This window comes from Pholis gunnellus (assembly GCF_910591455.1).
Source record: "Pholis gunnellus genome assembly, chromosome: 24".
NCBI classification, from domain to species: domain Eukaryota; kingdom Metazoa; phylum Chordata; class Actinopteri; order Perciformes; family Pholidae; genus Pholis; species Pholis gunnellus.
This window is the reverse complement of record NC_136551.1, coordinates 6,791,232-6,863,320: the sequence shown is the minus strand read 5'-3', so window position 1 is coordinate 6,863,320 and position 72,089 is coordinate 6,791,232. Positions and strand designations below refer to the sequence as shown.

The 72,089-nt window shown below is 42.3% G+C and overlaps 1 protein-coding gene across 1 annotated transcript; it reads left to right on the top strand.

The window, feature by feature from the left end:
- The first annotated feature begins 45,673 nt into the window (after nucleotides 1-45,673).
- runx1 (RUNX family transcription factor 1) lies at nucleotides 45,674-71,825 on the top strand. Its single transcript, XM_079185501.1, is given in 9 exon segments — nucleotides 45,674-45,809; nucleotides 47,608-47,633; nucleotides 47,635-47,757; nucleotides 47,838-47,948; nucleotides 55,354-55,510; nucleotides 61,960-62,064; nucleotides 63,693-63,905; nucleotides 69,671-69,817; nucleotides 69,907-71,825. Coding segments are annotated over 9 exon segments (1,446 nt in total). The 5' UTR covers nucleotides 45,674-45,781; the 3' UTR covers nucleotides 70,443-71,825.
- The last annotated feature ends 264 nt before the right edge of the window (nucleotides 71,826-72,089 follow it).

Below are 72,089 nucleotides of genomic sequence, written 5' to 3'. Positions count from 1 at the left end.
TCCGTCCTCCCTTCCTCCTCCATGTGGAGACAGATAGTAAAGCACTGCTGTCAGGTCAGGGGGATCAGTCCAGCAGGTGTTTAACAGGGGGACTGGTATTGACTCTGGCTTGCTTATTGGTCAACATATGAATTTCAAATTTCAGCATTTTTCTATTTCAGTCTTCTCCAGTAAGATCATACCTGTGCAAAGGTGAACCAGTTAAAGAGTGTGTACTTATATTCACAGCGACAAGAGACAGAGTCAGAGAGAGTTAATAGTGAACACAACACTGAAAAAAGACAAGACAGCATTCCTAGAGTTTCTTATGGAGTTTGGCATTACATATCCCAGAAAGAATGATTATAAACTAGTAAAAATGCAACTACAGCTGTGGCTGGAGTCTATGTGTCTGTCCCATGTGTGTGTGTGTGTGTGTGTATGAGAATTTGTATTTGTATATGTGTATATATTTCTTATCAGCATTGGATTCAAAGCTCTGTGGCATCGAACCTGGGATCAATGGGCCTAGACGAGCAGACGCAGAGCTGGAGCGAGTTTGTACTGTATGTCAGTGTGCGTGTGTGTGTGTGAGTGTGTGTGTGTGTGTGTGCCTACTGGTCTGCAGTTTACGTGTTTATACAAGTGTGCATCTGTACATCATTGCTTCTCTTTAAATGTGTGTGTGTGTGTGTGTGTGTGTGTGTGTGTGTGTGTGTGTGTGTGTGTGTGTGTGTGTGTGTGTGTGTGTGTGTGTGTGTGACCATAGTGGAGCCAGTATGTGACCAGATAATGTTGCATATCGGACCAATTGTAGAGACCTCAACCAATACACATCTCAAGTGCATGACAAGACTTATCTGTGTGTGTGCGCGTGTGTGCGTGCGTGCGTGTGTGTGTGTGTGTGTGTGTGTGTGTGTGTGTGTGTGTGTGTTTGTGTGTTGGTCAATATATTTGATTGTTCCAGTAGCTGTATTAGTGGAAAAACAACAGCGCAGAATTTATTTGAGGGGCAGCAGACACGGAGACATGCTGTCTGTGGCTGCACACACACACACACACACACACACACACACACACACACACACATGCATTTCTTTGTGCTGGTGTTGTTTCGTGTTGTTTGCCCTTCATCCTGCACCATATAACTGTCAGTGCTCACAATAGGCTCACAGTCACCTCTCCGTCCGTCTGTTGCTCTGAGTTATTCTCTTCTTCCTGTGTGAACTGAGAGTCTGTAGGAACTCATCACGCTCCATCAGGCCGGTCGACCACAGAATCAGCGGAGTGCCGCTAGACGGCAAACAGAAAAGAGAGAAGCATCCTCAATTAATTCATGCATGAGTTACATCGTAGGGCTTCAAGACATAAGACGTCTTGTAATTAAGTTACAGACATCTACAATCAACGTTTCCACTATTAACATTTTCACTGTTGATGTCGAGAATGACCATTTTGACTGCAGAGAAATTCATTGTATATTTAATTTAACTTAACTTTGCTGCAAGTCAAAATGACATTCTGTTAGCTTTGAATCCTAACAAGTCAAAAAGCAATTGTTGCAACGTATCCTCATACAGAGGTTACTATGATATTTTATATTTTGTTCTGCTTCTTACATTCATAAAGTCTTTTCAAACTGAACGTGTCTTCACAGGAAACAACTCAGTTAGGTTTGGACAACGACACGATTTAGTTTGGGTTAACATAACTGCAGAAGTACGCAAGTTACGTGACAAATAAATCAACGTTGACTCCTCGTTTCACACAGGGAACAAAAGGAATTAGTAAATGTGTAAAAGAAAATTTGCAGTGTATTCACATTTGCCAGAGTAATGATATTGTAAATGTGTACATGGATGTGATTGGCTGACGGGGTGAAGTATTTTACTCCAAGAGCTGGAAATACAGACATCAGTTTCACCTCAGCAGCCTCTCAACATATGTGTGTGTATAGATGTTTTTAATTTAAGTTCATTTGTTATTTATGAAGCACATATAATGCACTTTCACCAACATTTCAGTTCCCATCTCAATGTGAATGTGTCAGAGTTAGAGAGCTCATCTTGGTCTGTAGTCCCTGGACAAGTTATTACAATATAGTGGCCTAATATCATTAGTACAATTAACACTACAGTACTACACTCTACAACCCAATACAATACAACCCAATAAAATACATAAAGGCATCACAGAAGTAGCAGAATTGTAAGAACAATGAGAGTATGTAACGGCAGTGCCAGAGCTGAGGTAGTGTGATTACTGTCCCACGATTTACAGCCCGCTCACCAGCAGTATTTTATGAATATACTTGTACAACAGGAACACATTTACGGATATCTACACATTCTCAGATTTATGTACATATTTACAATCTCAATACAGATTGAGATACAGTTACACAACTCTCCACACGCATTTGAAAACAGGTTTGCTACAATAACGGTCCCATATTTATGGTCCCATATTTATGGAAGAATGCAATGGACTCATATTTTGCCATTCACTGGGAGAGTGAGAATCTAAAAGGAAGAATGAAAGCTGGACTCCTGCCAGATGTTTGATTCACGTCTGTATTTGTCCGTCTGGTTTGTAATGTCTGTCATGCCGACATCTGATGTTGCTGTGTCATCTCCCACCTGTAGGTGTCACTGGAAACCCAATCCATGCTGCTGAAGTGAGTCACACACACACATAACTACACACACACACAGCATGAATCACATAGCTCAGTAGCTGTTAGCAAACATTATGATGCTTGCAACATGAGTCAACATACACATGAACACACACACACACACACACACACACACACACACACACATGCTGTGGTGAATTACATGTTTCCCTGCATCACAACCAGTGTGTTTAGTAAAGTCAGTGATGAGTAAGAATTTACAAGAAGCCAAAGGGGTGGAAGGAAATACTGAGAGAGAGAGAGATAGAGGGAGAGACAGAGAGAGCAAGAGAGAGAGAGAGAGAGAGAGATGGGAGATCATGAACATTACTATAAATGAGCTTACAAACACTGATTGTTTCATTAAGACAAATTGTGATGTTTGTTTAGAAATGTGTGTGTGTGTGTGTGTGTGTGTGTGTGTGTGTGTGTGTGTGTGTGTGTGTGTGTGTGTGTGTGTGTGTGTGTGTGTGTGCGCGCACATGCCTAGAAGTGTGCGTCTCTAACAGTGGAATGTTTTTAATTTAAAGCAGCAGTAGATGCCATTAAAGCCAATCTGTGGCTCAACAATTAGCTGGTAGCAGCTCACGTGATATTGAAAGCAGATGTTTAAATTGCTAACAACTGGATGTTCCAGTAATACTTAAAGTCTCTGCCAGAACTCTGCCGTCGCTTCAGGAAGTGCAAACGGCTTCAGAATTCTACCCCCTGACCAAAATGCTGCTGCTGAACCTGGTCCTAGAACCCTGAACCCCATGTCGACCCCACTGATGACATTTAGATTCCCCTTTCTCCAGCTCTGTAGAGAAGTGCAACATCATCAGTACCAGCTGGGAACACACGGCTGGAAATGTACTTTAGGTTAAAGAGGAACTGATTAGTTCAATTGTGTTTGTCTAACTACAGGATTCTGGGATAGGTTCTGAGGCAGAGAACAACTGTGTGAGCACAGACGAGTGTTGGCATGGACAGATGTTGGGTCTGTTGTCCGGCTGCTGGCCTTTTAAAGACACACACAATCCACACATTTTGGATTTGGGCTTTTTAGAATACCACCGTGTTTCTGTGTGTTTGGGTTGGTCCAACATTGTGGCAAGCCTCTCACCACAGACCACTTGGCAGTCACAGTGTGGCCTCAAACCTCCTTTCACCACTGTGGTCTATGTGTGTGTGTGTGTGTGTGTTTCCTCTTTCCATCTCCACACTGGTACTGCTGGAGCTGTTTCATGTTATAATACTGTCCCCTTTAAAGACCCATTATGACCTCTACCATACCTATTATGGATGTATTCTATTACAATTATTACTCTGGATTCAGTATATTAGTAATGGACTTTATTATTTGATTGGGTTATAATGCCATTGTTATGTTCAACTAACTGTTATCCTGCACTCACCACAGATCTGACCTCAATGTAACTGTAACTTTTCTCCCTCATGCTGCTGTTCTCTGCTGACTGAATTGGCCACGGTCTCTAGCCATTTAATCATGTAATGTCCCGTCTGTATAATATCAGTTGGGTCAGGCCAAATACAGACCGAATCATATTTACTGATAAATGCCTCACTGATTCAGAAACACCTGTAACATTTAGGAAGCAGTAACAATGTTTTCCTGAGAAAACAAAGCATCCTTTTATTTTTTTAACCCACGAGGTGAATTTCACTCTTAAAGGACTAATTTATATTTGGTGATTTATATATTCAAAGTAAAGGTTTGGCGATAAATGTAGATGCATATGAGTTTATGTAAATATGATATTGTTACATCTGTAACAATAACGTGACATAGTAACGTTCCGTCAAAATATAATTCAAGAAAATAAAAAATATATATGTATATATATTTATTTTTTAATAAATATATAAATATATATACATCACCTTGAAAGTGTTCCACCTATTAGTGACCTCTGTCTGAGGTGCTTATTGCAAACCTTTTCAATATGTTGTCTTATATATTATTATTATATTATTATATATCATATAATAGGAGCTCCATGCCACATTCGATGACCACATTGAATGATTATGAAGCAGCTCCAGAAGTCTTCTCCCTCCGGTTTGAATGTCCAATCAAGAGGCGTCTGATAAATATGATATAGCCGCCACCTGCTGCACCTCTTAGCTCCTCTTACCTGTAATTACACACCGTACACAAGAGTGTGTGTCGGTGACAATTATGGTGCTCAAGGTAGCGTGGCGATCTTGTGTCAGAACAAGTCTGCAATTAACCCGCCAATGATCAGGTTGCTGCATGTGTGTGTGTGTGTGTGTGTGTGTGTGTGTATGTGTTGATAATGAGCTGAGGCGTCATGAATAGCTTTGATGTAAAGAAGCAGAGAGACATGAGGAGAGAGTGGACAGATGCAGGAGGTGTGTCCAAAGCCAAACCACAGCGTCATGCACCCCGCCGGCGTGTGTCCTATTGTTTGAGTGACTCTGCTGTAGCGTAGCGTTATCCAAATGTTTAAGGGTTGGTTGCCAGACAGAAGAAGAATCATTAAACTGTCCATTTTAAAAATTTTGACTTAAGCAGGTGTTAGCGATATCTGGGATAGCTTGTGTGTTGTGTCGTCCTTTAGCCGCTCTCCCTCCTCCATGCTGCTTTTCTTAGTTTACACCCAGCTCACAGGTGAGTCGGGTTTATCTCTCCTCCACCACCTTCCTGTGGATCCACAGGATCCTGGGATTAATGGTTCAATTTTTTTTAAATGCACTTTACTAACTTTATCGTTGACAAAATATTTGTGATCCTAAGTCCAAATCAATTCTGGATTCAGAGCTGGATGCATCTAGTTGAGAAAAATGTATCATCATTCTTTTTCACAGACACAGGATGGAATAAAGATCTTGAAACAAGAGAGAGTCTTGTAGCTGAACAGTCAGTGTGAAGATTCAGATTGCTGTAACAAAGAATGGAAATGAAGAGCGGGTCAGTGATATTTCACATGTTATATTTTTGTGAACAAATGTCTCACAAGCGTTCTCGTCCATTCTCAGATTAGCAATACAAAATCCCAGCTACACTCATCACACCATTTAGACACGTACTTTTCCCTATAGCTGGTGGAACAGAGCAGATGATCTAACTATTGACAGAAAACAAGCATTAGTAAGCCCTTATTTAAGCTCAGGTACTTAGCCAAAGTCTAAAGAATTGTACAACTTAAATGAACTGGATGATCTGTGATGAAGATAAGCCTCATAACAGAAGATAACAGAATAACGGAGGTAGTATAACTCGTGGTGCACAATGTGGTCCGTGACAACTCATTTGATGCACCTCCCCATGATGACACCAGTAGGTTAGGGACCAGACTGTGAACTCCATCTCCCAATAAAATGATCTTCACAACTTTAGAAATCGGGGCCCTCCCTCAATAGGGATCATTATTTCCTAAAACGAAAGCATACGCGCCAGTACACACACTGCCGCTGCTACGCGGGCAGACAACTCGGTGAGTTTAATTTAGTGTTTGATAAGATTGTCTGGCGTCTCTTGTACGACGACTTTGAGCCGATTGCCTGCAGTCACCTCTTATAACTCAGGATCAGTAACTTCTTGTGTTAAACTCTCTCTTTGTGTTGATATCTGAGCTGCAGCTCAGCCAGGAAACACTGGGTGTGGAATGGAGGCACTGTCCTTCCCTCTGAGATGATCATCCAATATAAAATTAGAACTAAAATGTATGGGGAATTGCAATTTCTTATAAAATCTTCCATCCGTCCATCCATTTTCTTTCTGCTTATGTGGGCCAGATCTCTGGGTGTCTGCATCACTGCTTTCAAAGGTTTCTGCTCATCCAGACTACAATGCAAAAGATCTGTGTTATAAAAAGGTAATGTAGTGTGTGGGTGTAGCCTCAGGTCTGGGTGTCAATAAGTCTAAATACCCAAATGGATGATTCTGAAGGTTTTTCATCAATCCATTTCAGATCAGGACCAATATTTATACTTATACATCATTCAGTCAGTATACGTTCTTTGCGTTAGGATGGACAGTATTTCCTTCATTATCTCAGTTTTAGTGTAACTCTTTTAAAGAGCGTGTGTGCCGCGTATGTGTGTGTGTTTCTGAGTGTGTGCCATTTAGCCGTTAACCCATTAGTGACATTGTATCACACACTTTAAATATTCCACGTCAAATAATCGGCTCGTAATACTGTTAGCTTATTGATGACGTGAAGTCATAATGTTGTAAAAGCCATCACACACACACACACACACACACACACACACACACACACACACACACACACACACACACACAACATTAGACATTTCCACAACTGAAGTGGTTGTTAATGTGGCATTAACAACCACAGTATACAGTCAGTGGGGCATCCATGTGTTGCTTTTAAATTCACTAATAATGTCATAAACACTCAACACACACACTTTAAGAGTGCAGTCATTATAAACCTGGTCGGTACATCGTAAGCATTTGCACACACACACACACACACACACACACACACCCACGTGTGTCGTCAAACATACGACATGTCGTAATCCTCAGCGGGTCGTCAGCAGCGTTAGTCCTCGTTACTGGAGGAGGGCCACATGCCCCCCCCCCCCCCCCCCCCCCCCCCCTCTGAACCGTATATCCATCATGCTGCTGGTTCCTCGGGGGGCTGTTGATTAGTCAGAGGATACAAAGACGAAACGTGTCACTTTGTTGAACAAACAGGCAACGATGAAGCTGGAGTTCAGCAAAGGTGCTTCACGTTGGAAAATCATGTCGCTAAACTTTTATTTTCACGGTGCAATATACAATATTTAGACCATTAATATCTCATCAAACAACGATCATCCATGTGACGAAGTCGCTCTGAGTCAGCCGTTGAGGAGCAAGAAATAGAAATGCTCCCAATCTCCTGTTTAAATGGTGTAAACGGAGAAGTTCATCTGCGGTAAAGACCTGATGATGGATTTGTTCCTCTACTCGTCTCCACTCTCACTTTGCAGACTGAAACTTTTACTCAAAAGTACTTTGGAAGAAAACAAACCGAAAAGCTCTTCTCCAAAAAGACCAAACAAACAAATAAACAAAACCTTAAACACACACACACACACACACGCACATTAATACACTCCTGAAGACCACATGGGACCAATTATCACATTTGCCATGCTCTGTTTGCCAACCCCCGATCTCTACTCTGACAGAGAGAGAGAGAGAGAAACAGTCATCCCCTCATTAGCCTTAGAGGGTATAATGCTTCTGTGTGTGTGTGAGTGTGTGAGTGTGTGCGTGAGTCAGTGAGTGTGGGTGGGGTTAATAAAACTATATGTCTTGAATCGTGTATTGTGTCCATTGACTTTGACTTTATAACATGAATGTATTGCTACTGTTTGCCTCCTGATCACCATTCTGTCTTTTTAGTTTTTAGCTATAGTTATGTTTTAGTCATTGTGGATTTTTACTTTTTGACTTAGTTAATTCTGACTGTTTATTACTTATTTACTTAATTATAATACTTGTTTTGATCTTGTTTTTTTCACTATGTCTCTTGTTTGCACTGTCCACTATGCTGTAATCCTGTAAATGTCCCCACTGTGGGACTAATAAAGGATTATCTTATCTTATCTTATTGTGACGAAAGATAAAATAGTATCCGCCATGATAACTTTCCAGAGTTTCTGCCTGTTGAGTGCTTTGGCTTGTGAGGAGCCGTTAAACACATTAATCTAACTGGACTTCCTGGATCCTATTTCACTGTCTCAACAGTAACAACCGCCACCAACCTAGCCCCCCGCACAGAGCTTGATTCATGTTTTTCTGCATAATGAGTACCTTTACTTTTAAAAATATAAAGTAATTTGTGAGGTACTTGACTAGTTATGATCAGTCTTAATCTAAACCTGATCCTCTATCTGACCTACATCAGTAAAATCAGGGATTTAGTTACTCTTAATGCTCGTCATCGGTGCCACCGGGTCGGATTCTGGTGAAATCAGATGAAGTTGTCGGTTAACCAGAAACAGCTCAGACTCCAGCGGGGCCTCTAGCAGAGACCAGACCAGATCCTCCAGCAGAGACCGGTCCACCGTGGACAGACCCAGATCCTCCAGCAGAGACCGGTCCACCGTGGACAGACCCAGATCCTCCAGCAGAGACTAGTCCACCGTGGACAGACCCAGATCCGGCTTCACTTGCAGCCTCGGACCTGCAGTACGAGGAGAGCTCAGCTCCCGGCAGCAGCAGCGTCTCCTCCTCCAGGAGCAGAGCTTCTCCTCGCTGCAGGGCAAGAAGGAGCTCTGCAAAAAAATGGAAGTTCTTCATAGTAGCTTTAAGTAGGATTTTGAATACAGATGAATTAAATCAATTATATCAACCAATTAAAATGTTTTGATCTGCTTCAGTCTTGAATAATATTGAGTCGACTGAATAATTACATAAAATATGAGCTTCTGAAGCATCATCTCCATATTGTGTATGTTCATGTGCAGCTGACACATTGGAGGACAGACACAACAATCTGTCTGTGGAATGACAGCACCAGGTGTCTGTGACTCAGTGTGTGTGTGTGTGTGTGTGTGTGTGTATGATGGAATATATTCCAACATCTCACTGCTCCACTTGAATGTAAGTGTTTGTGTGTAAAGAAAGGGAGACTGTGTGTGTGTGTGTGTGTTCAGGAGGAGGTGTTTTACTGGAAGAATCCCCCTTCTGCTGCTGACTCATCAAAATGGAGGCGATGGAATCTCCTTCACATCTCTCTGTGAGACACACACACACATATTCACACAAGTCCTCTGTGTGTCTTCTCATGATGAGACTTCTCTTCATGTCTTTCTTTCTTAACTTAAATAGGTCTCTGATTATCTGTTTTGCCTGTTTTAACACGCACACACACACACACACACACACAGAGAGAGACACACACACTCACACACACAGATCTCTACAATTATGTTTTCCCAAAGGTGGAACAAAAGAGGTCTTACTGGTCCTTCAAGGGCAGACGATGCCTCATCACTGACATCTGTTACACTGACACACACACACACAAACACACACACACACACACACACACACACACACACACACACACACACACACACACACACACACACACAATGTCCAACAGAATGGTTAAATGATCGCTCACCCATGACATCATCAAAGCTCTATGGAACAGCCCAGTTCATCCAGTCAGTGTGTGTGTGTGTGTGTGTGTGTGTGTGTGTGTCCTAGTAAGTGATCTGACCCCCTGTGCAGTTACAGACAGAGAGTTAGCCCCAGTTAACACACACCAGGTTCACAGTCACATCAGGTTCACACAGCCACCAGGTTCACAGTGACACCAGGTTCACATTGACACCAGGTTCACATTGACACCAGGTTCACAGTAACACCAGGTTCACAGCAGCACCAGGTTCACAGCAACACCAGGTTCACACAGCCACCAGGTTCACAGTGACACCAGGTTCACATTGACACCAGGTTCACAGTAACACCAGGTTCACAGCAACACCAGGTTCACACAGACACCAGGTTCACAGCAACACCAGGTTCACACAGACACCAGGTTCACAGTAACACCAGATTCACAGCAACACCAGGTTCACACAGACACCAGGTTCACAGTAACACCAGGTTCACAGCAACACCAGGTTCACACAGACACCAGGTTCACAGCAACACCAGGTTCACACAGACACCAGGTTCACAGTGACACCAGGTTCACATTGACACCAGGTTCACACAGACACCAGGCTCACAGTGACACCAGGTTCACAGTGACACCAGGTTCACACCGACACCAGGTTCACACCGCCGCCAAGTTTACAGTGACACCAGGTTCACACTGGACGCTGAAGCTCCACAAAGCACATTTCTCTGTGCTGGTCAACAAGCCATTCTGCTCCTCTGCCGTTTTCTATAGAGCTAATCTAGTCCTTCTGTCTGTCTGCTTGTCTGTCTGCCAGTGTATGCGTGTGTGTGTGTGTGTGTATTGTGGGTGTGTGTGGGTGTATGTGTGTGTGTGTGTGTGTCTGCTCGTTGCTCTGATTGGACCCAACAGACAAAAACATGAAATAAGTCATGCGGTAAGTCATTTAAAAACCACAATCACAAACAGCAGAGACACAAGGCTACTTCTAATAAGTATAGTGGATGGATTTTAAAATTTGATCATCAGGAGAGTTGAAACTCCATGAGAACAGCAGGAAGACGAGGGAGGGAAGTCAATCAGAATCGCTTTATTCAGCTCCCTCTTGAGGTCCTGAGTTATGCAAGCGGAAGGACTCCACTGCGTCGACGGGGGAGTCACATAGGGTTATAGAGGCAGGTGGGGCTGCGTTCTTCCTGAAATCCAGAACCATCTCCACTGTCTTTAGAGCATTGAGCTTTAGGTTGTTCAGACTGCACCAGGTCACCAGATAATGTTAAAGGCATAGCTGAAGTCCACAAACATGATCCTGAGGTTCCTGAGGAGTCCACATGCTGGAGGATGAAGTGGAGGGCCATGTTGACTGCGACATCAACAGACCTATTGGCCCTGTAGCCGATAATAGGAAAGAGTAAAAGAAAACTTCCAGGACAACTAGATGTGACTGAGTCTGTGTTACAATATCACAATTTTAATAATCCAGTATTTGCACAAAAGAGCGCTAGACCGGCCAACGGGACCCGTCTCAGTGAGTCTGGTACGATGACTCAATGTCTGGCCAGTCTGTAATTCAGTCCACTCCATAGATGAATAGAATACAGTTCTTTTTTTTTTGTTTGTTGATAAATTCAAAGGCCACTTCAACTGTTGTATTTTAGCAGCTGGTAAGAACACACCCACCCCCCCCCCCCCCCCCCCCCACACACACACATACACACATACACACACATGTGAGCAGGGTCTAGACATAATGGGGTTTGATGTCGTGGGAGCTCTGTGGGATGCAGAGGAGGAGGACAAGGAGGGGGAGTTGGAGAAAAGGAGGAGATGAAGGAAGGGGGGATGGCAAAAAAAGTGCATTAAAGAGGAGAAGGAGAAAAAGAAGATGCACTGTTGAACGATAATACAACTTACAACATGCACACGCCTGCAAAAAAACAACCTCAGCAGCTGATCGTGATCTCAACGTGGACCAACTATACCCAGACTCTCTAAAAAACAAGGGTCTCCTTCCAAGTGGTGCTGTTTGGGTTTTATGATAGCACATATGTGATTTTTTCACAATGCTAATATCAGTTGAGTGATCTTTTTTCTGCTCATTTTCTGTATGCTAACCAGTGTAGCATGACAGCATGGTGGAAATAGCAAGCCATGGACCATTTGGAAAATGTAAACAATGAATGATCCTTGCATTGGGTCAATTCAGGAACCAGACCTTTAGCTGTCTACCCGCACCCAGCATTGTTAACATGCTAATGTTTACCATGTTTACCATCTTAGTTTAGTGTTAGCATGCTGACATTTGCTAATTAGCAGTAAACACAAAGTAGAGTTGAGGCTGATGGGAATGGCATTGAAAGTATTGGACAAATTTAGACCTGATGAAAAGTCAGAGGATCACCATCTAAAATATGAAATAATAATAATCTGTTTACAGTATCATGATGTCTTTCTCTCTTCCTCACAATGATAGCTGATTCAGCCCCCTGTGTCGCTGTCTGACCCAGCCTGACCCAGGAAGTTGCAGCTGGAGGTCATGTTGTGTCTGGGAGGGGTCAGGGGTCAGCGGAGGAGCAGCCTCCCACTGAGTTCTCCCAGGACTTGCAGTAGGACATCCACTGGCCTGTTTCCCAACACAGTCCTCAACTACCCTCTGTCCTGAACGATTTTGGTTTCAGCTCCACTTTAGGACACGTGATCTAATACCAACAGTACCTGAACAGGTTGCCTTGACAGAAACCTAAACCTGGTGAGGTGGAGCAACAGCTGTGTGTGTGTGTGTGTGTGTGTATATTGAGGTGGCAGTGGTCGAGTTAAGGAGGGGTAGAAGTGTGTCAGTGCAGGTGTTGGGGTGTAGAGAGGCGTGGATTTAAGGGTCAGGTTGCCTTTGGGCGTGTGCGTATGTTTGCACTCTGTAAACCCTCCACTCAAAAAGACGATTATAGGTAATTCACCAGCAGGTGCTAAAACCTGGATGACACACATACATACTCATATACCAACACGTTCTCTTCAACTTCGGCAGCTTGGTCAGTGGCCCTACGCTTCAAACTATGACGCTCTAGGTTCCCTTCTAGCGATAGTTTTGCACCTGCAGGTTTCCGCCTGTCACATGCATACACAGTCCTTTCAAAATAAACTTCTGTGTGTACAGGATACAACTTGGTAAGTTGTATCTTCATCAATTTCAGGAGAAGATTGTGGTTTGGGTTAGAATAAGTACAGTATGTCACATATGTGATGCAAAAGTTATTTAACGAGTCAACGCTGGCTTTTGGTTTCACACTGGACACAAACACGGGTCTTCTGGGTGAAAATCCTGTTTTTGTAACGTCCGATTTTTATTTTGTCCAAACCTAAACAAATGCTGGGCTTGTTGACCCGTCCACCCTGGGCCCCTGGTAAGCCCGTTCAATAATCCATCCTCGCCCATGAGGGGTGACTCAGCGGTCGTCCACTAATCAGGCGATCGGTAGTTTGATTCCCGTCTCCTCAAGTCGAAGAGTCCTTTGGCAAGATACTGATCCCCTAATGGCTCCTAAAGGCTGATATCGGTGTGAATGAGCATTGGTTGACATCCTGATGAGCAAGTTGGCACTTTGATTGGTCGAAAGACTAGAAAGGTGCTATCTTCATTTACCTTTCTGCATGTTTGGAATATGCAGGAGAGACTTCAGGCTTCTATCTGCACTCATCACTCTAGAAACTTTATGAAACTTAAGGACAGTGACTCCAGCTGTATACTAAACAACTGTTTTCACAGGTACAGAGTAGGAGGTGAGTTTGAGGTGGAGTACAGTCAATGGACTTTGTCACATAAACTCAGTGGATATCGGAATATTGTGACTCACATGCACCACGTATCAAGCATGATCAAAGTTCTACTTGTAATATATCACTAATAATCTCAGCGATGGACTTCTCTCCTCAACTAACCTTCAACACACACACTCGTGGTCAAGGCGGTCTAAGACCTGCAATGAGAATTGGTGAAGTAAAGGTGACTCACTCACTCTGTCAAACCCCCTGCTACACACACAAAACCACAAACGCACATAAGGGCGCTCAAAGACACACACCGCAACGCCCTCTCCCTCCATTTCTCTAGCTCTAACCACAGCTACTTCCTCGGTGAAACTGTTGGCTGAGGGGGGCAGGTGGTTAGTTTGATGACACACACACACATGCTGACTCCAAAGCCACAATGCCAGATTAATAGAAGAGTAAGTCAATCTCTCCTGGGTGACGCTCAATGTCGAGGAGAGAGTCAACTCCGAAGACCAAAAGTTATCAACAAGGGGATTCAGAGAACCACATACCAAAACCAGAGAGAGAGACAGAGAGGGATAAAGGAAGATGTGCACGGCGACAGAGAGAAAGAGCGGAAGCAGAAAAGAGCTGTAAGCAAGTCAAGAGAGAGAAAGAGACCACAAGTAGAGGTAGAAAGACGGAGAGAGTTTGGTGGATTATTCTTCATCTAAGTCACTGGTCGACTGGAAAAACCCCAAGGAGCTTTTTCTACCACCTCTGCCCAGGACCGGGACACCTCAGCTAGGGTAAGAGTACCACAACCACAGCCTCTTCACCTGCTATTCATGTTGTTCAATGATGCTTCTTTTAATACTGTATTATACACAATAGAATATACAGTTTATCTACTTTAATAGGTCTTTCTGCTTGAAACACAAGTTTCCACTAAAAAAGGAAAGGGGCTTCAGGGGAAAAGTTAACTGCGTACAGTTCTACATGATTCCCTAACATGGTGCTGAGGTTACAGGAGACCTCGTCGCTGTGAGTTTGACAGTTTGATCACGCCCCTCATCACTTTGTGGGTAGCAGAGGGAGTGACCAGTGCTCAAATCACAGATGGAGCTATGGAGCGGTTAACAACGCCGCCCCGCTGCTGGTTAACTGCCTCTTGGAATCGAGGCGATGCATCAAACGAGTGTCGGCCGACAAGATATGGCGTCAATCAATTTACCAGTACAGATAATGTCAGTCAGCGCCAAAAATGTATGCTGTATGTGCTCTCACTGCAGAAAAAAACATAGAAAAGTAAAATGTCATCATTGTTATTATATATATGTACTGGTATCAACGTAATCTCACAGAAATACTGTCAATGACCATGACCTCTTAACATTGCATGCATTACATGGGATGACGCAAAATGTGTTAAAATGACATGTCGCCTCCACAGAAACAACTTATTGTTCGATTACTTATTCTAAAATAATGATGTTGACTCTCGCTTCACATCGACACAGGTCTCCTGGATGAAAGTCCTGTGTTTGACCCATCCGTCCACCCCGATCTCCGTCCTACATTGACTTTCATCAAAACATGTTTCCGTTGTACCTGTGAATTTGTGTGACCACATCATCAAAGGATCCCAATTGACAAACTTTAACTTTAAAACCAAGCTGGCATGACATAAATGGTTTTCCACAGACAAAGTGAAAGGCCATAGTACTTGTGTGCTGGTTTGAACATGCTAAAATGTCCCTGTGGTCCGGTTTACGTTTATCGAGCTTTAAAGATCTGCATATGTGAACATAAAACTGCAACACGCAGACAAAACATGGACCATGCACAAAGCTAACCATTGCTCTGCAGCGTCATTCAAATGAGAATAGTACACCTGTTCATATCTTTGTCCATTTCGACTCTGTTGAAGACATGTTTTCATCTTCACCATACCATTCTGAACAACATTTTAAACTAATGCACTGACCCAATACAGCAACATGTCCTGTTGTTGCATAGACATGATTTCATTCAGTAAAAAGCGCTGCTAATAACCTTCTGGTCGTCTAACCTTGTTCCAGACTCATTGGGCCGCCTCCTTTCTGAACTGTCTCCTGTTCAAACAGGTTTTGTTGCTGTTGTGTTCTCTGGCTGCTGTTTCTGCTATTTGAAGAAACTGTCGACCAATCAGAGCTCATTGTAGGAAGAGAATGGTGACATCATTGTCACACTGTGCCTTCCAATACCCAAACCACCATATTATTTAGTATGAAGAAAATGAGTATGTTCCAGTACACAGTGCGTCAAATGCAGTATCCCAAATATACCGTGATGTTTTACTACATCCGCTCACATTTTGCAGAATAGAAGCCAGCATGCTTTTCTGGTTATTCTGACCCACAATGTGCAAAAGAGTGCCATGTTCTGAGGAAGTAGTATGTCCCAATGGAAATCCCCCTGCATGCAACAGTGTGCTATTTGTAAGTTCGGCTGCAGTATGTACTCAAAGTAAAAAGAAAAAGTAAGTGATTTGGAACACAGCCACAGTCTGTCCCTCTGTCCCTCTGTCCTCTCCAGCCATGCTTTGCCTCCTTTGTCCTTTACCTGACTACCCCACTCATCTACCCACCTGTTCCCACTTCTCTCATCAGCCCTGCAGTCACCTGAACTTCCCCTCCCACTCTCCTCACCAGTCCTCCAGATATTGAACCAGCTCATTCTCATTCACCCATTGTCAGTTTTTCCTGGTTGCTTTGTTGCTTTCTGAATGTTGACCTGGATCTGGACCTACCTGCATGTTACCTGTACCTGGCTGTAAGGGTATTTCATCAATAATTCATGGAGTCATGCTGATGCCTCCTCAGTCCTTATTTGGCTCCTATTCTCGTCCTACATCACTAGCTAGATACTGAGCTACATCCACTAAATGTGGCGCCCCCTACATTCCTGTGAGAGTTGCTCAGTGGTGCATGAAGCCCAAAAAGTTTGACTTCCTTAGTATACAATTACAATGATCATTGTGGCACTTACTAAATGATATTCCTCAAGTGTCAGAAATGATGATTGCCAAGGATGCTGGGTAAAACTACAGAAACAAAATCCTTGGAATGAATGCAATGCATGGCACCAAGGTTGTTTTTCAAATGTCTTTCTCATTCACTACTCACTACTCACATTCAAAACACAGGTCACTCTAAAGCAGCACCATTTCCCTGTTAGCTGAGAGCAGTGAGCAGCTAGGAGAACTATCAGCTAAACCACCTATTTAACAACCTATAAACTGACTTCAGATCAGGAAACGTACAAATCCTCTGAGAGAATAAACAGGAAATGACCTCATATGTGGTTTGTGGTGTCGTTGATGTTTCAGCTTGTTGGAGAATCTCCTCTTGACCTTTCATCGTATGTGTGTTTGTGTAAATGTTGTATTTGTACACAGATTTAAAAAAGGGTGGAGAGGAAGAAACATCTAAAGAATAATCATTTCATGGCCTCCAACAGTATCTTTGAGTCTCTGTCGTCGTACCAGTCAGCTTTCAGACGAGGTAAGTGTGTTGTTCCTTCTATGTTTCATGTGCACGTGCTGTTTGGCTGCTCTGTTGGGTGTTTCTCCTGGTTTTCATGGGTTGATAAAGTTTTAAGTATTTCACGCGTATTTCATGTTGCATGTTGAACTTGTTTGATTGTTGAAGTTCCTGCGTGAATTATTTTCTTGAATGTTTTTCACGTGGGTTAACATCTGATCCTGTTCCCACGCGGCCATTCAGCAGATATAGCTTCATGTTAAAACGGCACTTTGGTATGAAGTTAGCTGTGAACAGTGAGCTGGTAGAACAATGCGTGGGTGTTATAAGCTGCTACAAAACAAGAAAACCTCAGGCTTTTATTGTGAAAGGTAAGAACTGAAGGAGTGGATCTGCGTTTGGTTGAAAGGAGAAAAAGAATCGCATGAAAAAAAGCCCCTGAATTGTTTCCAGGGTGGTGGCACGTAGTCTTCAGAGGTCGTTGTCATTTCCCGTGTTTCTGTGAGATCACGCTGGTGAAGGTGAAGCTGCTCTGTACAGCTGCATTCTTGTACCGAGCTGCAGGAAGCTACAAGTCATCTCTCTGGTGCAGTAGCAACAGTGCATTTGGAGGTTGAGGTTTCTTGCCAACATGAGAGAATATCCTGAAGCAGCAAGTTCCAGGTCTCACGCCTGCCTCTGTGAGCCTGCAGCCTGCCAGCTAACAGGGAGGATGACAGTGCGGAGGAGAGGGAGGAATGTAGCATGCATTCCCTCCTGCTGCATCAACCAGCAGCTGTGTGAATGACTCTACATGTCTGCTTCATTTTCCCAGCACTGGCTGTCCCTATATGACTCAAGAATGAGGTCATAATCAGCACATTAAGCTTTTTGCCTCCTTTAGCTCATTGTTTTAGTATTCACCTGGTCTCCAGCAGCAGCCATAGTGGAACATTTTGCAGCTCAAGCTAACTCCAAATGAATGCTAATGTTTCCTCCTGCAAAATAAGAAACCATAACTTGGACACTAGACAATAACTGCTTTCATTTTTACAGCAAAGCTTAACATTAAGCACATGAGAAGAAGTGGATCTATCTCCAGACTGATACAATCACTATTGAGGCCTTCACTTCGTTCAGTATCATTACCATAGTGGTTGATATAGTCTGATTAAAAAAATGTTTGGGAATCCCCATATTGTTTGTCTCCACCAGTGGTTGTCTTTGCTGCGGAAACTGTCAAGAACACTTTGTGGGTGTGTGTGTTTCCGGTTGAATCTTTAACCCTCATCCTACCAACGTATGCAACACATGAGAATTACTCCAGAACCCACTGTAGGAAACAACCAGCACAGCAAGACGTTTCATTGTTAGTAAACTTCATCTGCATATTGTGTCAAATTAAAACAGACGGATCACAAGAGGAATGTGTGTCTGCTGCATCTGTCTGACTCCTTCACCCCCTTGATAGTGTCATACTTTAAATGATGTCCCATGACAAACATGAACTCAATAAGTAGTTCCATCTATTAAAACAAACTGTGTAATTGGGTGCTTTTGACTGGGGTCCCCCAGGAGCCTTACCTTTGATCACGTGAGGACTCACAGGATCTCCTATCTCAGGAAAATCCATCTAGTCAGGCTTCAAGTAATGTGTGTGTGTTTCGTAAGAGCTCGGACCAATGGGTCCTTCTCATTCCTCAATTTTGTGCCACCTCATTTCCTCACTCCATGATCCTACAAGAAGATTCCAGCACTCCAAGACATCTGCTGCTGTGTTTGTGTTTTGTTGAAGGATCTTGTGTTTTCACACCAAGACCTTGAGTGGGCCGGATGTATTAACTGATTGTTTTGATGACATGGAGGTCTTTCTCTGGGGACGGCAATGTTGATGGACCATCGGCTGGTCCAGACATGATCATCAGAGGATGAATCAAAGTAACATCATCTACTCGATGGATCGCCACATTGTGTGCAGCATTCATGGTTAATGTTTGATGTATCGTAATAACTTTGAAGCAATGCCCTGACTTTTCATCTCTCCCCATTGATATTCCCATCAGCCCCAGCTGTACTCTGTGTTTAGTGCTAGTTTTTAGCTAATGAGCTAAAGCTAACATGCTAACAGACAAAACCAAAACTTAGATGGCTAACATGATAAACAATATACTTGCTAAACATCAGCATGGTAGCATCGTCGTGATGAAATGCTTTAAACCTGCATTCTCTCTAATGTCCACCAGGGGGCGACTCCTCTTGTATAGAAGTCTATGAGAAAATGACTACTTCTCTCTTGATTTATTACCTCAGTAAACATTGTAAACATGGGTTTATGATCTCAATCTCTATTCTTCTTCAATACCTGATACAAACATGATTAGATCATGTGGAGTACGGCACCTCTGTTACAGTGTTTGGGGACAACAACTTGGTTCATTGTTTTTTAGCTGTTGCTAAGGTTAGGGGAATGAAAGTAAATGCAATGTACTCTGAAGTGACAAAAACTATTTCAAAGACATGAGATCTGTGTGCTGTGGTTAAATGGTTGGAATGACGTCTGTGCCTATACAGTTTGACACCGGATGCTTATATACAACAGGTTTTTTTTCCTCCGTCAGTCACTGGGTTCTGCCCAATACAACCACATTAGTGCGACATATTTTGTGGGTTTGTGATCCGACCTCAGGCCTGCTGAATCCTAGCGAAATGAAGGAAAACAATTCATCCTCACTGCAGAGTTTGTGTAACTCATTCAGCTGATCAAACCACAGCATGTTTTATTTTAACCAGTATGAGCTGATCAAATCACATGTGGTTAACCCATCAGTGGTTAACAATCAATGTGACTCTCATCTGATTGGTTCCCACCTCCTGCCATCCTATTAGTTGTTGGTGAGTGGCGATGTCATCACTTAAACTTCTATAACATCAAATCTACTGAACACATGTTGCTGCTTTATCTCCGTAAACACAGACACGTCTGTTGATCTAACTTTGGAACAAATCTACCAGATACACTGCTGCGTTTTCCCTTCAGTGTGTGTGTGTGTGTGTGTGTGTGTGTGTGTGTGTGTGTGTGTGTGTGTGTGTGTGTGTGTGTGTGTGTGTGTGTGTGTGTGCAGTTACTGTAGCTGTTCCCTTGTTGAGATTATCTGTTCTGTCTTATCTGAGCTTCAGTTTATCTGAGCTCGTTCATCTGAGGCAGAGAGCACAACACGAGACAGTTTACTTTTAGCTTTCAACGGATGTTTGCATTTACTCCAAATGGTACTGACTGTTCCAAGTTAACATGAATTATGTTTAAGCACAATAACTGGTGACTTTAATGACACGAAACCCAATTCAAGCATTTTAAATGGCACACAAGTCATAGTGTATTCTTACCTCCAGCCGTCTGCATGTCCAGCTCTATGAAAGTATGTATTGGGAACAGAATCAGCAAGAGCACAAAAGAAAGCAAAGAGAAAGCTGGTCTTCCTCGGCCAAATACCCACGTACATGAAATGAGAGACGCATAATAACAAAAAGACATAATCACTTAATCATGTTCATATGTGCAAAACTAGCTGTGAAATGGGGTTAAAGGGTAACTTCAGTCTTTTCTAACCAGGACCCTGTGTTCCCTTGTGATTGTGTCTAAATGACTAATGGGGACAACAAGTTCAGAAGCTGGTCCAGTATTGAGGGAGAACGCTGCGGACTGCAGCCGCTAAACAAGCTGCTCCATGAAACCCTTTGGAGGGAGTTCTGATTCCAGTGCTCAGAGACATTCCTTTTGTTTTCTATGATGGTGGAAAGTCTCTTGAATGTCACGAGTACCTGCTGTCCTGTGAGCGGAAGTCTTGAAGTCGTGGTTTTCGTAATTCATGACTGAGTGGCGTCTTTTATCGGGGAGCTCCATAAAACGGTGAGCAAGTGGAAAATCAGGGCTAAAGTTGTGTCGTGTGAACTAAGCATGAGATGAATAAGAACATAGGTTGTAAGAGATGTGCGAGCAGCCTGAAACAAGATCTACACTTGATTATTGCTGTCTGGACCAAACCTGAAGGCCAATTTTCTCATCATTACAAGACACTATTCATTTTACATCAAAGGTCACTTATCAAGAGTACCATTGGGCATTTTAAAGGTATGGACTGAGATGTACAAGTAAATGAACATCATCCTTAAAAACTGTGTGGTTCCTCCAACATCTTTTCAGAAACTCTAAAGGTTAGAGATGAGATGTATTTCACGCAGTGGTGGGCCGTCAGGGCCTGCAAAGCCTTCTCTGCTGGCCTAAACAGAATCACAAAATGATAGCTATTTTATAATTTAATAATTTTTCACAAATACACTACATGTATTCTAATTATTTTTCCCATTAGCTTATTTTCTCATTGCACAGCTCCTGTCTTCCTCTGTTGCTCTGCTTCCATTGCAGCTTGTTTTAAGAAGAGCTTTTATCCAATCAGATTTCACCTCTATGTCTATGTAAGAAGAAGCCCGAGGCCCTCTAGGTAGACTTCACAGATTAAAGTATATGGGGACGATATTGTTGATTGTCAGTCTTCAACCAATCAGTTCTTTAGTTTGACATATTGGGCGTATTCTTTGACATGTCAGAGCTTTCTAGGTGGGCTAGCGTGACTGTTCGGACACTGAAGTTAGCTAGCAGAACTTAGTAGTAGTAGTAAGAGTTCAAGTTGAAAGATATATATAAGTAGTTATGACATTGACATGACATTTTTATCGTTTTGCTTGGTGTAGATTCTTTTTTTTTTACCTAGCTTGTTGCCATCATCATGGCTGAAGGAGGAGAAACGGATTTCTCAAGAAGGACATTTATAGAAAAACTGGACATTGTAAGAAAGGGTCATTCAACCCCACAGCTAGCAGCCCTGACTCAGCCAGGAAAAGGATTTGTACGAACGGTATTCCTGGCTGACAGTGTCGGAGAAGCGTTGCACATTTTATGGCTAAGAATGCGTTTTATTTGCGACTGAGCGTCTTGGTATTTGGAGCTACGCTGGATTTGCTAACCTCAGTTGGCTAACCAAGGCAGCAACAAGACACCATAGCACGACAGGACACTTACAAGCTGCAGTGCTTTGGAAAACTTTTGCTGAGACCCGAGTGCATCAACAACTCAACGAACACATTCGCAGAAGGACCTCTTAATGGAACTGAACCGCACCGATGTTCTGTACAACCACGTCATTGAACTCTTCATTAACAAAGAAAGGAGGATGGACTTTGTCTTTAAGTGAGCAGCAGCTTTGGTAAGTGAACTGCTTTTGTTTTTACATCAGTAGCATTACTACTGTGTTCATTTGTCTATGATTTGGTTAATATTGTTCCCTCTGATGTGAATAATATGTGAATGGCTCGTGGTCTTGAGTGTGCGGTGGAATATGTGTTTTAGCGCTGCAGGTTTGCTGGATTGATTTGTCGTGCTTTGTTGTCATATAAATATATGTGACTGGTTCTTGTGAGTTTGTTCTTGTCATTGTGTTAATTACATTGATTTTGACTATATGCATTGTCCGTTAATGATGAAGCATCCCGTCATATGCGTATTCATGTATCTGTTTTCTGTTACAAAGTAAGAATTGTGGTCTGGAGAAATGGGGATTGTGTGGCGATTGCTTTAGCCCTGTTTGAATCAGTAGGGAACAGCTAAACGCTGCGGGGAGAGTTTGTAGCTTGTGTGCTGCTTTTGGTTTTCCTGCTAAGCTAGTTTAGCATAGTGTGCCTCCCAGAACACACGTGCCTCATCAGGGTACAATGTTTTATTTCCGGGGTCAGAGTGTCTCTTACGTGGTGGGTTGCCAGGTTGATCGAAGTCCACCGAAAACATTATATTTCCCTCAATTTAAGCTTCTGCATTTTCCAAATGCACTAGTATTATTCAAACGAATACGTGTATTGTTACACCCCCAGAAACGCCCAAACTGAGAGCTCCAGACTGAACCTAAACAAATCTCTGTGCAGATAAGAAAGTTACATAGTTTGTAAATATTTAAGATGAAGTCTAAAAAAAAAATTACAATTTACAAAAAAATGAATTGATTGTGGTACGAATTGAAATGATATCTGTTATTGGTGAAATGCAATAATATTCCTGTAATCTGTGACTTTTAAAGAACATCTGTTTCTCGTGTCTTCACTAACTTCATGTATTCATATCAGGAGTCCCCTTGTCGGTTCCTTTCCTTCATCCCTCCTTCCCCGCTGCATATATCTCAGATGTTTGGCTGAAAACGAGAGCTGCTCCACGTTGTTTCCGTGCATTTCCATCATCGGCGTGCTGGATTTGCATTGTTCCCTTCACTCTGTTTATACGTCAAACTGCTTCCCAGCGTGTTCTGATGCTTTTCTGAAGTCCTTTTCTTTAATTTACGCCTCTCGTCACGTCGGAACCCATCATGTTGCATGCTACATCAGCCTCTTTCCACTACATTGTTCACCTCTCGTTACCGGCTGTATGCGCCTGTCCAGAGCTGATTCTGGTTATCTGGAGGCTCCACCTGCTGAGTGTGTGTCACAGAGACACAACCAGAGTGTGTTATCAGGAGACGGCAACGCGGAACAGAGGAAACTCCACAGGTCTGCTTCAGGCTGATTCTAAAGGAGCCGATGCTGACTCTGTGTGCAGCCCCATTCAGACGTACACATGTTCACAGAGCACTTCTATATTCTCACACAACACTAATATATGAGCTTTCTCACATTCATAACTTATCACCATGTCAAAGCACACTTCAGTGAATAAAGAGCTCACTCGGCCAGTGTTGGGAGGTCACTTCCACAGCAGTACAGTCACATATGTGGCTCAGACTCCAGAGAGATGGATATCTTCCAATGAGTCATTCGTTAGGAGTATCTAATGTCAGAATGATGCAGCCATCACAAGTTCACACGGTGATGTTGCTAAATGTCTTATTTTGTTTTAACAAAATATTATATTTACAACCACAGAAAAAAAATCATCAAAAATGCTTCTTTTATTCTTTTTTTAATTTATAGTTCCAGTAAGAACTGAGTGGATATTCAGAATAAAATGAATGTGAGACCCGACAAAAATATGCAAACATACAAATAATGCATATACATACACATACAAAATTACAAGATATTAAAATAGTAAATGAGGAAAATTAATAAAATGGCAAATAAAGAAAAACAACAACAATAATTATTATTAATAATAATGACTGATAAAAATGAATAAAGACACAAAACACAATTAAAAAAACAAAGCAGACACTAAAATAAAAAAGTTAAAGCTACATTAAAAAATTAAAATGATACCAGTATTAATGTCTGAATTTTAGTTGCAGTATCACTAAGAATACAGTTATGTATTTTCCTTCTGAAATGAATAATACTTAATATTTAATCGTGTCACAACCCCTGAGATTCATTTGTAAAAATACTTCTGTAATGCAGGACTTTTATTGTTACTGGAGTATTTTAACATTGCTGAATTGGTAAAGTATGTGTATGATTTGTTGTAAATGAGCTTGATCTCTTATGATCCACAGCTAACAACAATCAGTAGTCCTTTATTTTCATCATCATGCTTTGTGTCTGATCTGTGAACTACCACAGACCCTCATGAGAAGCTTTTCCTTCTTTATTCAAGAGCGTGTCTTAAACCTGAAACTGACTATTTCCTGTTCAATGCGTCCGTTTGTCTGTGCAACCGCAGAGCCAACAAAACATGCCACTTTAATATGGAACACATAAGTCCCTATGGCATTAGTAGTCATATGTGTACACATGTATGAATACATTATTATAAAATGTAATATAATGAATCTTATGTCCACAATAAGAGCTAACTTTGATTGACTGGAAGGTGTCAGCTGTCATGAAAAGTCATCGGTAAAAATGTCACGAGGCTAACTTTTGTAAAAGGAGCATTTTAAAATGATGATGTCTATCAGGAAAAAACATGCTTTTGTGCTATTGCTTGTCAGTTACATGTTTTCCTTTAAAGCACACAGGGCAGTTTGCTCAATCTTGTTTGACTAACAGACGCTGTTTCACTGTGTCAAAATGTCTGTTGGCCGTGTGTGTGTGTGTGTGTGTGTGTGTGAGAGGGTTGGAGATAGTGAGAAGGAAGCAAGGAGGATGTGTGTGGCAGAGAGACCGTTAGAAAGACGAGGCCTCACATTCAACACACAAACACACACACACACACACACACACATACCAACAGCAGAGCATTAATGTTGCCGCTACCTTGTAGGGAGCATGTACATAGTTTTATTTTTACCTTGCAGACATTGATACTGTTTATACATCAATATGTAATATGATACAATATTACATATAATACACATAATATACCATTTGAATGTAGAAATGTTTGTAAATGAATAACTAAAACTAGAGAAAGAGAGGATCTGTGTGTGGCATCCAGGCACACACACACACACACACACACACACACACACATTTACCAAAGCCATAAACCGAGCCGAGTTTTACAATAAATAACCACAAGAGAGGGCTCACTGGTGTGTGTGTGTGTGTGTGTGTGTGTGTGTGTGTGTGTGTGTGTGTGTAATACGTGGAAATTGTTGTTTTAGTAGCCTGTTAGCAGGAACAGGGAAGGAGGAGGAACATGAAAGAGAAACCGTTTGGCTCTAATAGAGTATTTCTTTATCACAGTGCTGTACTTGTATGTGAGGAAAGGGTCTGATTGAATCTTGTTCCCCTGCGGCTCCACCTCTGTGGAGAGAGGCATCGTTTTCAGTTTGTCCATCTGTGAGGGTTGTAATCGCTCAATATGAACATAACAATACTTCATCTTCAAAAATGAAATGCTGTAAGAGGGGCACTTCTGTCCTGCCATTTGATTCCCACACACACACCTTTGCTTACAAGAGGATGGCAACATGTTTTCCAGCATGCTGCTGATGTTGGGAAGTCAAGTGAGAAGAGAACGGAAAAAGGGATAGAGTAGATGAAAGAGAGGAAGGATGGACTTATGAGAAATTAGTCGTGTTGTTTTACCAGAAACTCCTCCCTTCAATTCACTGTGTACAACTATTTCTCAACTGGTCACTGTGTTCACACTGCAGAGCTGAGCGATGTAAAACATGGCGTCAGCTGGTCCAACTGTGTTCACACAAAACATTTTACATTCTCACATTCTTCTTTTTCTGCGGTTTTAAGAGGCGTAGACACCAAGCTGTGATTGGAAAGAAATTGACATTTTCTGGATGTTGACAGATTATTCGTCTGCACTGCCAGATACGTCTTTTTTTTATTTTGTCCACCCAAGCCTTGAAGTCCCTGAACAATGTCTATGGGAGGCGACCTCCCTCTTGCTAGACTAGACCAAACCACCACAGGTGAGGAACATATTACTTCATCATAGGGCTTTCAATCCTCAGGGACCGCCCCTCTGCTGCTGAGTGCGAATGGTGCCACAGCCACAGCTCTCTACACCTTACCACCGAGTGTAAGTGTGGCTCTGTGCTTTCCCTGTGTCTGTTCATCCACTTTAGCTGCACCCTTAGCCTCCACACCTGTGCCGTAGCTTCAATCCATAGATTTCATTTGTTGAAATTGCACCATTCCATTGTCTTCCTTCAACGGAGCACAGTGTAGAGCTGGAGCAGAGAGAGGCCAGAATCAAACCCACACTCGTGGTCGTATGGCGTGCTCTGTAAGCACTTGGCTACCAAGGCGCTCTACTGATCTGTGGAGAAGGGACTTTGAGGAAGGAGCCCAATCAAAGAGTTTGCTCTTTTAAGTGTAACATGGCCATAAATAGTTGATTTTATTACTTGGGATGTAGTGGAGATGAAGGCGTGTAGAGATGCAGGACATTTGTTTTAAATTAGAGTTTTCTTTCTGGGGGGAGCCCATGTGCATGTGCGTGTGTCACTTCCTGCTGTCCGACCATCTCAATCAGTAAGGAGTCTCACTGAGCAGCTGTCTGCTACAATTATCATGATTCAGCGCTTTGGAGCCACACACGAACGCACACATAGCATACCGAGAGGGTCCATCTATGTCGAGTCACACAGTCATGATTTAGGCATAAATAAAGATCCCCATCAGGACTCAATGAGGTCTCTCATCCATTCTCTCTCTCCCTCTCTCTCCCCCCCCCCCTCTCTCTCTCTCTCTGTTTTTTGTCATTTGTCCAGCTGTGATCTCTGGCTCTCATTTTAAAGCCTGGGAATAAGCACAGAATGCTTTCTATGGATCCATCTTCTTCTTTTTCGGATTCAACACACACACACACACACACACATGCAGTCTACACACCTACACACACACAGTGGCTCCCATGTGGTGATCTGGCCACACATCACACAGTCGGGCTCTGCTGTTAGATCTGTGCACCTCCCCCTGTAAGAAATGTCAACACTCAGCTGCTGGTTTCATCATGGATTCCCACATCGTCCGGTTCGTTTTGTTTTTGGTGAATTGAATTTATTTCAAGGCACGATCAAGAAAATAATGCCATTCTAAATGTATCAGTGATATGGAATGATGCTGATATTATCTCAATAATCATGAATAATACATGCAGTGTTTCTTCCTGAAATCTAAATATGTTATCAGACTCCATCAGATCAGAGGTGGTATATCTGACACATATGTCTCCCCCTAAAGTAAATGCATGAAAAAGGTCAATCTGAATTGGTCTATATCTTTCTAATGTCAACAAACCCAAGAAAAAGTCCAAACCCTCAAATTGTTTGTCCGTCTGTCAAAAATCTGCCGTCTTCCCTACTTTCCTTCAACCACATTCTTATAAGAAGAGTAAAAAAGGTCTCAAATCAATAGCTGGAAATCAGTGTGATAATTAGTTTGAGGGAAATGTTTTGGACGAATGCTCTTCTTCTCTCCAGTAGAGCTGCGCACCCTGAATCTGGAGATCATGTGCTGGATCAGAAAACAGTATTTGCCCAAGTTACAGTGCATTCTTTGGGCAAGAGCTTAGCGTCACTTTTTACAGCGCTTCCCTCCTCCTGTCCTCCTCCTGTGCTCCTCCGTCAGCTGCAGCAGGAAGACGGAGCTCCAATAAAGATCCCTTCATTTCCTCTCCTCTTTTTCATCTCTCCTCCTCCGTCTCCTCCCTCTCTGCTGCCCTCTCTCACTTCCTTCCGACCGCCTGCCTAATCGCTTCAATGCTTTAATATCAGCGTGTTCTGGACAGCGTCTGCCCTGCTGTCTTGTAACATTCGACGGATGCAGTTTCATACATGCTGATATTTCTTAGAGAAGGGTTTTAGAGTTTTATTGGCCTCATTCCCAAACCACGATCATTTACTAAATAAAACCTAACCAAGTAGTTGTGTTGCCTAAACCAGTTGTGCACCGTAGGGGTTTGTGATGGCTGGTGTTGCGTTGGTAGGAGAACACACATAAAATAAGAAATAACCTCTTGTAAGATATCCTAGGAAGTGTTTTATGAGGATATGTTGACACAGGTATTGAGGAACGGCAGAGTACCGTCCTCTTCCTGTTCACTAGTGAAGTTTAAGTTGGCTGAACAGTCTGTGAGATTTCATTGAAAGCCACTGAAATCCATCAAGCACCCATAATAGGACTTTTGAGATTGAACAGTGAACAGTGTTGGGCAGTAACACCTCACTCTTTACACGTTGGTTTGGCTGCAGAGAGCTGCAGGGATGACATATTTTGGTAGGTGGTTCCTTCCACTAAAAGCCAATAGATTTCTTCCATTGGATGTTGGATTACTGCAGAAAATAATCTCTGTGGCAAACAAACATTCATGACATTTACACATTTTGTAGATCAAGATAATCTTTATCAAATCAACACCTCAGGACTTCAGGTCTGCACCATAAGCTAAAGGAGGACTAGTGTTCTAGTGAGGACATTCAGTCGTCTCATTTAGACTTTTTTTAAGACACGTCAAAGCTTCTAAATTCACCAGAGTGGTGTTTACTGACCTATTTTATATTGGAGAACTTAATGTTAAAATCTCCTCAGCGTGTGTTAATTACAGACCTTATTTCAGACATCTAACCAAAAACACATTCAAACAACACTTTGACTTCTAGACGAGGGAACACAACATGTAAAAACTCATTTCTGGGATTTAGGACTCATTCCTGAAGCTCTCTTTTGTAAAAATATAATAATACTTGCATCTGTACCACAAAGACCAGAGAGCTTTATTAATTTGGTGCTTGATGTATTGTGTTTTAGCGGAAATAATGCAGAGGGTGGAGGCCTGCAATCTCAACAACCTCTGGGAATGAGGTTGCATGTCGCCTGAGAGGCAAAACCCTGGGCAAAATGTGGAGAATGTACTTGATGCTCGTTGCAGATGAGAGTATCAACATGTTGACCAGCTCCAGTATGTGTGTGTGCGTGTGTAGGTGTGTGTTTGTGTGTGTGTGTGTGTGTGTGTGTGCGTGTGTGTGTGTGTGTGTGTGTGTGTGAGAGAGGGGGACCACCAGCTAGGCCACAGACCTAAATTAATGGTAAAGCTGAAACCATACCACAGTGTGCACCCAATCCAAGCTCTGTGCATGTGTGTGTGTGTGTGTGTGTGTGTGTGTGTGCGCGCGTGTGTGTGTGTGTGTAGGTGTGTGTGTGTGTTGGATGTCAGTGGTCATGTCAAGGTTTGCAGTTGGGTAAGGCTTACGGAGACAAACCTCTCATTGTTTCTTGCACTTTCACAATAAACTATGACAACTGTTTGTTGGGATCGTTGGTTTTAAAAGATGTCGTCACCCATCTCTATTTTCAGTCGCCCTCTTTGCTTCGCTACACTTCCCTGTTGACTCTAACCTCCTCCGAAGTTTGAAGAAACCGCCAACAGCGAAGTGCCATCTGGCGATCGATGAAGCCTCTGATCATCCGGAGCTTTTGCAATGTTTCCAACCGGTTTTCTTCCAAACCACACTGGTTCCCCTCAGCCTTAATGGGCGAGATGGCGAGAGCGTGTCTGTAAAGTCTGGTGGGACAGGTGTCCTGTGCGAGGCGAGGCGAGGTCCCTTCAGTGCTGTGGTTAACGAAGAAGCCATGCAAAGAGTCGACTCACCCTTTTCTCACTCCTCCTCACCCCCTTTCTTCCCTCCATCCCCATTTGTCCCCACATTGTGGTTAACGAGTGAATGCAAAGTGTTGCCTTAATGTGTGTGTATGTGTGGCCCGTACCCATTAGCGCCCTTCTATTCGGTATTGTAAATTCCGCCCAGCGACTAAGCCTTCTGATTTATTCATTGGCTCGTTTGGGACTCTGTGTGTCCCTGTGTGGTTGGGTTTAGGCTGTCTGATTGGCTCTTTCTGCTGGTTCCTTCCACTTTGATGATACATTTCTGTTTTCCAGAATCTGTCAGATTACTTAGCATGCAAATGTGCACACACACACGTGCACGCTACAAGAAGCACAAAGTATCCAAAGCCTAAGGGGTGTGAATGGTGTCTGCTTCTCTGACTGTCACAAATGATCTAGGCCATGGAACGGCCATTGATTTTTGTGGCGGTCTATAGTGACTGATGTATTGAGCTGTAGCCTTTGTATCTACAGCGTGTGCCTGTTAGTAATGAACAGTGTTCTCTGACTAAAATGAACTAACCATGATAAACCTGTTCCTTGGACACAAAGTTAATCCAAAACCAGCAGTTGTTAGCAGCAAGAATTTCCCCGAATTAGTTTATCCTAAAATCTTTATTTTTTATATATATATATATGTACCCTTGCTGTATAGTTAGTAAGTAAAGTGTTATTTACAGTAGGACAGTGCAGTTGTGGGAAAGACAACAATACAAGAAGTTGTGCTAATATAGATTTCCTTTTACATTTACACACAGTGACTTTTAAGTGACTGAAAATGCATTTCACAAGAAAGTTCACATACACTGAGCATGCATGTGTGGATAAAGCTGATAGCTACAGCTGATAGCGCAGCTGGACACGGAAATTGTGTGGCAACAGTGTTAGATGACGCATTTCCAGACACATCTTATATGTGACTTTTGTATTTCAGGTTTTTCTATCATTCTGTAGCTTTACCAGTGGAGTAACTTATTTATTCAAATCAGACCAAGACGTTGCTTTCTGCGTGATGACACTGATACCGGGGTTGAGGCACGAGTTGCTCAGTAACATCCTCTGGCCTTTTTATATAAGACTTAGCATATCGAGCGACCGTTATTGAAATGATGTGGTATAATTCTGAGTATAATAAGTGAAAAAGTCCACAAAGGGCGACTGGAAGTGGTGGTGGACGGACCAAACACAAAGTTCATAAACTTCAACATCAAATCCATGGTTTGCTGAAAAGTACAATTCCAACATTTCTTTTGCAAAATTAACCCAAATTATCTTAAAATATCATTTTTTAATTTGTATTATTTGGGTAAGAAATGTCAATATTAACACCATGATGTGTTTAATCACAGTACAGTTATACCATTTACATCCCCCCAAAAATTGCTGTGCCTCTTTAATAACCATAAGTTTTAAAAGACGTCATGATTCTCTGTTGATCCCTACAGACCCTCGTGTCCTCGAGGATCTCCTCAGTCCTCTTCTCATCCCTCCATCTACTGCTGCTCTGTTTGCATCCACACATACTACTAAAATAACTCTAGCCAGTGTGTTGAAGGAGGCCACGCATTTCATTAGATCTGATGAAGACCATCATTATGTATAAGTATATAACAATGCATGACTTTGAAATTCATTAAAAAACCTAATAATTCAATTATTACAAAGATTTGGGGATATGATGCAACAGGATTATGCAGGAGGGATTTAGAGGGCTGCCTCCAACAGAAGAAGAAGGTCTTCTTTTGCGGAGAAATCCAGTTATTTGGTTCACTTGACCCCAAAAGATCTGTGAAAAACGATGATGTAACCTGGGACACTTTGAGGCGATGTCACATTCATTCTTGATGACCATTAACACGTCTAAAGTGTGTCGGTTTAGACGGGAGGACAGATAGAGGAAGACCGGAGTAACAACCTGACAGAGCTCGAGCTGTGGGGGGGTTGGGTGGGAGTGTCAGCAGTCGCGGGGTATGGGGGGGGGGCTGAAGGGAGGATGTGGAGGTGATGTGTGTCAAGGTTCAGAATGCGTTTTTTGGAATTTGTGAGGGGGTGTGCTCAAGCTAAAGCTGGGTGTTAAGCTGTGCACTTTAAGGTTAAAGTAACAATCGTCACGGTAAAAGGAACCAATGATGAGAAACATGATGTTAGCATCTAGCCCATAGCACCACTGTGCCTCTGTACAGCCTCATAGAGCTGCTAGCATGGCTGTAAAATGTAACGAGAACATTCAAAGTCAATGTAAAGACACTAATTGATGCAAATTTGCTGTTTATAAGAAGTGGACGTCGTGATGTCACCCATTGGTTTGTGGACAGCCGTTTTGTAGCCTTGAGTTCGACGATTTTGCCGTCGCCATCTTGTTGTTTTTTCCGCAACCGATGAACGGACGTTACCATATTTGGAATGCGAAGGAGTGACGTAGAAACACCGTATATGGCTCTGATAGGCAGTGACCTGTCAATCACAGTGAACCCGCCCTAAAGCATACCCTGCTTTATGGTCTGTTTGACTCTAAATGGACCATAATTTACTAAATGAACATCATGCTGTATTGAAGAAGACTTGAAACTAGAGATTGAGACCTCATGTTTACAATGTTTACTGAGGGAATAAATCAAGAGAGAAGTAGAGTCATTTTCTCATAGACTTCTATACAACCAGAGGAGTCGCCCCCTGGTGGACATTAAAGAGAACGCAAGTTTTAAGACATGAAGCATTGGTTTCACTCGGCAGAACAGGTGGTTACCACCTGGTATCTATATTGAGGTAAGCCCCTCCTCCTCTCTGGTGCGTCTTGAGTAAAGCGAGACAAAAATTAGCTTTGTCTTGAGTCTTGTTGGAAGTGCAACGGTTGGTTGGTTGGACTGTTCTGACATCACTGGTGACTACTGTCGAGGTTACTGGTTACTGCAAACCTCTATTCTGTCCCTCGGGGTTGTTTCTGTTGGCATTGCAACATCCCTGTTAACAACAGTAACAGTATGTATTATATTATACATTATATTGACTATTTTTAGAAGCTCCACTATTATGTGAACAGAAGCAGGGTCAACTGTGTGTTGACGTGGCCCTACAGTGAGTTCACTCATCTCTGTCTACTTCACACACACGGAATGGACAGAATTGGACATCCTTGCAGTAAACGTATCTGATCAGTTGTGACGTTCATGTTCCCTGTCCAGCCGGCAGTGTGTGTGTGTGTGTGTGTGTGTGTGTGTGTGTGTGTATGAGAGAGTTAAAGGTTTCTGCTCTAATGCACCTGCTCAGCCATTCAAACTGCACTAAACACAGCCTGAGGCTCTTCTATCTTCCTCTCTCTATCTGTCATGCTGTCTCTCTGTCTCACCCTGTCTCTCTGTCTCATCCTGTCTCTCTGTCTCATCCTGTCTGTCTCTCCCTCTCAGAAACACTGCTCACTTCTGTCTATTTACGTTTCTCCGTTTCTATGTTGGAAGAATGAACATTTAACTAACTTTGACTGTCTGTCTGTCTGTCTGTCTGTCTGTCTGTCTGTCTGTCTCTCTCTCTCTCTCTCTCTCTCTCTCTCTCTCCTTCATTTCTTGTGTCAGAAAATCAATTTTTAGTTTAGCAGGAATAAGCCCATCTCCTCTCATCACAGAGGCCGGTTGAATAATTCAACACACACACACAAAGGACTAATGCTGAAAACAGGTGCCATGCAACGTCTGTGGACGCTCTGAGCTCAGCGAGCGAACTGAAAGTTGGGGATAGTTTAACTTTTAGCGGCAAAGTGCAGCTAGAGAGAATCCGCAGCCAATCAGATAACAGTCCTGTGACTCCTGTTGAGATGAACACACCTCCTGGCTGCTGTCTGATGTGTTTTTACTTTGTCAATTTACACTAAGAAAACGGGATTGTTGGAACTTTTTATCCAATTTGGTGTTTGATGTGACAACAAATCAACCTGCTTCCCAATATTATCAAGGTTCTCTATGTAGAATTCAGAGCATTTCTATTGGCACCACGCGGCTCTCAACATGGCAGCGGCTGAGCTGATGGCTAGAAGCTAACAGCGCTAACAGAGCTAACAGTGTTGAGCTGATGGCTAGAAGCTAACAGCGCTAACAGTGCAAACAACAGCAACAGCGCTAACAGAGCTAACAGTGTTGAGCTGAGGGGGGACAGGAGGGTGGGCACCTCCATGACAACGCTGTCAGTCGGGACGGCTGTAACCGAATGAGAGCAGTGCCGAGCGGCTGTGAGCTAACAAGTGGGGCACGCTCACATGCACTAACATTCACTAACGTGCACTTTTATGAACTAAAAGCAAGTGTGGCTAGCTCGGCTATATGTGAACAAAAAGAGGAGAAGCTCTCCACACATAGAAGAGAGAGACTTCATTCTCTGCTCAGGAAGCCATTACTCTATATCTTTAAATGTATAAAGGTTGTTTGCTGCTTAATTAATGTTCTGAATGTATAGAGAACCTTTAAACTCTTTAAACTGTAGTTCTTAACAAACATGTTAGTGTATTATAGGGCTTTTTCACTGCAGGACCTGCCCTTAGGGAACTAAACTACCGGTGACGTACATTTAGTTCCAGGAGGACGGTCCTGCATGTTGGACTTTTCAGTGGTTCGGAGGCAGAGTTAGCAGGGTGGAACTTTGCTGGTTGGAACAAACAGAGACACTGCTACTTCCTGTCTACATCTTAATTCACAAGATAAGGAAATACCAGATGCCACAGGAATCAATGACAGGACGAGGGACAGACTTGACTTGTAATGTTTATTAATGTTTAAAACAAAGTTATGTTGTCGGCTTCCTGACTAGTTTAAAAATAGAGCAAGATCCATCATGTTACCTCGTCTTCACAGTTCTTCTTCAGGACCTAAAGTTCCTTAATGTAAAAATTATTCTTAGTTACCCATGGTGACCTCTGTTGACCTTTACTTACAATCAACCTTTCACTTCTTCCTCCATCTGCTACTGGTAAGCTTTACAACAGCACCCCTTCCCGGTTACTGCCATAAAGCAACGCCCCTCTGTGCCATAAAGTAATCCAGCAGGCTGAGTGGCCCCATGCAGGGAAGGGTGCAAGTGTGCAAAACATGTTAATCAGTAAAAGCACACAAGTCAATATATAGTTGGTAGACAAACAGACACAGAGACCTCTTTTTGATAAAATCATCAGTGGAAATTCACATTTGAATTTCACATCATGTTTTTTGGTGCAAATTATGCATTTTATGGACAATATTCACAATAAAGACTTTATTTAGACGACCTGCGTGTGTGTGTGTTGTGAAAAGAGGTTATGTTACAACTGTATGTAGCTAAGTGTTCATGTGTGTATGTGTGCGTCGCCATACAACCGTGAGTCTTTTGTGTACGCGTGTGTAATCTGGAAGTGCATCAATATCAGTGTGTTGGGCATGTGTGTGAGCGGACATCCTTGTGCAAGTCTGCATTTTGTCCTGTGTGTGTGTGTGTGTGTGTGTGTGTGTGTGTGTGTGTGTGTGCGTGCGTGTGCGTGTGTGTGTGTGCGTGTGTGTGTGTGTGTGTCATTTGCTGCTGCTAACTGATATGTCAGAAAATCAATTAATTACTTTTAAGCGGCAGTTAACTGCATCCGCACAATACACCCCATGAATTATAGACGAAGTGTGTGTGCATCTGTGTGTGTGTGTGTGTGTGTGTGTGTGTGTGTGTGTTTGCGTGTGTGTGTGTGGTAGAATCGGCTGCTCTGTTAACTAGAGACAATTGCTAACTTCTCCGTCATTGATCAATTGATGAGAGTGCTTCGATACAAATCTACTGAGCTCTGAAGTGTCTGAACTGACTCATCCATGTCTGCTTCTTCTTCTATGGTGTGTGTGTGTGTGTGTGTGTGTGTGTGTGTGTGTGTGTGTGTGTGTGTGTGTGTGTGTGTGTGTGTGTGTGTGTGTGTGTGTGTGTTTCTAATTTAAAATAATAGCAATCCAACCTTTTACATTTGCAGTTCTTATTACTGGAGCTGATTTTCACCAAATGTGCTGGATGACAGTATGAACAGAGGATCTGATTAACATGACCAGAGACAGCCACCATGACTAAGCAGACAGATTTAATAAGACACAATATACCACCAAACGCCCCATTGGACTGTTGCTCTTTCATTAAAGATGATGATTATAATTATAGGAAACTTCATTGAACACACATCTCTCACAGGAGACATAAAGTGCTGCTCCTTAAAATCATGAAACAACTGAAATGTGGGACTATCAGCTTCAAAAGGATTTAACAAAAAAAGATATAAATCCTAAATGTGTGTGAAACAATAACTGAGCTCAGTGTTTGGACAATGAGACGGATGTTTGAGTGAATATTATTACTGACACTGACACATGATTTATGGACATGTGTGTTCATGGGATTGATGGCGCCTTTGAAGCTATTGAAGGAAATGTATTTATGAAATGTGACCTTTCATCGCGGATTTTTGGAACTTGTTAATACTGGATTAAGCACAGGAATTTAATTGATCTCTTTCCAAATTGTCAATTACTTTAACATTAGAGTATTCAATTAGCTAATAAATTACATTTTCATGTTCTAAATTCATATTTCCAACTGTAATTCCATCATTTTCCTGTTGCCCTTATATCTGTATAAAAATGAATCAGGCTTTAAAGTCATTTCAGGGGTATAACGATCTGATTTGATCACTGAATACTTTTATATACTTTTATTAAATTCTTTCTCTCTAAATAATAAAGAGTTTTAAAGGAAGATGTTCAAATTGGTATTCACCACAACAACATCCTAATTTTAAATAATAATAAATAAATAAATAATAGTCTCCTGGGTGAAAGTCCTGTGTTTGACCCATCCGTCCCCGTATGAACTTATATTAAAACATGTTTCTGTTGAACCTGGGACTTCATCTGTCCACCACAACAAAGGATCCTAATGGACTCGGTGCCCACACATAATAGGAATCGGATCTTCTGTGAGATCAGGCTGCCTGTGTCCATCATTGTGCTGCACACGGCACAGGTCTGAGGGTAGTCTGGTACCTCGGTGTGCAGCCTGTGGCCTGCAGGTCTTCATCCAGCAGCTCACTGTGGCTGCTCCTGCAATCACCATTGTGTTACCTCATTAGCGGAGAGATAGTGACTCAACAGACATTTATTGAAATAAAAATCTTCAAGATTGCCACTTTAAACGACGATCAGAGCACCAGATCGGATGTATGTTTATAGATGCTTTAGTTCCAGTGATGAAGTGTTAAAGGTGCTGATGAGAAACCAGAGATTAAACCAGAGGAGGTCTTCTTTTCCCCAGACTCTCCCCATCCCTCCATCGATCCCTCGCTCAGGGTGGCAGCGTGTGTGTGCGTGTGTGTGTGTGTGTGTGTTCGTGTGTGTGTGTGCGTGTGTGTGGTATTGATCCTCACTGTGCCACTGTCACTGGCCTCAGGGTGGCCTCAGCTCAGGGGACGACGGGGACAGACAGCCGCTGGCAGAGAGAGAGGGGCGTCACTTCTTTTTCCTCTTCATGGTTTCAGTGCAAGGGACGGCTGTGAGAAAATACAAGCCGTCTCAAATACAGCAATATGTATAAACAATTTAACTTGTATGACGTGAATTTATAACAATAATGCAATAATATAACAATAGTCGGCCGGTTATTATAAACACTGAAGCCCGTCCCTGGTGAGCTTAATATGAGGGCTTTTATTTTACAGGAGGAACCCTGAAAACCTGAAAACCACATTTTGGGGGAATCTCTAAAATGAAGAAATTCATTTTGTATTCATACTCCAAAATATTTTAGCATTGTGGAATGGTGAAAAGTGAGGATGAGCACAGCGATGTGTCAGACAGCGAGCAGCTGCATGGATATTATACAGCACACATTCTAGATATAGGTTGAATACAGCGATGCAACTCTGTGGTCGTCTTCTTCATGGGAGTCTCTAAAGTCCAATAAACAATAATCCACATGCAAAATAGAAGTCCTTATTTATCCAAAGGATGAACTTTCATCTCTCCAGTCTGATGTGGACTACACCCACACTTTGTGTTAGCAGATCGTTATGAAAAAGCTCCTGCTGTACCAAACCATGCGTCTGTCTGCCTACCAGAGCACCGTAGTGCGGTTTAGAGCGGAACCACATACAGGACGAGCTGAGCTTTGTGGGCCTGGTTTGGGCCCACTGTGAACAAATACCTCAGACAACCACTGTGGCTCAACATGAGCCCGTAACACACACTGTTGGTCTGAGGTTGCCATTGAGGGTTACAGGGCTGTCGCTCACACGTGTCAGTGTACACACACACTCTGTCTCCCGCTGAAACACACACACAGGGAGCTCTGTGGTGATGTCACCAGCCAAGGGGCTTCTGGGAGAGTCACTGTGGGGAGCTCACTGTCCACCAGTGTGTGTGTGTGTGTGTGTTTGTGTGTGTGTGTGTAGGTGTGTGTGTGCGTGTGTGTGTGCAGTGGTCACCTTGAGGTTTGGTAGTTCATCTCTATTCAGCTTTAACCAGCAGAGAGCAATGGAAAAACAACTCCACTTTAGTTTGACATTTAAAATGTTGTGTTAACAATAACTTGTGATGAATGAACTTATGCTGTAGTAGCAGATTAGGGGGATCAGAAGGGGTTAAATTAGGGGCAGGTGACGAGGTCATGTGACCTCCAGCACATTACATTCAGTCTCAATGAACAGATTGATACTTTTAGTTGTATTATTTCCTGCTGACTTGGCGAAAGGTTTTGTTTGGATCCTGTGTGCAGCAAAGATCCGCAGGTATCACTGTTTCATGTTTTATTGGGCTATTGATCAAATCTGGGTTTAGCCTGATTTTTGGGACAATCAGGACAGGATTCGGGATGACTGCTTGTTATTCGGGACTGTCCCACATTTTCCGTGGTGTCTGGTCACCCTTTAACAGAGTATTACAGAAACAAAATATGTGGGTCAGTATCCAACATCTTCTGTGCTTTATAGTCCGTCACAGTAACACGGTTAACAGCATGGTTTTAAAACAGGTAATATACATATTTAGTATTAACAAAGTTGAACAGAAAGTCTTATAAAACAGAATCAAAGCTGATGGAAATCAAACCCCCCCCGGCTGGTCTGGACGCCATTAAACAAACAAACACTTGATCGTGTGTCACTGATCACTGTATTGTTTCTCTGCTCAGCTCTTCCACTAGAACAAGTCATAATGTCTGCAGGTTAAGGGTCTAAAGGTAAAACTATGTTGAGTCATCATTTCAGTTCGTCACTGAGACGTGCGGTGTTCAGAACTGTTGCGACACAATGCATCGTGGGATTGTCAGCAGAGAGCAGTGTGTATGACATAGACACTCCTGTTTTAGAGGACACGTTATAGTGAATGAATGTCACACAGAATTCAAACACTCAAATGAAATGTCTGATAGTTAGCATAGTTCACTGGACACAGCTCTGTTAATTCAGAGGGTTGGTAGGAAAAGTACAACATTAACAAGGACTCTGTTCTAATGATTCCACTTATTCAATTCATTTCTAGCTTTGACATAGGTTTTGAAAAAGGTATGTTGGTAGCCAACTTGTAGAGAAAGACATTAGCCCTCCTCTTCTGTTTCTTCTACTGCTGTCTGTTTTATCTTTCCTCCGTCCTTCCTCGGGTAACACCGTTGACCTTAGTGAACTTCATCATTTGATGGTTTCCAGCTTAATTAACTCATTTAAGTTATGCTGTAGTTTAAGACAGGACTGTAGTTAGAACCAGGAGTTTGTTGGTTTTTAGCTTTTCAAGCTAACTAGCGCATCAGAGGCAAAGCAGCCCGGCTCTATTCTTGTCAGAGCTCCACATAACATGGTAGCAGTGATGGCTAGCTTGTCACGAGCAACATCTGTATCCATCTGATTTATGAACACGGATCCAAAACGTAGTGAATGGACAAACCAGCCATCAGCAGGTTCAGTACTTGAGTCAAACAAACTCATGTCACTCGAGTGTGTGACCTCAATTTTCAACCAGAACTTCCAAATAGCAAGAAAGGGGGGAGGGTGAGAGGGAGGAAAGGAGGGAGGGAGAAAACAGGAGAAAAATCATTTGAGTAGCTAAATGAAATTAGCAGCTTTAAAGAGCCTGAGGGCAAAGTGGAGTCGTGTCCCCTGTGGCTACGCTTTAGAGAAGGAGGGAATGAATTAAGCTTGACTGGCTCCTCGCCTCTTACTCCCTCACTCTTTTCTGGTTTTTACTAATATGTAGGGTGAGATGGAGGGAGGGGGAATGGGGGGGGGGGGGGGGGTGAGGGGTATAAAAGCCGTTTGAGAAGGTGAGGACAGGCTGGAGCTCTTCTTTGTCGAATGAGTTTTCTGATTCTCTTTGAAGTGTTTTTGTTGACTTTTAACTTTGGAGTCCTCGACAACAAAAAGTAAAAGAAACACCGTATTTATTTGTTCCTTCTTCTTTTTTCTTTTTTCTATTTCTTCCCATTTCCCTCTTGCTGTTTTCCCTCTTTGTCTTTTCATTTTTACCCTTGATACCCTCTGCACTCTTCCCCGCTGGGTGTTGGAAATTTGGCCCCAGCTGTTGCTGCTTCTGCACCCAGGATTGAAGCATGAACCCTGGGACGTTCTCCACCTCTGGCCCCCTGTCCTGGGCCATGTACCTGATGAGGAAGGGCCGGACAGGCAGCGGACTCTTTGGTAAAGTGCATTCTTCTTGACACCACTTGGTTATCATCATCCCCATGATCATCCCCTTGGTTATTATCATCGTCTGGTCTCGTGGCCGTTTTCTGTTTTTATTATTTTGAACTCAATATTAATCAGTGTTTTAGTTATTAATTGACCTGTTGTGGTGTAGAAGCATTGCCTTCACATCATTTGTGGCTACAATAATCCATGTTAATCTTTGGTGACTGAGTTGTTCTGAGAAGCTTGTCACGCTGTAATCCTCGAAACGCTCAAAACTTGAATGGCACTTTTCCTCTTGAGGTATTTGACATGATGCTGAGCTTCTCGTACATGAAGCTGAAACACTTCCACTGACTGCTACAGCGTAAACTGACCTAACAACGGTCTCATCCCTGAACTATTCCACTACACTTCTCAACTTCAGTTCCTTGGATTTCTAAGACTTTATCGAGGCGATATAATTAATCCTTGAGGGAGTCCTGGAGTCCTGGATGGGTTCTAGGAGTTCTTTGGGGAGTTTTAGGTGTTACTCAAGTCCATCCTGTCACAGACAAGCAATTGCACCTTTGTAGTTGACCTTACTTAACAGTAACGAGCTTGAGTCCATTAGGACTGTAAACTCGGGGAGTGGTTATACTTATACTCAGATATTGGTCTTCTGGTTGGTGATTATTTTTGCATTTTCTTTTGAATTTCTGCAGGAAATCCTGAAAACAACTTTGACTAATTTTGAGTTTTGAAACAAAGATAGGAAATGTTTGGGCTTTTTGAAGGCTGGTAGCAATATTTTGCTGGGATGATGCTGACAATTCGATATATCGTATGCCATTGGTTATTTCCAGGTAAAATATCCTTTGTTAAAAATGTGAAAGTATCCATAGACAGTAATACTATGACATTCCTCGAGTACTAGCCCTCGATGGACCAACAATTCTAAATGACAGAATGACATTTATATGTAACCTTCCTACATGTTGCTCTTATTCTGTGGAAACCTTTCTTGGGCATATCTTCAGTGAACAACATGAAGCAATGCTGGTATCAATAACTTTGATAGGCGATTGCGACTGGGTATTGATTATGGATCAGAGGACAATGACCAGCTCACATTACCAGTCGGTCAGTAGGAAACGCTGGCTGAGTGAAATCCAACTCCTCTCCCTGTGCCGTGTCTTTTCTTTCCTTCTCCTCCTCTGTTTTATTTCTGTCTTTAAACGGTCACCATCTCTTATTGAGTATTTACCCCAACACACAGGTTGTAACCTTGTAACATGTAAAGGATTGTATAGCTGCACAGCTTTGTTCAAAACTGACAATATTCATTTATATTTGAAGAGATGGGTGAATACATGCATTGCATCAAGTTATGAAATAAATGATGACACATTTTCAGCTGAATATTAAACTTTCAGACATTTTGTGGCAACATCTCAGGATACACATGTATGATGATGCATGACGATATGGATTGCTACGAGCATCTAAACTCACTTTGTTTCTATAGAATCTGTGTGTATACTTGGCATAAGGCCTCACAGATATATAGTTTCATCCTTCAGTGTTTGAATTATTTATAAGTGTGCTTCTGTGAGGAATAAACGTCCAGTGTCAGATTTAATGACACTAAGTTTGATGAAGTTGCAGGTTGACAGAAGTCCTTTAGCTGCAGGTTTCATACGTTGTGCGTGTAGCAGCAAACCAGCCGGGGAACGTAAGGGAAATGTGTTATTAGCATGCTTTCATTGTTCATCTTGAATCCAGGTTTTTATGCAATTTAACAATCTGTGACAATCAGTGAATTCTTGGCAAACGATTTTGAGGCGTTTGAATTCGTCCACGGCTTATCTTTGGATAACAAGTAAAAAAAAAAAAAGACAGATACTGGATGAGGAAGTGAAAAATAGATATTTCCAAGGGCAAATCACGTCACGTCCATCTGAGGCCGGTACCAGAGTGGAGGCATTTACATTTTTTATCATCCCCCTTTGGCTACAGAGGGATGGATGCAGAGGCAGACTGGCGTTTCGCTAAAACCCATCCGACAGCGTGTTGATTTAACTCAGATCCAATCGACTGACTCCAAAAAGGCCTTATGAAACAGGCAGGTGCACAGACTGACCTTTAACCGGTACAAAACTGTAAAGTTTGATGGTTTTGTGAAGTGGGAACCCAAAACTACCTTTAATATGTACAAAAAATATATTTTTAAAATATATATTTATATATTTTATATATATATATATATATATATATATATATATATATAAATATATATTTATACATATATACAATTTTTATTAAAAACATCTAATGAAAATCGACCACATGTAATAATGATGTAATAACTACTGAATACTTTTAATACCACTGAATTTAAAGCTAGATTAATTTTAAACATTCATTTAATGCCAACTGACCAACCTGATCTGCTGATGGGACCATGAGGTACGTGATACGTTCAGATGAGCAACTACAAACCCCACACACTGGAATGTTCTTTCTGAATTTGTGAACCAGGAAAAAAAATCGATTTGATTTATTCACAAACGTTGAAATGGCCAACTGCAAAATTCAGAGAGGAATTTAAACCACAAATTCAGATATGTAATATTTCAGTGCATTTGATTCTGTGGTATTTAAATTTCAACTTATTCATATAGTTATTATGTTTCATTATGAGGTTTCTTATAAAATGAAAACCATTATGGTCTTATTGTATTACCAGAGAGATCAATTGTTGAAGCGATGAAGCACACTGTGTTTGTGTTACAGGTAATGTTGTCTTATGAATACCCAACACAACATGTACATATCACCAGTGCTGAACTGGTAAATCCTCCTTTCAGTTGTATGTTTAGATCTAGAATTCTTCTTACAACATCAGGTTTAATGTAAATTGAAGGTGAGTTATAACAGGATGCATTCTGGGACGCTGAGATGACTGAGATGCTGAACAGCTTACACAAAACACTCAAAATAAATACATCACAGTGCTGTTTGCTTGTGTGGAGATAAAAATCAGACTGCGCCTCCTTTATTCATTTAGTATTTTGGTTTCTCTGCAGCATCATACGACAAAAGCTAGAATTATCTGAATCCACCTCAGTTTATTGGTTATTTTCTATTTGCTTTTATTTCGTTTATTTCATTTCATTTCATTAGGGGTTTTATTTAGTGTTGTTTTGTTCTATGTGGTTTTCAAATAAAAACAAATTCAATTCAATAAACTTAAAGTCATAAAAATAGAATAAGCTGAATCCAACTCAGTTTATCGGTTATTTTCTATTTGCTTTTATTTATCCTTCAATATTAGTCAATCCTCACATCATTTATTCGTTAATTTTGTTTTATATTATTAAAGGTTTTATTTAGTGTTTGGTTTTAAAATAAAAAAAATGAAATTTAACAAACTTAACATTAGAAATAATTGGAAATATTTACTTTTCAAAATATTGTACCACTAAATGATCATAATTTAAATCAATGTCACGCTGAAAAAATGCTTTTAAATGATGTGGTTTAGAATACTTAATTAAAATCATAAATAATATCATATCCTATCTATATCAGTAATGCTGTGATATTGAATTTTGTCAGGATTCCCCCACAATATGTTTTATTTGTATTCAACCAGGAGAGTCAACATATCTCTTTTTGTACTGGACAAGATAAGAAGCAATAGTGACAAGTTACCGATCATCAGACACCTCACAAATTCTTTATGCCACAAAAAAGAATTCAACATAAATGCTATTTCAGAATCATGAGTACACTTCCTGATACAGTCAGAAACATATATAATCATAAAACAATGTAAATACACACTAAAATAATGCTAGAGCTGTCTCAACCCATTAGAATGAATAAGAAGAAGTTACTGTTGGTCATAAACATGGATGGTGAATCCATGATGTGGCTCTCTGTCATGATTCAGATCACCGACTGCCCCCTATCGTCTGTCTCCGGTACCGACAGCCCGAGTTCAAAGCACCGAGACGGCGTTATCTCTGAGCGGGACAACCGGGAGTTGAGACACAGCCGGTTGTTGAGGAGGACACCAGGCAGATGTTAATATGCACCTCTGCGTGAACATCACAGTGTGTATGTTGACTTTCAAAGGTCTTTTTCACACGAGCTGTCACATTCTACTCATCGTTACGCCGTTATTTGAATCCGGGGACACAGTGTGAAGGTTGGGCTCACTGTTGTCTCCACGCAGCGACATATAGAAGCCCTGGTCCCGCGTGGTCTCACCTCGGGGTGTCTGACATATCACAGAGATGAAGTCCGTTCAGCGCAGGAGGAAGTGCTGCTCCGCTCCCTCACCACAAGCCCCGCCTCCTCCCGGACGGACATAACGCTGATTGGTCAATCCCCCACTCGGACAGCCAGCGGCGAGCCTCTCCATTGGCTGAGAGCTGAGATGCAAATGCGGAGGGTCTGCCGGTAAAAGCCTGGCGCCGTTAGCCGGGATGTCCACTCATGTAGCGGGGAGGGAGAGAGACATAGCCGGGCAGGAGCGAGAGAGAGAGAGAGAGAGAGAGAGAGCGAGAGAGAGAGAGAGAGAGAGCGCAGCTTGCTCGTAACGGTCCTGAAGCATCATATTTAAATCAGGAGGATCCGAGATTGAAAGTTAAAACTAGTTCAGGTTTAGTTTCCTGTTTCCTTCACGTCTTGTCAGTTCTCTTCCACTTTTGGTGCCAAACATGTGTGAAAGCTTCACTTCAGCTGCGAGGAGGCACGAGGAGCTTTGAAGACTTTATAGCATCCATCACCAGTCCGGGGGACTTCTCTTCTGCTCCCCAGAGCTCTGGAACGTCGTTTCGGGTTCGGGCTTTTTTCAAATCCGGCGCGTCTGGACGGAATAAAGCGCCGCGAGCAGGCGGTTCATGTTTCTTCTTCTGCTTACGGGCAGACAACAAGAAGTCGACAGCGTGACAAACTCTCGACACGTACACAGAGAACATTCTGCAGCTTGCGCTGTCAACAAGAGACATCGGGAGGTTTACGGGGAAGATCGGGAGAGTCGCGTATCTGTGGGCGCACTGTGGCGCACAAATGGTGTTTCTGTGGGACGCAAAATACGGTACGAGGCATCTCTCTGACGCTTTATTATACGAGTGTCTTTGCTCACATAATATATATATATATACGTGTATATTTATACACGTATATATATAAAATCATGAACGCATCCCCTTCTCTCTGTTATGATGCTCGTTATCAGAGGATGGTGTGAGTGGAGGTGGCCATGAGAACAGCTGTGGTGTCGGGAGGCCACATGAAACACAGAAAGCTTCTTTTGTTCAGTCTGAAAACAAACCACAAACACACACTGACTGGTTATAGTATTCTTATACAATCTACTCTAAAGTGCTTAGGTGCCGTGTGACGCGTTCTAGAACATATTATTCACAAAGATGTTTTCTGTAATGTAACAAGTTAAATATCATGTTAACTATAAAAGTACTTACCCATATTTATAACATTTAGTAAAATAACGAATTATTGCAATATTGATGCTCTTATGATGTCTTTGAACATATGGTGAGATTTTTAGCTGCAAGGAGCAAAACTGGTTTAAAAATATATCGCATTTCTATATTTATCTTTAAATATCTACATAATGTAGTAAAGCTGCTCTTGTTTAGTTTTTCTCCTTTTTCTTTAAATTCAAATGACATCATCATCCTTTGAGAGAATGCTTTTTATTAAAAGAGTTAAGTAATTCATAGTGAGTGAAATGACGTTTCCAGGTACTCCGCCTCTCCATTTATTTAACATGATGAACATTTATTTAACACTGCCTCACTAACAAACTAACTTTCAACCGGTACCTTGATTATCACTTATACTTTTATTATTTAAATAGTCAAATACTTTTTCTTTTTCTCACTAAGCGATAAAACTGTCTCATCTTCTTTTTCTCAAATCATTCAAAAATATCGCTTCGAACTCCAGATCTCCACAAGAGTGAATGCACCTTTTAGTTGCCGTGGATTGGCCCCTGAACTGAACTGTTTATGGGATTATTGTCTGTGAAGTGAATTCAAACAATTCTAAATGTGTCCGTGGCTCCTGTGTTAAACCAGCAGCCGGTGGCTGAGCGCTCAGTGCCGCAGCAGTGCAAAGGTTTCAATCAAACTGTAAGATAAACTCCACACCGCCAGCATGTGGCTTCAATTGTGGGTTGGTTGACAAACCAGCAGAGCCACAGACAGACAGACAGGCAGGCAGACAGATTGGTTATCACAGTCCCTCTGAGGCTTTCTTTATTCATTTCTTTATCGTGTTACATGAATTGAAGCCTCAATGTAACGTCTTTGTTGCTAGCGTGCCACTTCTCTCCTAAATGTTCATTTGAAACTGAGAGAGCAGAAGTGCTGCTGCTGTCTTCAGTTTCATGACTACACACTGTGGTATGGGAGTCCGTGTGTGTCATCATGCGCTGTATATACATGACTTTTACCGGTCGTTGAGTCTCATCTGAGGCTCGTCTTTACGTCCTCTTTCATACGTCCTCTTTCTTTCACACTAGTTTTCATCATCCTGTGATTCTTCAGACGAATCCTTTCTTCTATTAAATGTCACAAAATAGTGGCAATATCCCCTAAAGAGCCCAAATGGACGTCTTCAAATGTCTTGCGTTGTCCAACCAACAGTCCCAGACCCAAAGATATTCAATCAGTTATTATAGACAAGGAACATATTCCCATTTGGAACCCGAACCGAAGCTGGAGCCTCTGTGCATGAGTTGATAAGCGCTCTGTGAGGTTCACCGTCTCTCATATTTATCTGCATTCACGGCAGAACATCATCTGGAGGTATTTAGAGCAGCACAAAGATGAACTTTAACTCAACTAACCTCGTGTATTCTCTCTCAGACCCAGCCCCGGGCCGGCGCTACACCCCCCCCCTCCACCACCCTGGCCTCGGGGGGGAAGATGGCCGAGGCCCTGCCTCTGGGCACCCAGGAGGCCGGAGGGGCCGCTCTGGTGGGCAAACTGCGCATGGCTGACCGCGGGATGGTGGAGGTACGATGACATGCAAGTCACCGTGTTGAATGTATCCCCTGATCTAAACCTTCAGTTCAGTAACGGTGGCGTCTCTACAGGTGATCTCAGATCATCCAGGTGAGCTGGTGAAGACTGACAGTCCCAACTTCCTCTGCTCGGTGCTGCCCACACACTGGAGGTGCAACAAGACGCTGCCCATCGCTTTTAAGGTGTGTGTGTTACTTTACTACTGACAGCTATAAGCTCCTTATTATAGTTATAAGCACCCATAAATAATAATGCTTTATGACAATAATCATAACACATTATAAAGCCTTTTATAATGACTTACAAGGTCAATTATCATAATACTTTGATGTATTTATTTTACAAGGTTTTGCTGATGATATTTTTTCACTTTACTTAAAGCAATCAATGACCCCTTATAGTGACTTAAAACCACATTATAATGCATTATTAAAATATTATGAAGTATTTCATCTATGAGAATTATAACACATCGTCATACATTGTGATACTTGAGCTTATATGTCATTATGCAATTCTTTAAATGTGTTGGATTATTGTTATAAAGCAATATGAATATGCAGGTTAAAAAAAACCTGTAAATTACATAAGTATAGTACTCAATGTGTGTGTGTATATATATATATGTTTATATACATATATATATATATATATACTGTATATAAAATAAAACATTTGCTCTTGACCAACTATAACATATAAAGATTACATCCATAATCAACTAATAACATAATCTATTTAATCATTCAACTCTAAAAAGGAGCCACAAAATAGTACTATTACTTCTGATACATTGAGTACATTTTCTGATGATACTTCTTTTAAATGTATTTTTTACACTGCAGTACTTTTACTGTAACTAATGCATATAACGTGTGTCAATATGTTTTAATAAGGCTCATCAAATGTTGGTGACTTGTAGAATAGAACTAGAAAGATTCATCCAGCTGATTTATGTTGAATGTGACCTTTATGACTCAAAATGTCTTTTGCAAAGGAGTCTTGGGCCAAGACGGCAGAATAAGAAGCTTCACCTAAAATAACAATTCATCAAATGTTTACATGTCCTCATCATTTTAGTCCTGGAAGCTGAGTTACTGTACTTCACTCAGATCTTTACAATAACATAAAACTAAGAAAAGCAGGAAATCCTCACATTTGAGTAGCTGGAATCAGTGAATCTTATTACTTATATCATTCTCCATGAATTGTTATGTTTCATTGATGTCATAGACTCATTATTTCAGCACCAATCAGCTTAATGGAGGCGTTTCACAGCATTTGGAGCTAAAGGGAAGTAAATGTATCCATCTTTTTATTCACTTAACAGAGTGAGAAGGAGAACGTTTCAGCATAATAATTTGGATTAAAAATATTGTTCTTACCATTAGTCCCTAGACGACAACGCTGTCCCATGAAAAGCACAAATATCTCCAAATGGTTTCATGAGCGAGGACAAACCCAGTTTCTGCTCTGTGACGAGGCCTTTCGTCAGATACTTTATTATTTATTTTGACTAACAAGTAGGACCAACGCCAGAGTCTTGTTGTTCAGAATCTATATTATTACAATTCCTTTTGTGCAAAACCTCTGTCAATTCACAGGGTTTGATGCTATTTGTCTGCAAGAAAACAGATTCATTTGACGTTTTCACAGTATGATGGATTTTCTTGCATTTCTTCGTCATCGTGTATCGATGTGTGTGGATGTGGACGCTTCCCTGCACTTTGAGACAAAATGCATTTGTGGAAAAGCAGCTTTTAGCCGCAGAACACACAACTGATTGATTTATTGAGCCTTATGCATTAGTGTTCGCACATGTCTGTGTGTGTGTGTGTGTGTGTGTGAGTTTGGTGCATTATGCATCATTATGAGTGTCATGAGCGGATGTCACTGCCTTTTACTGATAATGGATGACTGTTATGATGCATACTCACTCGCATATACATGGAGACACACACAATTTTCATGAGTGCATACATGACAACACACACACGCAGACTACGCTGTTGGTGCACACAGGTACTATGTGTGTGCAAACACCAGGGTTATCGTCATAAACTAAACCTTAACCGAACCTGAATAAAAACCGATTTATCCTTTAATCCTTTAAATGTAACCAAGCTGTTCAGCTCAGCTCTGTTAATCAGCTGAGCCTGTGTTAGTGTAAGAGTTCTCAAGTTGATCCTTAATCAGAAGATTAATCAGAAGGCGCACCAGTCACCTTTTAGCATCGGAATAAGACGCACAGGGCTTTCAGCTCACTCCAATGCCAACCCATCCACGTCATTATTAGGCGCTCAGAGAAACTGTTGTAATCTGTAAAAGTCCCCTCGGCGAGGAGGACGGGGAGGACAGTTGGGTCAAACAAACCCAACCACCATACCACAGTATTTTACTGAACCCAACCAAGTAAACCTGAAAACGACTTAACTTAAACATACGTTGGACATTTATTTTGAAATGTATGCACGTAACAGGCAGGCATGGAGGTTTATTTTGAAAAGACGCTGTGCATGGGCGGATAATGAGACATTGTCCCCCTGTAATGGCCCCACCCCTTCTCCATAAGAACAGGAGCCACAGGATCAGAGAGACATCTTTGTAGACATTTTCGCGTGTAGTCAGACCCAGGGGCCCGACAGGTTAGAGGGCCCTTAGGCCCGTTCAGCAAACCGACTATGCATGTAGCGACTTGACGTGCCGTCCCTGATAGTCTAAACCTGACACTAGAGACATAGTTTAGGACCACTGACCAAGCGTTGGTATCTGACGAGTTGGGAGAGAGAATGTGTTGTCCAAGTAATTTGTATTTTCATGTAACTACATACTTGTTGGACATTATAACTGTCCCTAACAAAAACACTAAAACTAGTGTAACAGTATAAAAACTAAAGCTTTCTGAAAAACTGAAACTAAAACTAGCAAACAGTCTGAAACTAAACTATAACGAGTCAAAACTAAAGTAAAAGAAATTGAAAATTCTAAACCAGGGGTCTCAAACTCAATTTACCTGGGGGCCACTGGAGCTAGGGTCTGGGTGAGGCTGGGCCGCATCAGGTTTTCAACAAAAAAAACGCATTTATTAAAAACAGAAAAAAAAAGAAAAAAAAACTGTCTTCAATGCTTTTGCTTCTGCTATACCCTACACTTTTTCAGTGCTTTGGTTCCGGTTTTCCACAAGAAAAGCTCTGATAAAACATTCCACTGTTCTCAAATATCTTAATTTTTAATTTTCTACACAAAATAAGATGAAAAAATAAATAAACAAATAAAGAATAAAGAAAATAAATCAATCAATCAGTAATAAATAAATAAAATAATAATAAAACAGCAAATAAGAAAAACTTAAGAAACCACATATAGTTGGTGGGTAGAGAAATTATTTTTTTTCAGATTCAAATTAACAGTATTAACAGTTATTTAACCTTTAACATGAACATTAATGAAACTTTCAACATGAGCTGTTCTGAACATGGCTTCTCTTGCCTACTTTTGGCTAGAGGTCTGGCAGCGCTTCCTCTTGCATAGCCGAGCCACATTTGGCTTGAGGGAGGAAGCAATTGAGACCCTCAGTAGACTTTGAAGATGCTCATCAGTAAGTCTGGTCCTGTACTTGGACTTATTGAAGTTCAAGGTGGAGAAGAGCTTTTCACACAAGTACGTGCTCCCAAAAAGGCACATGGTCCGCTTGAACATTCTGGAAAGCTCAGGGAAGCTGGGAGTCAATTCTCTCAAAAATTGCCCAAGCTTGTCTGCTCTTCCACTCACCTCCCTGAACTTGGCTTTGAGTTCAGAGTTGCACTGCAGGTCAATGAGCTCCATTTGAAGCACAGGAGGGGCATCTTGCACATCAAAGGAGAAGGGGTCCGCAAAAATTTGAAATGTGGCTCTGTGCGTCTTGAAGTCTGCAAATCTGTGGTCAAATTCCTCCTGTAGCTTCAAAATGGCATCAGCATACTTCTCACCACTGAATGGTGTGCCTGCATCCACAAGTGCCTTGCATGCTGGGAAATGGCAAAGGTTTGTCTGAGATAGCTGAACTTTCCATAGCATAAGTTTTGTGGAGAATGCTCTCACATTGTCATAGGCAGCACTGACAAGTTGCCCCTGGCCTTGTAACCTCTTGTTCAGTACATTAAGCTCATGCGTGACATCAACAAGAAAAGCTAAGTCCATGAGCCATATAGGATCACTTAACACAGGAACAGCCACCCCATTCTTCTCCATGAAGACTTTCACTTCTGCTCTCAACTCAAAAAATCTCTTCAACATGTTTCCCCTGCTGAGCCAACGTACCTCGGTGAAGTAAAGCACGTCCCCATATTCTGACTCCATTTCTTCTAAAAAAGCACGGAACCTTCTGTGTTTTAAGCCCCTGGATCTGATGTGGTTGATGCATTGCACAACAACAGACATCACGTTGTCAAATTTCAGGCATTTGCTGCAAAGGGCCTGCTGATGGATAATGCAGTGCAGAGCTATGGCTTCCTCCACACCCTCCTCTTCCAGTTTTTTTTGAACAAGTGCCACCAGTCCATTTTTCCTCCCTGTCATTGATGGCGCTCCATCAGTTGTTATCCCAACAAATCTCTTCCATGAAAAACCGGCATTCTCAATGGCATCACACAGCTGGTGAAATATCTCCTGAGCGGTGGTCTGGCCATGCATTGGCATTACTGTGAGCAACTCCTCTGTCACTTCAAAATTGTCATCAACACCACGGACATATATTGCGAGCTGGGCAGTGTCAGTGATGTCTGTGGTCTCATCAAGAGCGACTGAGTATACACTGAAACATTTTGCTTTCTCACACAGTTGATCATAAATGTCACTTGACATGTCACAAATGCGCTCTGCCACGGTGTTGGCAGAAAGGCTGATGTTGCTGAACTGACCTTTCTTTTCTGGACAGACAATACTTGCAGCCTGTAACAGGCACTTTTTGACAAATTCACCTTCTGTAAATGGCTTTCCTGCTTTAGCAATCATCTCACTAACCACATAGCTAGCTTCGACTGCTGCGTTATTCTCTTTGGTTACTTTCTTAAAAAAATCTTGTTGCTTCAGTAGACATGTTTTAAGATTGGCAACTCGGTTGGCTCTCTCATCTCCCTGGTATTTTGCATAGTCCTCAGCATGTCTAGTTGTGTAATGACGTTTCAAATTGTATTCCTTATGCACCGCAACTTTCTCTGTGCAAATAAGACACGTCGGAGTGCCCCTGTGCTCCACAAAGAAATACTGAATTTCCCACTTTTCCTGAAATTGTCTGTGCTCATCACCAACCTTTCTCTTCACTGCAGGCTTTGAGAAAGACATGTTTGGGGCTGTGTAATATATAATTCCACTAGGTATCGCTGTTGTGTTGAAGTTTAAGTTTTAGTGTTTAGCTGACGTACAAAGAACGTAATTTCCGCTGGTACCAGATTGGCTCAGGGTCCTGCGCCTGCATATGACGTCGAGCACGGCACAGTTAGTGATTGGTTGAACGTCAGAAACCATGGAAACACAAAGTGTTTGTGGTGGCCGTTTAATATTTATATTATAAGTTCTCCCTATAAACGTGCATTTTTTTCACACTGACAGGATCAGATAGTTACAATAAGTGTCCGACAACATACTAGAAAGGAGAAATGAACGTATGTCTACCTTTAGCTTGAGATCGCTGTTTGTTGCGAGAGCCAATCAGTGTGGAGAGTCTCATAACGTTACTGCACACAGGTCCTGTGCGGTGTCCTGCAGGCTGCTGTGCCCGCTGCAGTTTATGGAAGACAGAGTTTACCGACAACCGTTTAACGACCAGGAGAGTTTATGTTTCGCAGCCGGCTCTGGAGGGAGAGAGCCGGTGAATCCCCTGTGAACTTCCCCTGACCGGGGGAATGGGACTGGACCGGAGTTCGCTGGCGGTTTACCTGACCGGGAGTTTCGGAGGGAGAGAACCGGAGGAAAACCGACGAGATTACATACAAAGTCAATGCAGACCGGAGGTTGTTTATTTTTTTCGCGGGACTGGACCGGAGGACTGAACCACTGCTAGCTGGCAGGCAGCCGGCTCAGAGCAGCAGCACTGAAGGATAGAACTGGGGGAAAAACCCACAGTTTACCGGCGGCCGTTTACTGACCATGGGAGTATTTTTGAGTATTTTGCGATTATTTTTGTCGCTTTTGCTGTGAACACCCCTTTAGTCCACACAGCAACAGAACAACAACAAACAGCGATCTCAAGCTAAAGGTAGACATACGTTCATTTCTCCTTTCTAGTATGTTGTCGGACACTTATTGTAACTATCTGAGCCTGTCAGTGTGAAAAAAATGCACGTTTATAGGGAGAACTAGGGAGAATGTGACGCCTCCAGAGGGTATCATGTACCCAGAAATGACAGCGGAGCTTCGGACTTTCAGAGCAGTACAGCGCAGTGATGGTGGTGATCTCAGTCATGGATGATGAGAGAAAAAGCAAAACAGGCGGGCTCGCTCGCGTATGGGCGAGACAAAATCGTGTCAATTGTGTCCGGTGTGCACACAGCTTTAAGCTGTCATTTCTGGGTACATGATACCATACAGCATCCATGTCAAACTCGCGCGGGCCGCACTAACATTAAACTTTCATATCAAGGCGGGGGCCTCAAACTAGCGTCCGGCGGGCCGCATTTGGCCCGCGGGCCGCGAGTTTGAGACCCCTGTTCTAAACTATTACAACCTTGGTTTACACTGACACGTGTTTAACGAACACACACACACACACACACACAGGCCAAGATCCATCCAGTCGCTCCTGCTTTATTATTAAGGAAGATTTTCATCCAATCACATTCCACCGCAGGCTCAGATCAATACATGTCACTGGTTGATTATTGGAACATCAGCATATTGATATTTCAACTAATACTCAAGGCAACTTAGAAGGTAAACAATAGAGACCCATGTGCCTGGAGGACAATGCTTTAACTGAGAGGTAAACCCAAACTGTGGTCATCGCTTTGAGAGCTCAGGGTTCAAAAAGAAAGCGTCCATCAGCTTTAGCCGCGGCCGTTTGCTCACTGATGGTTTGGTGTGATTAGCGTTGATATGGAAATCAGCTGGCTCTATATCTCTATATCTGTATATCTGTGTAGGTGTGGAGCAGGAGAACGTGCTCTCCAGAGAGTGTTAAACATTTCCATTTCACACTTGTTTCATTTTCAATAGGGAAATGATTTACGTTTTATTTCATCATTTGAATCTTTTACATGAAATTTGAGGGCTCAAACAGTCCAAAGTTGTTTCTTTCTCAGTGTGACCGTGTGTTTATTCAAGACGATAACACCAGCACCTTCAGGTCTTTTTTGTCCCTGAACATGTTTATCCCGAATAAGAAAAACAACAGAAATTACAAAATCAATGAATATTATCTTTCTTTGTATAACCTTGAACCATTCATAGACAGACACGTATGTTGAGATAGGTGATGTATAAATAAAGTTATATTATCATTTGGAAACCTGGAACAACCCGGGCAGAAAAACTACCAAAGGCTGACTGAGCACCAAACATTCAGAAATCACACTCCATCTTCTCTCCTTCTTTCTTCTTTGCGGTCACTAGGTGGTTACCCTGGGTGACACCCCCGATGGCACCCTGGTAACGGTGATGGCAGGAAATGATGAGAACTTCTCTGCTGAGCTTCGCAACGCCACAGCCGCCATCAAGAACCAAGTGGCCCGATTCAACGACCTGCGCTTTGTCGGCCGCAGTGGAAGAGGTACACACACACACACACCGGAGTGTTCTCATTCAGTGTCCGGACTTACACCTGCCAAAGGAATTGACTGTAAATGATCAATCTTCTTCTAAACCCAGCCAAGCGGTTTGGTTGTCTAAACAGGTTATGGTCTGCAGGGGTTTGAGTCGGAGCACTGATCTCTCATGTTGCTGAACGTCCGAAATATTACTTTTCGTATCGTATCAACGATACGACACATTGTATGAGGAGACGTTGCACACACATAAAAACACACAAATGCACAAAAAAAAGAGATACGAATGCTGATCTTTGCCGTGGACTCATTTTGAAGATAGCACCAATATGATGTAGAGTGCCATGATCCCAAATAGGAGTGAGAGCAGTGTCAGCCAATCTTACTCTGGTTGAAGTTTAATACGTGTGTTTTGCACAAGCACACAACCCAGCGGATAAATTAGGGGAAGTACATATGAATAAAAACAGTATTCACACAACTTCCCCGTAAAACTCCATTCAACGTCTCCCCCACCCCCCCCCCCCCCCCCCCCCCCCTCGCGCTCTCTCTTTAACGGACACACTAGACCACAGTTACACTAAATCAGTCACAGGCAAATGTCCCAACTAATCTATTTAAAACAGCCGTCCTGTGTATACACACTCTGCGAACACTCACATAAAATGACTCCCCAGCTGAATGGAAATATGGGAATAACTGTCAATATTTGACAGATTCCACAGTTCTGCCATTGAAAAAATAGCTTACTTAATTTAATTATTGTGCAGTAGAATTCAAATGAAGAAAGATGATGTGTAGAAATTTGTTTTCATGCAAATTTAACTGCACAGAATACAATGAGGTTCATTCTCCCAGCTTCACACAGTATTTTAACAGACGAAACAAAGCTGATCACAGTGGTTAATGCAGGGAACCACGACCTAATTCATACATCTTCTCTGTAAATATGAACTATATATATATAATATAAGTGCTCTAGTGAGTATTTGTGGCAGTGGGACGATTGCATTATATCATCGATGTCAGATTTGGTGCACGCAATAACTCAAACGCAAGAACTCATTTTCACAAGAAAAAAGTTATTTTGTTTGAGCTAACAAAAATCGTATCTGCTTCTAATCCAATTAGGTCGCTAGAACTATCTACAGCATCCCGGAAGAATTATGAAAACATTATATCAGATTGACTCATTGATGTGTTTTTAATGGAGCTCTATGGCACACAGGAAGTGGAGATATCAGGCATTGATACACACAATACTTGTCAGTAGGATTCATAGTATATTGTTGGTTATATTATATAGTATATTGACAAGAAGAAACATATAGAAGACTTATCTGTTGATGTTTGGCTTCTTGACAGTTTCTGATTTCTGCTAGTCATGTCTCCTGCTCGAGATGTGACGATGTGATAAAAGGGTATTTGGTGAAGGGTCCTGGACATTTCCAAGCCTAGTCGCCAGGAATAAATGTTGGCACTGTAACGTTGTGCCGTTACGTCGTGCCGTTACGTCGTGCCGTTACGTCGTGCCGTTACGTCGTGCCGCTACGTCGTGCCGCTACGTCGTGCCGCTACGTCGTGCCGCTACGTTGTGCCGTTATTATTAAAACATAAACCATTAATTTTTTTCTAACCTTTGAGGTTTTGTTGCCTAAAGCGGCGACATTCAAGGAATCCGGAAAAAAAATTGTGGAGACCGGGTTGTGTATGAGCTGAGTTTCTCCATCTAAAACCTCTAAAATGTCATTAACTGTCTGAGTGGGAAGTGGTCAGTTTAGCTGCCAACCACAATGAATGGTTTAGTGGTTTGACTAGTGGTTTCTGTGTGTGTGTGTGGGAGTCAGAGTCAACGTTCTCAAACATACTCATCATCAGTCAGTGTTCCCTGTTTTGCAGAAGCACTTAGTTACAACACCCGGTGACACTGATACACTCAGTACACAGTGCTCATGTCAATGAGAGCTGCTGTGTGGATTTGCATATCAGTAGCTCCTCACTGAAGTTATAGAAACTGTTTAACTAAATCCTATTCCTCAAGGTTTTGTCTTTAGATACAAACCCTTAACTTGGTCCTGCTCCACCCCCAAATCTCTGAATGTCCTCCTTAGGGAGGTCACGGTACCAGAAATGTAGAAGTTGATACCAATACCAGTGAAATTCTAAGATTCTTAATTCCCTAATTGATACCACAGTAAAAAACAGAACAATAAATCCTGCGTACTTCACCATACACTTCTTTACTACAGTTTGCATACTGGTTTTGGTGAATGTGACAGTGATCTTTCACCCAGGAGACTGCTGTTTGTTCCCCAATGTGAAACGAGAAGTCAATGTTCATTTATTTGTCACCTAACTTGCGTAATGTAGTTACGGCGTTTTGTAGTTATTTTAACCCAAACCATCTTTTCCTAAACCTAACTAAGTAGTTTCCTATGAAGACGGAAGTTTATTTTGAAAGACTGTTTTCATGTAACAAGCAGAAATTGACACATGTTGCTGGCTTTTGAAGAAAAACGCATAAAAAATGAGGAGTAACTTTTATTAAATATTATACAAATCATTGTATGAGGAAGTGTTGCTGCGGTACCTGTGGTACTATAAAAAGATGAGCACCATCATGTTTTCAGAATTTTTCCATTGACATGGTACCGAAGTATCGGTTCTCGTGACATCCCTCATCCTTCTAACTCACCTCTGATGTTTCGAACGTCACAATATAAACAGTGATATTGCTGATTTAGTGATGATATAAGAAAACCAATCATTTGTTTGAAGTCTGGAGAAACTAAACCAGATAATGTGAAAACAGACTTCTGTCCAAAAGAAGCTTTTCCTAAAGACTCTTCAGAGTGAATGAGGCCGTGATCAGCAAAACACTGCAGGCCCTTTATGCATATCAGTGAGAGCACTGACTTCACACAATGCACACAGCTCCGATCATTTTGGCATCTGACCAAACTTCAAACTCATTAATCTGGTTCTTAAACCAGGATCATATTTCATCATCTCATCCGTACCTGAAACAACATGACCCCACCAACAGCCTTTTTATGACGCAGTGCTGTGAGACGACTCAGACATGGTCCACCACCATAGCCACACAATACAGCACTTGTCATAAACCTGTGTATCTGTTTATTTTGTCAGGTGACTTTGCGATAGTAAAATAATGATTCAGTAATAAGCATCTTAATGCAGCGTCCTTGTATTCACACTGTATCTAGATATGATTTAACCCGATTACATTTACACCTGGTATAGTATGTCTGCCGGACATTATTACGTGTGTGGGTCAAAAAGTAAAGTAAATATGAATGACCAAGTTTTGTTCAAAATACTTTTGCCCGACCAAATTGAAAGCAGAAAGCAGACACTTGGTCTCGTCTTGACTCCGTCCACCAATGCCTTGTGGATCCACGATGACAAGCGTCCTTGCTGCTTTCTTGCTAGTAGTGTAGCTCGCTAACTGACTAATGGCTGCTTCCTCTCTGGTTTGGAACAGTCGATTATGTTTTTCCACCCACGGTGTTGTTGGATGTGAAATTGATAACGCGATTGCATTTACACTATAGTTAAGACATGACACATCTGTCATGTCTTGTGTGTTTGTTTCCTGGCTCAGACTACCACTAATGTCTGTGTAGTTGTGTGTGTGCACCCAGGTTTCTGTCTCTCTTTTAGTTCCGCTTTTAAACAGGACCATCATTTTTCTCTTTCCCAATATCAGACTCTGTGTGAACACACACACCCACACACACACACACACACACACACACGTTACTTTGTTGAAGATGACGTAAATAAGAGATTCCGTCTGATTGGCTGATTGTGAGAAAACTGGGGCAACCGAAACTCAGCAAGCACTGACATGATGCATGCACACACACGCACACAAACACACACCACACGCACGCATACACACACCTCATGTTTGAAAGCCGCTCTTATCTTTAAAGTATGAGAGAGACATAGTGGTGTATGAAGAGAAAGTCCCTGAAAAAACACTGTTGTCGAGACACACACGAGCCTTTGTGATTTAGTAATCTAAATGTGTGCGTGTGCGTGTGTGATGCCACCGGCTGTCTCATAGACACAACAGACACTACGACCTCAGCTGTTCTCTCCCTCCTGTCTCTCTCTATCAGCCCAGATCTCTTACTGTAAACTTTCCCTGTAAACAACCTGCACAGAAAAGCCCTCCATGTTTCTCTATACTCTACTCTATTTATACGACACGCAAACTGTGTATAGAGCAACATACACACTCAACAATACGTCGGTAGGTGAAAACACACCCTCTGTCTGACAACATTATGGAGAGAACAGAGAAATAAAAGCTTTTTTTTTACTTTTTCTGGTTTAGAAGCTCTTCCACAGCACTGAGAACTGGCTTTTTAGACCGAACGGAACAGGGTGAAACCAAAACTCATTATTCGATGGCGCTTCAGTGCAGGGCGGCGGTGGATGCGTGCCATCACAGACATGTAACGCCTGTTTTCTTTATTACTAACCATAACCACAATCTTTCCTTAAACTTAACCAGGTGTTTTAGATGCCTAACTCTTACCATACCTTCACCACAATTCATTTTGCATAACCACAACCGCTCCCAAACGTAGACCATACAGTAGTTGTCATGCGAAAAACTGTCCAATATCAATATTCTGTCTAGTGAAAAGATTGCATCTCCACCACCTGCAGCTGTGTGATTATTGATCGTCCCTGCTGCTTTGATATGCTGCCCACACCTATTGTCTTGCCCTATCCGTGACGAAACAAGTAAAACAATGGAAAAGCTGAAGGGGCTCAGCAAGTAATAGAGTACAACCTTCTACAATCTACATTGTCCATTTAATAACATGTACACTGTCTGTATATCAATGCAAATTATGTGGAAACACACTTTAGTCAGTCGACTTCAGAAATACAGGTTTTTCAAATGTTGTTCTTTAAAATGAAACTATTTAATTACATATCTGTACATTTCATTTACATTTTGTGTGCACATCATTTATGACAAAATTTCACGAGTCATCAGTGTTTTCTGCAACAATGTAATAGGGAAATGTTCAGAGAGAGAGAGAGAGAGAGAGAGAGAGAGAAAACAGAGAGAAGTGAGAGTAACACCTGGCATTACCCACATTAGTCTGCTGTGTGTGTGTGTGTGTGTGTGTGTGTGTGTGTGTGTGTGTGTGTGTGTGTGTGTGTGTGTGTGTGTGTGTGTGTGTGTGTGTGTGCCATCAGACTGTCTGCATGGGGAAACTTTACTCCAGCCCTAGCACACAACAACAGTGGTGATCTGCACGTGTGTGAGTGTGTGTGTGTTTGCAGCAGGCATAGTGTTGAGTGAGTGATACTTCCAAATCTGAGGCTGGTCCACACACACATACACACACACACACACACACACACACACACACACACACACACACACACACACACACACACGTGTGTCCATAGCCCTATAAACGTGTAGTACACCCTTGTGTTCACCAGGGGTTCAGGGAGTGTTTTATTTCGATATTTTTGGATTATACCTTCATCTAATAAAACACTTGTTTCTGATTGGCTGGCAATTATTCATAGCCTACCTTCTCTAAATCAGCGCTCATAATGTTTTCAGCCATAGTTCTGATTAAGTGGCTGACTGAATGAAAAACTGATAGTTGCTGTTTTATTCATTTGACAGCAATATCTCGTTATGCATAACCAGTCCTTATAACAGTCATCTGTGGTTTTGTGGGTGAAGTAAATGTGCACAACAAAGATATATTTTGATGCACAGATTTAAGTATCGCATTAGAAAAGCTGAATGGAAACGGGAAAAGTCAATGAAACATCCTAAATTGTGAAATCGTTTTTTTACACTCGCTCCAGGTGTTTTCTTGTGTGTTTTATGATTCTGATGTCGGGAACATTTTAGTCATATGAGCTGTTTCCCTTTTCAGCATCGTTCTCCGGGTATTCCCATAATGCATGCATGCTTGTCAAGAACAGTAACAGATGGTGAGATGGCTAAACTGACTAGCTTTGTTTCTGGTTCTTCTAAAACTCTTTTTACTGGACGATTACAGCCATGCGTAGTTTATAGTGCAAACTTCTGAGTCTGTTCGCTCCAAACCAGCTGATGGAAATGCACCGCATTCACATTGGGTGTGTGTGTGTGTGTGTGTGTGTGTGTGTGTGTGTGTGTGTGTGTGTGTGTGTGTGTGTGGTATCTGGTTTATTCCTGCCTGGGGGCTCATGACGTACATGACTTAATGCATTAAGCAGACCAAGAGGGGGGGAGGAGAGAAGTAGTGGAGGGAATGAAAGGAGAGTCTTACTTGAAAAAGATCCTAATACTAATGAAGAATATTCCTTTTCCCCCATTCTGTTTCCTTTCTTTTTTCTTTCTCTGACTATCCCCTCCCTGTCTTCCTCCCTTTTGTCCTCTCCTTTTCTCTCCTAGGGAAGAGTTTCACTCTCACCATCACTGTGTTCACCAACCCTCCTCAGGTGGCCACATACCAGAGAGCCATTAAAATTACCGTGGACGGTCCTCGAGAGCCACGGCGTGAGTGACACTGACACACAGATGTTGACATTTTCCTCCTCAGCATACGATGACATGTGGAGTCCCACAGGGTTACTGCCCACAAAGGCAGCATGTGTATTCAGTGTTAGCAGCAGCGTGGTCAATCTTCTAAAGCTGATGCAATGATCGGAGGTGATGTCACAGAATTAACAACAATTCCTACACATGGCAACTAATGCCAATCAACCCCCATCCACACGTACACTGCTCATATTTGAACGTCCAGCAGTCCCCGAAGAAAACTAATGTAGAATACAAACATTGTTCGACTGTTCATCCCAACCTCTATTGGAAGATTCTTTGCCTCATGAATAACCATAACCATGTTCAGTGCCAACGCTGGATGCTTTTTAAAAAACCATAACCATGATCTTTCCCTCACCTTAACCACTCCACAGTTAACATATACAGATATTGAAAGCAAGGTTGTACAAAATGTTAGCATTGGATGAAAAATGGGGTTTTGCAGAATCGTCCAAACATTCTTGTCGGCTGATAGGGTTGTATATTGAGGTATAGAATATTGCGTGAATCTAATGTTTTTATTCTATCACTGAAAGTTGTTTGTCATAAACATGTATTGTAGTCTATAGACTAGATATTTAATGAAGACAAGCCTCGAATCCCTTCAGATAAACTCTCAGTTGAGTGAGTCAATAAGGAACCTGATGCAACACTGAGTTCCTCTCCCACTCAGAGTGATGCAACATGGGGATTTCTAATGGCAGATGAAGACAAGAGAGAGAGACAGATTCCTTTAGTGCCGATAAACACTTCTATAAACGTCATGTCATATGAATAATTGTGATTCAGGTTAAATGGAACTGAACTGAGCGACACTGCTCAGAAGAGACGTGAGGTGACAGAAAGAGAGGAAGACTCCTGCCAGCTCCGCTCAGCTGTGAATAACCATCACTCGTCTCTAACTCGCCCACACACACTCACACACACACACACACACACACACGTTCAGTATAAATACACACACTTGCACACTTCCCCCATTGGGAGGAAGTGCCTGTAACTGGAGCTCAGTCTCAGTGCTTTGAAGTGCAGCCAACACCACAGACAGCGTGACAGACCACCACACACACACACACACACACACACACACACACACACACAGGGAGACAGCCAGACCCCTATGCGGCGCCCACCGTCAGATTCCCGAACACATTAGCAGACAGAGTGTGTTAACAATGTCGGGACATTGTTGTAGCTTGTGTTGGATTGTAACTGTTACTGTAATCCCTGGATTATATAATCATAGTACAAGCATGAAGTAATCTGCTGACAAATCACCTCTTCGTATATTTGTGTGGCACACTTTTCAATTGAATGTGCAGAAAGTCGACGCTACACTCTTTGAAATAAAGGTGCTAGCTAGGACACTTTGGATGAATAGGGTTCTTAATGGAACCTTTACTCTCACAATTAACCCTTGAAAACACTTTCTTCAAAAAATTGTTCTTCAGAAGCAAATGGATCTGGGTAGAACCTCAGCCCTTCTGGAAGAAACCTTTAGGAACTCTTATTTCTAAGATTGTAGGGAGCAATATGTAAATGTGACCCCCGGTAATAATGACAGTTCCGTCTCTCTCTCCCAGGTCATCGTCAGAAGATGGACGAAGTCAAATCCGGCTCCCTGGCTTTCTCCGAGAGGCTAACAGAGCTGGAGCAGCTGAGACGGAGCTCGATGAGGGTGACGCCTCCTCACCACCATCACCACCATCACCACCAACACTCCGCTAACACCCGCCAATCTGCAGCACTCAACTCTGCCACCTTCTCCAGCCCTACACACGCTCAGATAACTGCTGGTAAGAGCCCAAAAGGGATTTACGTCTATCTGCCTTAATCAAGAAAAGAAGCCAAGAGGCAGCACAGAGGACAATTCAGTCTTCCTGCCGATCCAAGACTAATCTCTGTAAACACATATCTGCACATGAATGTTTGTAGCCCGAGCAGTAGAGCATTGGCCCAAAATGCAATCTTGGAACCCACCTGCTATCACACAATTTTCCTTTTTATTAGCTTGGCTAATTGGCTACTTGCGACAATACTTAATGAAAATCTGGTCATAGACGTTGTCTCTCAATTCCATTCTGTCGTGGATTAACGCTGACTACGCCGCCACCAACATTACAAATTTCCCAATTTAACGGTAAAGTTTACATGCTGTTTGCCAAACCCCGTAAGTGAGACATTTTAGTCAATGGCTCATAAAATCTTCTACTGGGAGAATGTTGATGATACAAACTTTCTTCGGCTGATAACGTTTGGATGAATGGACGTCGGGCGGGTGCAAAGTAACTAAAAAACACTGATCAAGAACGCTGTCTTATCATCACAAACAAAGCTCAAAGCTATGTTCGGGCAATGCTACCAAGTACAATGATAGTCCTCCTTATGTACCCAGCTATATAGCATGACTGGCTGTTGTTTAACCAAAACCTTCCCATCATTTATAATGCAGAGCACAACCCACGAGTGCATCACATTAATACGTCAAATAGTTTTATCGAAAGCAGCTTTCTGTTGGGTTTCAGTGTCTTGCTCAAAGACCCTTCTAGTGCAGATTCTCCATGAGTGTTTGCATGGGACCAGAGTTACTGTAGCTAATGCTAGCAAAGCATTCTTGCATGTACTAGCTATAACATGTCTACACCTCAAATGTCCTGCTTTCCAAACGAGGATTTGCTATGTGTTCTAAGGTGTAAGGATACCAATGTATTCTGGGTTGAAATAACAGCCCTATTCTGTAATACAAGTTGTGGCTAGCGTGTGATTGCGAAGTGCTGTAAAGTACATTTAAGTGGCAAACGGAACAGTTCATTCCTGCTCTTTGAGTTATGCTGCATTCATGTTGCATGGAAATCTGAATGGTCATTCAAAAAAAAAAGTCATTTTTAATGAATCCCTTTTCTCCAGAATCGGACTTCCTTTTGTTCAGTGTGATGAGGTGTTTGTGAAGTGCAAGGGACATTTTAGGTTTTCATCTTGTATCTGTCACTTCTTGCTTGGAGGCAACAACCCTCTAGTTACTGTGCATGACTAAGTCATACAAGCATCAGAATAATGATTCAACAGTGTCTCTGGCAGTCAGAACATATTGCCTTTTTTTTGCTCTGGCTAATTTATGCTGTTAAGACTGGGATTAGTCTCGCAATACCAGAACACCGAAGATCTCCACCTACCGAATGTGTGGGGATTTCGAAATGCAAAAGTTGTTGCTAGAACGGTGCGAGAACAGCCTCTAACAAACCTACGGCCCTTACATGTCCTGGATTCAAACAGGCCAATCACAATGTCCACATGCGTGGGGGCGTGTGGGCTGCCACGAGGGCTTACGCTCTGTTAATGGTCGAAGTTGTCGACGGCAGGGATCTGTTCATTGGCATGGGGAGAGAGATTTTTTAAAGTGAACAACAAAAACAGTGAGTGAAGTGTTTGTGTGAGTATGTTAGCAGCTGCACCAACAACAGTTCTGTGCTAGTTCTGTGTTTTCAGCTATGCAGGTCTTAAAACGCTATGATTGTTTCCACTTTGGTGTTTTAGTGTGTACAGCTGTTAATCGACACTCTTCAAATCGTGACAATCTCTGCTGTGTGGCCAATATGTGTTCCACTTTACAGTCCCAGTAGTCCATTTAATATTCTCTAATGTGTGATGGTGAAATCTGTTCACGTTACCTGTCCATTTGTATAACTTCATGTATAACTCCAACTACAGGTGTGAACGCAGCCTGAATGTCAACTGCTAATGTGCACCTGAGTGTATATTTTCTCTGTCAGTTTAATTACAATTCTAGTGACAAGCACACTCATACTTAATATAACAAATTACAGTGTCCATGTCAGTGTGTGTCTGTGTGTGTGTGTGTGTGGGGGGGGGGGGGGGGGGGGGGTGTGTGTGTGTGTTTCTCAAACGTGTGCATTCAGCTTGCATCAAACCTCATTGTTCCTCCTTGTGGTTTTAGTGAGATCCATTGTGGTCGGTGTGTGCGTGCGTATGTGTGTGTGTGTGAGTGTGTGTTGCGGTTGCCGTGGATACTCTATGTGGTACCAAAATACAGTATCTGTTCCTCTTCTGCCGTCAGTGGTAGTGACGCTGTGTGCATTTGCTTGTGTGTGGGTGTGTGTGTGTGTGTGTGTGTGTGTGTGTGTGTGTGTGTGTGTGTGAGTGTGTGTGTGTGTGTGTGTGTGTGTGTGTGTGTGAGTGTGTGTGTGTGTGTGTGTGTGTGTGTGTGTGTGTGTGTGTGTGTGTGTGTGTGTGTGTGTGTGTGTGTGTGTGTGTGTGTGTGTGTGTGTGTGTGTAAGTGAGGAAGCAAGTCATGCCTAAAGGAGGAAATGAGAGTCAGCTGCCAGGAAGTGCCACTGTGTGAAAGAAAAAGCAAAGAAAACTTATAACTGTCAGAATTTGAAAAACTTCTTCGAATTTAATTTCAAGGGTGGTCCACCACTGGATATGATGCATTGTAATGCTGCAATATGTTTCATACTAATTGTTGAATTAATACTGGTTGTCTACGCAAAGCCTTCGACAACCCTAAAGACCAAATAAGGAGATTACCAGGGTCCAAATATGTATACACCTTTACAATTAGTATACAAATACATTCAAAAATCCAAAGTAGACATCAAAGAAAATAGGATTGAATATGAAATACTACTACTAAGTAATAGAACGTTTTTTACAGTAATGGATGCAACATAGTCCTTCAAATTAATTAAACTAGGAAAGGAGGTATATGAAAAATAGAAGCCAAAATACAATACAATGAATATACTTTATATACAACTCTAAAGATTAGTGGATAGACATTATGCATACAAAATCTACACCATCAAGATAAATGCATATCAGGATGGCCTGAATTGAATAGAAATTGAAATGAATACTGGCGTCATAATAAAATTACCTAAAAATAACTTGAATTTCGTGCAGCGATATTGTACAACACCGAGGTTGCAGACTTGCTCATCTGATCACCATCATTGCGTGTGTGTGTGTGTGTGTGTGTGTGTGTTTGGTGAAGTGGATGAACTTTACTCAGCACGGTGGTTCTTTAATTACGTCAACAACTTAAAACCTAACAGGCAGCTGAATCCATGCCAAGCGTGTTAGAGAATGTTATTAGGGGACTGCTTGTAGTTAAATGCCCTTCATCCCCTTACATCATCTGAGGCTGGCTCCTGTGTGGTCGCACCAGGTTAAACATCCACAGTGATGCCGACTAGCAAGTTAGATGAAATGAAAGCCTGTGTGAACTTTGCTGCAGTGAACATAGGACTGAGGGAACATAGGGTTGAGGGAACATAGGGTTGAGGGAACATAGGGCTGAGGGAAAATAGGACTGAGGGAACATAGGGTTGAGGGAACATAAGACTGAGGGAACATAGGACTGAGGGAACATAAGACTGAGGGAACATAGGACTGAGGGAACATAAGACTGAGGGAACATAAGACTGAGGGAACATAGGACTGAGGGAACATAAGACTGAGGGAACATAAGATTGAGGGAACATAGAGTTGAGGGAACATAAGACTGAGGGAACATAGGACTGAGGGAACATAAGACTGAGGGAACATAAGACTGAGGGAACATAAGACTGAGGGAACATAAGATTGAGGGAACATAGAGTTGAGGGAACATAAGACTGAGGGAACATAGGACTGAGGGAACATAGGGTTGAGGGAACATAAGATTGAGGGAACATAGGGATGAGGGAACATAAGACTGAGGGAACATAGGGCTGAGGGAATACATACATGTACGTGACAAAGATTTTTTCAGATAAAGTTTTTTGGTTTGTTTATCCAGCTCACTAAGTAAAATAAATATTCTCAACCCAACTCTAAATTGCTGGTAGGTGTGAATATGAGCGTGAATGGTTTTCTGTCTCTCCGCGTCAGCCCTGTGATCGTCTGCCGACCTGTCCATGGTGTACCCTGTCTTCTCCCAATGTTGGGATCGGCTTCAGCCCCCCTCATGTAGGGATATCCTCAAACCATAAAGAAACACTCAATTCTTGAGTATATTTGAAAAATGGAAATTGTCAGATAGGAGATACACGGTTTTCACAAAGAACCACTGCCCCTGCAAACGTTGTGTTTTTCCAGATTAGAAAATTTGCATGCCACAAAAAGTTGCCTGTTGAGTTGTGTTTTGCCTCTGGTTTATTGGTGAAGTCTAAAACACTCCACAGAAACCATGGAATAACAACAAATTACTACTGTATAATGTTCTTGTATTTAAGTATTGATCCATTCTAAAAGCAAAGTGTAATCAGTCAAACTGAATCATACCCATCATATCAGAAACCGATGACACGCGCTGCACCAGGTCTCATTTGGACAAGATAAATGGGTCCGTCTCATCATTTCTGTCGTCAATTAGCCAACCTAAAAACACCACAGACATGTCTTTCTATCCGTTCTAGTTCTATTTTAAACAGCCAGCGGATTGTGACTTTTGCCGTAGTGTACTCTGCCTGGGGAGAGAAGCAAGGAAAGGAGGGGGCTTGGCACAGGGCCTGGGCTTCACCACCACCCAGATACACCACACACACACACACACACACACACACACACACACACACACACACACACATACGTCAATGCTTGGGAGAGCTCTTGGCTGGACTTGAAAAGCCTTCATTGACGTCTGGCTGCTGTGTACAATTTGCCTCCTCGTCTGGCTGCACACACACACACACACACACACACACACACACACACACACACACAAACCCATACATGTACACACTCTTGTCTGCAAGTCTGTGGGTGATCAGTGCCATTTATTAGACTGTGGGGAAAAAGACTGGATTGAATGAAATAACTCACACACACAGCCCTCCCCTTCATCCGTCCACCCCCATGCTAAGTTAATTGCTTCCTCTTCTCCATCTCTCTCTTCTGTTCCTTTCACGAGCAACAGATTTTGTCTCAAGACTCAAGTTCATTTAAATCAGCCTTTATTTTGCACACATCATGTTCAATATTGTATATTTGAATCTGTCTCTTGTGAGTCCCCCAACTTTATAGAAGTGTATAGAAGATGTAATAGTAGATCTCTGAAGTAAGTGTGTTTACAGCATTGTGTGGCTCAACTTCTCATTCTCAACATTCAACTTGTGCTGCATTCACATGGAATCAAGCAGACCGGATATCATTTTTATGGACAAAATTAGGTGAGGCCGACAGATAATTCTGGGTCAGCATCAGTAGACGATTGCCATCCAAAGTTCAAATATTTTGACTTTATACCGTCCTCCACCTCAGAATTCACAAGCGGATGTTATGCAGCTCCCTCACACAAGGAGGAACTTGTTAAAGTTTGGAATAGAATATTAAGAGAAAGCTGCATTTTATAGCGACATGCCTTATTAGGATAATTACATAAAATGAATTATTTTTGATGATTACTTGTAAACTATACGACATCACCATAGCAACATATCATCATGCGTGTTGAGTTGGGCCGTCTGGACGGTGTTGTCCGTCTGATTCCAATTGAAGGCAGCATCACTGATCAAAACCCTTTGCTTCACAGCTCTGAAGGTTTCAATCTCTCTCTTAGACTCCAGACAGATGCAGCCGTCTCCATCTTGGTCCTACGACCAATCCTATCCCTACCTTGGCCAGATAACCACGCCCAGTGTCCACACAGCCAATCCCCTTTCGCCTGGTCGGTCGTCGCTCAGTGACTTGACGTCGCGACTCACAGGTAACACACACAAGCATGTGCACAGAGAGCAACCAGAGAGAAGTGAGTAAATAAGTAGGTTGTAACCTCTGACCTTTGCCCTCTCTCAGGTCCCGACCTCACGGCCTTTGGCGACCCCAGGATGACCTTAGAACGACCTTTCACCTCCCTTCCCTCCTTGCCTGAGTCTCGTTTCTCCGACCCCCGGGTCCACTACCCTCCCACAGCGGGCGCCTTCACCTACACCCCCTCTCACAATGCCGTCTCTAACGGCGCCCTCGGCCTCGCCATGGCGACCACTCCAGCGGGGAGGTATCACACCTACCTGCCTCCGCCCTACCCGGCGAACACCCCCCACCAGGCTCAAAACGGGCCCTTCCAGTCCACCTCCTCGCCGTATCACCTGTACTACTCCACCGCCGCCGGCGCATACCAGTTCTCGATGATGGCCGGGGGTGGCGGCAGCAGTGACTCGCGCTCCCCGCCGAGGATCCTGCCGCCGTGCACCAACGCCTCCACAGGCTCCTCCCTCCTGCACCCCTCTTTGCCCAATCAGAATGAAGGAGTGGGTGTAGAGGTGGAGTCAAGCCACAGTAGCTCCCCAACAAACATGGCAGCTGCTGAAGCGGTCTGGAGACCTTACTGAACCCGGAGAGGCGGTTTAAGGCGACCACCTGGTCGTGTGGCGGCAGACAGCGGACATCACTAAACACAAACACATAAATCACTACTCTGTATGTGGCTCTCAGCTCCAGGCTATTGTTGTTTCTGTTTTGAATAGGCTCAGTCATTTTCCAACACAGCTGGTCACTGTAGTTTTTATCAAACATTACTCAAACAGGAGGAAGTCATGCATTTCTTCAGGACTATTTTCAGCTGCAGATGAATCCACATTTGGTGCCCTCGTGATGTTTTGCAGGACGGTGTATCTGGGACCAAGTGAAAAGAAACTACAGTGTGTTCATGGTGATGAAGAAACGTGTCAGCCAGAGCAACAGTGAGGCTCACTGATGTGTTTTAATGGAGCTCTATGGCTCAGAGGAAGAGGAGATAGCAGGTGTTTGATACATGTTAAATGTCACCTGAGCACTGCATTTCTCTATTGATCACGTCATATTTGGAAAAAACAGCACCCAGTACTGGGCACTTGACTAGGAGCCAGTTTAAAACTACTGACAAAACAAGCAGAGTGGCAGCAGTGAGTGGACTTGTTCGGTCATATGAACCCAACATCCCAGTGTCACTCTCAGGACATAGAAAAGAACTGGAGAGAAGATGTGATATGGACAGATACACAGAGAGAAGCGGGGTCAAAGTGCATGCAGCAGCACTGGACTGATCTTAGCTTCCTTTGTAAAATAACAAGACTTCATCCTCATAAATGTCGTTGGTGTGGTGTATCGATCATTTTGCTCATGCCAAATGTTGTGACGGCCTGTTTGTGTTTACCTCCATCTTTCTATCACTCTTTCCTCCCCGTGACGTCACCACTCCTCTCTGCTTCTTGGTTGACATTTTTTTACAGAAAGACGGAGCCTCTCATCTCCTGAAGAAATGAAAGAAACACGATCACGTCACTGACTGTGGCTGTTTTACGGCCTCTGAGGCAAATGTGGACAAAACCTATGACATGATTCACGAATCTTAACTTTACATTGGTTGAGCCAGTCCATCGATTACATATTTATTACAGACGGCCCTCACCAGACTGGATTCTGAGACGTTTTGATCAGATTTCTATTGACAGCGAGAAACCATTACAGCATGGAGTTTTGTAAAAGGCTTTAATTTATTTTTGCAATACCATTTTAGTAGCATTTCATGTGTATGTGTGTGTATGTCACATTTACCCATGATCCACTGTTGATTTGTACTGTATATAATCAGGGCTGTAAATGACACCTGCATTAGATCATGTTTTCATCACCCCTTCCTCTCTCTCTTTGTCTCTCTCACACACACACACACACACATCATTTTGTTTTGGCATCGTTGATAGTGCACATTTGGTTTTGATTTATATAAACATTCTTGCAATGAAAATACAACTCTTGTCCTGTGTTACTGGTCGTCTGATGTGTTTTATCAATGATCTTTCTCTTTCTATAGAATTCCCTCCTGCAAGTTGCCACCTGTATCTATGACAAACTATTCCCAAACACCACACACACACACACACACACACACACACACACACACACACACACACATTTATCCTGTAAGAATTTCAACAGGCAAACAGACAAGCCCTAGCTTGTTGTGTCTGTCAGCTTAGACACATACACACACACAC